The 72,089-nt window shown below is 44.0% G+C and overlaps 2 protein-coding genes and 1 long non-coding RNA gene across 7 annotated transcripts in view; 1 reads left to right on the plus strand and 2 right to left on the minus strand.

The window, feature by feature from the left end:
* LOC131327035 (uncharacterized) overlaps positions 1-2,847 on the minus strand; it is a 5,838-nt gene extending 2,991 nt beyond the window's left edge. For 2 of the 4 annotated variants that reach the window (XR_009200156.1, XR_009200155.1), the window contains exons 1-2: positions 2,456-2,847; positions 498-870 (exon numbers count right to left, since the gene is read on the minus strand). This is a non-coding gene — a long non-coding RNA (uncharacterized LOC131327035). Of the gene's footprint in view, positions 871-2,455 lie in introns of all 4 variants that reach the window. The other 2 variants (XR_009200157.1, XR_009200158.1) reach the window with 2 other exon arrangements.
* A 38,174-nt stretch (positions 2,848-41,021) lies between these two features.
* Positions 41,022-43,663, minus strand: LOC131326562 (uncharacterized). 2 transcript variants are annotated; one of them, XM_058359390.1, is made up of 5 exons: positions 43,019-43,663; positions 42,725-42,892; positions 42,072-42,626; positions 41,848-41,985; positions 41,022-41,673 (listed from the first exon to the last, which is right to left on the minus strand). In XM_058359390.1, exons 1-3 carry the CDS (start codon positions 43,439-43,441, stop codon positions 42,501-42,503), a joined length of 717 nt encoding a protein of 238 aa, XP_058215373.1. In that variant the 5' UTR covers positions 43,442-43,663; the 3' UTR covers positions 41,022-41,673; positions 41,848-41,985; positions 42,072-42,500. The 2 variants fall into 2 exon arrangements, with proteins under 2 accessions (XP_058215373.1, XP_058215372.1); XM_058359389.1 differs by having other exon boundaries at positions 41,848-42,626.
* Positions 43,664-59,391: 15,728 nt separating this feature from the next.
* Positions 59,392-59,844, plus strand: LOC131327675 (uncharacterized). The gene has a single exon (XM_058360820.1). The coding sequence runs from the start codon at positions 59,392-59,394 to the stop codon at positions 59,842-59,844; it is 453 nt and encodes a 150-aa protein (XP_058216803.1).
* Positions 59,845-72,089: the final 12,245 nt, after the last annotated feature.

Genomic DNA, 72,089 nt, shown 5'->3' on the forward strand with positions numbered 1-72,089 from the left:
AGTCCCCTCGGCCAGGCACCTTGGAGTGAGTACTCGATGAGGAATACCGAGTTTTAGAACACTGGCATTATCTTAAGTGATACTTCATTAAATGCAATACTTTCATTGAAATTTATCTCAAGTGTGTTATCATAGAGTTCAAAGAGAACCATATCATGGAACACATTAACCGAAAAATGGCATAACCATGACCTCTGCACCGCTGAAATTGGGCGCGTCGCGCTGCTCGAAGCATTTTTTCCCTGATTACACATATAGACCTCACTAAAATTTTTTTGATCATACCGAACTCACTCAAATTTTTTTTGATCCGGATAATCGCCTCAAGGGCTACAGAACTCACTCAATTGGAAAGAACTAAAAGCACCCAAATACCCTGAAGCAAGAGACCAAATGAAGATACTAAATTAAATGGCTTAATCTATTGTGGATCCAACAAACAAACCACACTTTACGCAAACTTCATTGAATGCAATACTTTCGTTGAAATTTTTTACCTTTTGAAACTAACCAGTGGCAGTGTTGGGTTTAACTCAACCAAAGCCTTTTCCAGTTTTATCACCGATTCCTCTTCATTGGGCTCGAATTCTATTTGTTCCTCTTCCATCATGGTTTTTAGCCTTAATCAAACAAAAGAATCAGGGAAAAACTTTTTCTATGCTCGAAAAGACATAGCAATATGAGCTATTACTGATGGAGAGGTAGTTTGGTGTGTATTCTTCAAAAAACACAAAACTATGGTACTTGGTTTCTAGAAATAAATCACCTGATTTCTTTCGAGTTTCAGTTGGGCTATCTACTCGATGTGCAAGAAAACCCATGTTCCATCTCTTGAAAAAAGAACTTGAGTTGCCACTTTCTTACCATCTTCTGAAAAGAAGCCGACAGTGATAACTTAAGCTAAAAAACCAATATTTGATGTTTATTATAGAGAACAACAAGGGCATGTCCCCTCTAAAGGCTAAAGCCTCATGTGTTATTGAGTAGAAAATAGTACAATCGCCGTAAGAGAATAAAGAAAAATTGCATTTAGAAATCATGTTTTTAAATAGGTCTAAGATGGACAGTATAATGCACAACAATCAAAGGATTGGAGATTCAGTGGTGCAATTGTGTCGTGCACCACTGAGACATTGATAGAAATATGGGGAAACTTACCATCAGGCAACAATGGTTTCCATATAACCAAAAGGAAAACTAACATTTAGTGGATTATCAATAGAGAGGCCATGGTTGTGTGGCTTGCTCACTGTTGAAAAACAATAACTCAAGCATATGTAGTAAGTTAGTAAACTTACTTCTTGTTGCACTATTTATTAATACCCTAGTTTTTCCGAACTAGAGAAAGGAATACTCCATAATTTTCTCAGTAACCAAACAATCCCAAAACAAAAAAGAAAGAGAAGAAACTATTCAAGGAAATGACTAAGACCATGGACATTGCTATCGTAGGCGTACTCACATCTTTACTCGAAATCCAGAATATTTCTTCCTATTAGATAAAGATACAACTTAGTTCCAATACCAACCTATGAAAGTATGAGAAGAGATACTCCTTAGGGAAAAACATAAATACTTTAGTCTTAATAACTCACACTTGAATTACGGCATCTATAATATAGGCAAAGGGAAAAAGCATGAATTGCATAGGGAGAGAAGACTCTTTAATTAAATGCCCACTTGTTTAATTGTGGTTTCCTCTAAAAACTTTTCTTCAGTCAAACACTTAGAAGGCAATTGAAGTACATGTTCTGAAATGCCGAAAATCATATCATAAGGACACACATCTAAATTTAAATTGAAGAAAGTGTAGAGAAACCCAACAAAGGCCTTGTAGTCGTGGCCCATTAAGTCCATTAATTCCAATCAAGAAAAAGTAAACCAAATTCATACCCCAAAATGGTGAAAATGGATATGTTTAGTCGGTATTCAACGATCAACAACTAAATCAGTCCTATTTGCTTGGTATTCAACTACACAAACAAAAACTTGACTTTAATCAATCACTCTCAGTCTCCAATGGCAAGAGTTGATTGAAGATAGGAAGAAAACTTTATTGTATAACCTTCTCTTTTACAAATAATATCAGAAGGAAAAATGCAACCCAATGCAATAGCCTTCTTTTGCATGTATGCACACTGAAGTAAGTACCATTGCACCCATCCTGTTCTGCATCCAAGTTTAGGTCCAAATTGGACATAAACTCATTATTACCACATGAGCTAATAGCATACCTTTTAAAATAAGAGCTAAACGATCAAGAACTAGGTACCAATCAAACACACTTTTATACAATCAGGGGAAAATATATTTAGGAAAGGGTAGCCAAAAGATCAAGAAATTAGAAATGGCATTCACCCACTTGAAAACAAACCAACATGCATAACTCTAATTTACAGTTCTCCAGAAATCTGAAAGCATCAATTCTAATTTGAAAACTAAATATAGAACCAACCAGATTTGAAATTAAACCAAAAGGGGTTTTCTGGCCACGGCCTTGCACACGTTTGCCGCCCCTAGCCGGAGCTTGCCGACCACGTCGTCTTCTCCCGGTCTGACACCCTCACCATCGCCTCCTCCATCGTCCGCAAGAACGCCTCCTAGTTTCGCCCTTGCCTTTTTGCTCCTCTCTCACACGTTCTCTCTCCTCACCCTCGTCTCCCTCCTTGTCGCCTCTACGTCTACGGCCACACCTTCTCCGATGCCAAAACCCTGGGGATACTGATCATCGTCTTCCTCACCAGTGTCGGGTCGTTGCTCCTGTGGGGTTCACTGGTTGTTTAGGGTTCAAGAGCAGATCTGTTTCCATTCAATTGAGAGAGAGAGAGAGAGAGAGAGAGAGAGAGAGAGAGAGAGAGAGAGAGAGAGAGAGAGAGAGGCACATGTTATAAAGTAGGTGGGTTGTCTAATTTTGTGGTCTTTAAGTTTCCTATATTTACCAAAATGCCATGTGGTAGAATGAGGGGTGGAGATAAATCTGGACCGTTGGATTTGTTTATATGGGTAGATAAAATTTGTGTCAAGAAGAAATCTGAACCGTTGAAAAAGAATATTCCTAAAGATACTCATCCTATTTTATAAGATAGATAGATACCCATCACTAGCATGCCAGGTTAAACCAAATGATCCATATCCTTTACAATAGTGTATCCAACAGATTACAAACCAAAATACCAAGGGTAATCAACTAGCAAAGAGGAATAATAGTTTTACAGTCATTAGACATCAAACGACATGTAAATAAAATCAAAATTTCCTTTTAAAAATATAATTTACAAGGATAATCAAGTAAATCTTCAAGAGGCTTTCAAAATGACACCCAGGAAGAAAATGCTCCAAGCACTCCCAGCTATACGCTAAGGCGGGTACCTAAAAATGAAGGGTTGAGCATACACTTGTCCAGTAGAAAAATCTCCAACTAATTTTACATGCATATGAGTTGACAGGTACCTAAGAAACATTTTATGATTACTCCTATTATTTAGCAACAACCTTCTAAATGCAAGTATAAAATGCAGCACTATTCTCACTTGAGACTACTCAAAGTTCTCTTTCATATACCCACCAACACACACATCGACTATTTCTCATCTCAGGTTATCTTTTATAGGATCGTACTAGTCAAGTTTTCAATGTAAGTCTAATGTGTCAATGCCAAAGTAAACCCTCCTCAATTCATTACACCTCACCATACCGTATGTCCATTATGACCCCAAATACATATAGTCTCAACATTTATCGTCGAAGCAACGAGTAGAACACAACAAGGACAGCCACAAGTAATCGAATGGAAATACACTCCATAACTCTTGCCTACCAAAGGATGCTTTAACCACGCACAAATAGGAACACTATGAACAAAGCTTAGAACTATGAAATCAAAGCAATTTAATTAAGCTATCAAACATGCCTTCGTACTCCATCCCGTGTACGCTATTTCTTTCTAATTTCAAAGTATCCACTTCCGCATTACATTTGTCATGTTTACCTTTCAATCTTAATATTATCTTGTGAATTACCAAGTGACACACCAAATGGTGGTCCTAGAGACATTCTGAACGATTAGGATGCCAAAAAAGGGAGTCAACAACAAAGAACTTCATGATGAGCAAGATCTTACCACATGGAACAAACACATCTCACATTACATGGCTCATGCATTAACTAGATTTTCCATTTTCATTGTCACATATTACGATCTCAATTCCGAGTGTTAGGGACCTCGTTTGCCCCATTTCTGGCATCTCACCTTAAGGTGGATCTGTGGCTTTCATTTCGGCATCTTACCTTAAGGTGGATCCGTAGCTTTCTTATTACCATTCCATTACTCACAGTTCAATCTCCTATAATTTACAAGAAATTATCCAATGTAAAGAAAAACTCTATTTTACCCACTTGTTCCCATTCCAACACTAGAGTTATCGTAATATGAAAATATCAGATCATCATGCCTCAATACCAAAGATGCCCAAATATTCAATCTCAAGTAAAGATGTCAACAATCCAATAAAATGCATTAGTAGTTTCGTCATCAAGAAGCTTACACACCCATGTCAATACTTCAGGTCTTAAACCATTTTCAACTATATTACCTACCTAATCTCTTTTGTTCATTTTCCATTCCAATCTTGTAGAGACCCGTAAATTATTCTATTTTCTTTAATCGTAATATGTAGAAGATCGTGTTTTGATTAAATTATGTGTCTATTAATGTGGTTATACGGATATGCCTATAGTTGTGTACCAGACATTCGAAGAATAGTGAACTACTAGTTTTGATGTTGTAATGATGTTTGGAGGTGTTCGTAGCATGGGGGATGGACATCGTGGGTCCACTCCACAAGGCAACTAGGAACAGAAAATTTCTGTTGTTAGCAATAGATTATTTCACTAAGTGGATTGAGGCAGAGCCATTGGCCAAGATCACTGAACCTATGATAGAAAGGTTCATATGGAAGTGTACTATTACTCGATTTGGGGTCCCTTATTCATTGATTACGGATAATGGGTCCTAATTTCAGAAGAAGTTCAAGGCCTTCTGTGCCCAGTATGGGATAATAAATTATTACTCAACCCCAGCCTACCCTTAGAGTAATGGGCAGGTAGAAGCATCTAACAAAACCATCCTTGACGGGATTAAGAAGAGGTTGGACAAAGCAAAGGGGACGTGGCTCGACGAATTGCCACTGGTCCTGTGGGGGCACCGAACAACTCTTAGGAGGTCTACGAGAGAGACCCCCTATTCATTAGCATATGGAACAGAGGCTATTATTCCATTAGAAGTGGGCTTGCCGACCAATAGGACCACTTTGGTTGAAAGTGGAGGCAATGACAGAGCCCTGGAGATCGAGTTAGATCTGGCCGAGGAATGGAGAAAGAGGGCTCTGGTGCATTTGGCCTCATATCAGGAGCAGCTGATGAAGAGCTACAACAAGAATGTCCACTCTCGAGAATTTGGTATTGGAGACCTTGTGCTTCGAAAGGTGCTCGGGAATACCAAGGTCGCCAATGAGGGCAAGCTAAGGGCCAATTGGGAAGGTCCATATCGAGTAACTGCAATTGTTGGCATAGGGGCTTATTGATTGGCTGACCTGGACGGGAACCCAGTGCCAAGGCCTTGGAATATCCATAATTTGAGGAAGTGCTTTGTTTGAAAGACTTCATAATATTTTCATTCTGTTTAGGATGCACATTGAGATTGTGTGGGAGCTACGAATAAAATTCCCTTGTTCTTTATTTTTGTTAGTTGCAAGGGGTACTCGTAATGCCCTCTCGAGTTTTTGAATGATGAATACAATTCTATTTTTGAGAAAAGTTTTATTTTGGCAATTTGACATTCTACTTCTTTCTGAGTGCTTAAATATAAAGAAAGGCACTAATTGTTTGCCCTCCCTTCGTATTGGGGAGTAGAGAGTGGGTAAGTGAGTCCATACGAATTTAGGAGTTACGAAAACTTTTCCCAGTATGCGAACACTTGGGTTGCATACGAGAATATGCACATATCAGCCAAGTATGAAAAACTTGGGGAGAATACGTGAACATGCAAAATTATCTAAGTGCGAGAAACTTAGAAATTAGTCCAAGTATGTGAAAACTTGGGGAGCATATGTGAATATGCAGAATCATCTAGGTATGAATATACTTAGGAGTTTGTCCAGGTATGAATAAACCTGGAATGCATAAGTGACAATGCAAACTTAGGCAAGTATGAGAACACTCAGGCTTTTGTCTAAGTATGAGAAACTTAGCAACATACGAGCAACTTTATCCTAAGTACGAAACACTTCGATACGTATGAAGTAATCTAAGTATGATTAAACTTAGGCATCTGTTTAAAGTATAGATTAAACCTGAGATATTGAAGCAATGAAAGGTGCTTGGAACATATAAAGCACGATATGCTTAATAAAGCTAAAGGGCCACGAAGGGCCACCAATGATGTTAAAAGCCATGAAGGGCCATGCAATCCAAACCAAGTGTTGTGCCACGAGGGGCTAAATACCTGTGTTAATCAACTTTGGAAATATACTTGTGCCACGCAGGGCCTGCAAACTGTTTTGAGGAATTATATTGTCTTAAAGCGATGGTACCATACTTACTGGTCAATTACCAGATTGAGGACATGAGGAGGAATAACCTGTTCAGAAGTGTCCTCCACAGTAGTGTTTCCATCAGTTGGACCGCCACTGGCTTCCTTCTGGCCAGGGTTGGCTGCTTCTTCACTTTGTTCGGCTTCATGCTGCTCGGCGACGTGGGTATTCAATTCCAGGTCCAGGTTATCCTCCTCCCCCTCGGCATATTCTTCGTTCAGTGCCACCATGGTGCTTGGAAGGTCATTTTCGGTCCAAAGAGGGGATGGCTCTGTAGCTCCATCTTTCTTAAGGCATGCTGCCTAAGCAACAGCCCAGATTTCGTCTTGGATCGTAGGCATCTGAGTCTTGTAGCTTTCCGTAGCTACATTAATCCCCTTGTTGTAGCCCAATTGGTACGCAGACTTGGCTTCATTTTTTCTTGACTCGAGCTCTGTGAGAGTCTGGTTTAGACTATCCTCAACTCCATCTAACTTGACCTTTAGTTCGTCCACTAAGCCACGTGCCTGATCTCTCTCTCTTTCTCTCTCTCAAGTCTAGTAATTGACCGTTGAAGCTTGGTGTTCTCACTAGCGAGTCTGGCATGCTGCAGTTCCACCTGGCCAAGTTTCTGGGCCATTGCCACCATTTTCTGCATGAACTGTACAAACAAGCAGGAATTAATAACAAAAAAATAGGTCTTGAGACATGAAACGTAAATTAAGGGAGCAAACCTTAACACTATTAACCATGAACGAGCTGAGGAGTATGTCAAGAGAGATCTCCACCTTCCTTTGCATGTCCCCAGGAAGAAGAAGAGCTTTATATAGTGCCAATGCAGTGTTTTCAAACTCTGCACTATCCCGAACACTCACTGGACGGTTCCCATGGGACAAGCGAGGGGTCCAAGCTGGAATCGAGGTAGTGGATCTGCGAGAGGTAAGAGTTCCTTTGGGTGGAGTGGTCTCTGTTGAAGATGAGTCAATACGAGGACATTTGTCACGATGGGCCTCAGCAACCTCACTTGGAGAAAACCCTGGTGGGGCATCGGTCTGGACAAAGGCCCGACGATCGTGGCCTTGAGAATCTCCGTGGCCCCAAGCAGTGCCACGACCCCGGCCATGTCCAGGGAGAGTAAGTAGGTTACTGAGGTTGATCGGTTAATTCATTTCCTATCACGGAGGAGAAGGAGTGTAGCCACTGGAAGTTGAAGTAGAGGTTTCCCGGCAAGTTGAATGGGCTTGTCAGGAATTGGAGGAGTGCTGGATCTATCGTCTCTTCCTTAAACGGGATTTGAGGAAGAAGGAGCTGTGAGATCTGGATTATCTGCTGCTCGGGTATGCCGATCAATGAATCCACCATATGAGGCCCTGTAACTGAGAAGCACTTGAGCTACTCTTGCTCGGCCATCAAGATGTGTCCCTTGACTGTTAAAGGCAAGTGCTCGGTTGATGTCAGCTACGTGGACTTGTGGGGTAGTGATATTATACCCCTGATTGATGTTTGTGGCTGTAAGGGACAAAATTAGTAGTCAATAAATTAATTGGAAAAAGCAATTCGAAAATATTGCTCGGTAGAACAGTTCTATGAGGAGAAAGGAACTAACGTGGAGTGCCAAATCTATGCGTCGCGTGAAAGCCTATCACCTTGCCATCCTCGTCTTGGGGCTCGAAGTTCCCCATGATGATAAGGAAGTCGTCGTCATCTCCCCGAGCAGAGTCAGGAAGCTCAAGGACGAGTTTTATCCTAGAGTCTTGACTCTTTAGGTAATATGTGAGGGCGTCCTTGGTTCTTGAAATGCTGTATGAATGATGAATGTCATGCAAACCTAGAGATGTGCCTAGCATATGATTTATAGTGTTTATGCCCATAACAGCGCGAAAGAAATTAGCAGAAACCTACATAGGGGAAAGACTATAATGGGTTAATATTTGGTAGAGCAGTGGTGCTAAGGGGAATCTGACGTCGCCTTCCACGACGGCGACTACCGGAATGTGAAGGGTGTCGTTATCAGGACTATCGCAAATGGTGTCCTCAGGGGCCAGTGTAGTGGCAACGTTGTCAGGTATCTCATAATGAGATCTGAAAGTAGCCATGGTTTAAGGGGTGTCGCAATGGCACCTAAATTTCCCCATTTGTGAATAGTAGAATAACAGATGAAAGCGAAGGGGACGATGAAACCCTAAAGCTCGCAAAAACCCTAAATCAATGAAAGAAATATGGCAAATTGGGAAGTGGTCATTTACGATTATAACGATCGGAGTTCCTAAACTGCAGAAAGGAAGGGGCCTCGAGACGGTGAGCAATACTCCAATGGCTGGTGTATACAAACCTTCTTTCTGCAGAGGGAGTCTAGAGAGAGATTGGGTTATAAAATGGGACGAAAACCCAAATATATGCTAATGAGTGGGGTAGCATATGTGAAACGTCACCCCAGACGCCGTTTGGGCGTTTCGTTCCCCAAAGGCATCCGTCCGCATTTAATGTGAGTAGTACGATGTACGCCATGTGTAAAGGTAAGGGCAGGAAAGCCTGTCCAGTCTAAACGATGAGACGTTTTGCTTGGACTAATGACGAGCAAAGCTGGGGAGCAATTGTAGGGAGGTATTACCGAACATGTACAAATAGGACCTGAACACGTGGTACGTGGGACCGTGGTTTGAATAAGACAGGATAAGTCGCCGTACAATAAGGTGGTCGACGATAAGTACTGGCGACATGAGAAGTCATTGTTCCAAGAAATCTGTACGAGGTCGAGGTCTAGTAAACATGAGAAGTTATTGGACCAAGAGACTGATAAAGGTACAGTGCATGTGAAGTCACTAGTCCAAGTAGTCTGTTCGGCAACGAGAGGACCGAATAGGAGGAGATTTCTGGTGAAAGCAGCCTCAGATAAAAGAAACGTTCTGGAAGGTTCCAGAATAGTGGAATTCCGTGAAGGAATAAGATCTCGAGAAAATAGGATCAAGGAAAGATACCAAATGGGAATGAGATGTTCGGTTAGCTATGGAAAAGAGTCCTAAAAGGACTACGGTAATGAACTGATGAGGGAACGAGAATCCAAGATATTCTGGGTTTCCTATACGAGGTAGGAAATCTAGGGCAACATGGATATTTAGGCAGCAAGCATCTATGAATCCATAAGTATGAGGTAAACCTAAAGGTAAAAGGTACGCAATACGTTGCATTATTCAGTACTTCCTACTGTTAATTAGGGTTTTCAGCTAGTACGTGATACTAACTTAGGCATTGAAGGGCCTTTGCCATGAGAGGAAAAGGTGCGCTCACCCTTTGTCTGTTTTGCAGGTTAGGGTTCCGACAACATGCTAAGGTACGGGTGAAGGGGCACGAGTAGCCGTTACGTTCTAGTGCCGTTCTAAGCACTATTCGTTTTTGTCCACTTACACAACATGAGCGAAAAGACAAGTAAGAAACCAGAAAAGACTAGAGCGAGAAAACAAATAAGGAATGAGGAGCAGCCTAAGCCGAGTGTGAAGGTAAAACGAGAAAGTGTGAAAGTTGAAAAAAGGTGAGCTAAGTGAGTTTACCTGAAGAAGAAGTGGACTACCGCTGAAGACGTTAGTCTGGGCGGTGCTTATCAGATCCAAACCCAAAAGCATCTCCGCAAGGACTAGGGGCACCACATTCTTTCGAGTCCCCATGTGAGCAGCAACGCTCACCAAAAGAGGACTAACCCGCCCATCAGTAGGAACCAACAGATAAGCAGCCAACAGACAGATCACCAGGGCAAAGCGTCGCTGGGCCTGCACAGCATCCTTACTCAAATCGCCGTTTGGACTGTATGTTTCAATCAAGCGAAAGATGTTGATTTGGCCGCCTTCAAGCAAGGTATTGGCCAAGCCTCGAGAAATGTTGATCGAATTCGCCAATAGAGCTGGCATGTTCACTTGATAAGGCATAACAACGAGTCTGGGATGCAAAGCTCTGAAGGTAGGCTTGGAACTCTTCAACGGTCGGGCACATCTCGTCATCGCCAAAGCGGAAGACGTGAACATCAGGGTCCCAAAACCTAAGAGCAGCTCTTAGGAGTCCAGGACAGAGTGGCACATGTTGGAGATATTGGAATGTGACAAGGCCATGTGATTGGAAGTTCAACCAATCAATGGACAAGAATTCTACTAGCCAAGGCTTAATCAAAGTTGGGAGTGGGTTTTCCATCGAGAATACCAAGGATTGATGAATATGGGAAGTGGGAATGTGATTTCAACATTGCTTACACCTTCCATTTATAGGCAAAAAAGTCAAAATATCGACCTCGATTCTCGTGATGGAGTTAAACCTATGCCTTGGTGTCCTGCCACCTTTGCATGCAAGGACATTTCATTTTGATGATCAAAATCGTGTGCAAACCGTGTGAAGGAGTGGCAAGGCATTATTCCCCCAAAAGGAGACTTGTCAAACAAAGGCACTTGTAGCAGAGATTACCAGTGTATGCCAGTAGGGGACACGTGTACGCGTATTCACTTATCTCAGCACGCAAGTTATAAACCTGCGTACGCAGGTCCAATTCAGCAGAAAACAACAACAATCAGCTACTATCTCTGAAACTTTGTTTTTAATTCCAGGGCCAGTTTTGCACTTGTGATGGTTCCAACAAGTCATAAAAGGTATTTGAGACTATGTCAAAGCATCGCATTCAAAATGTCACACTTAGCGAGGATTTTGGATATCCGACGGCCCGTTTCAAGTTCAAATCAAGGTTTTGGAGACTCGAAATCCATTCTAAGGACTTTTGCTAAGTTTTGTCATACCGTACATGTCATATGGACCTAATGTGACCGTGTAGGGGTGTCAGTTTCAGTCCGGGACTAAAAATTGGTCATCTTTGGTGTCTTTTGTCCATTTTTGCGACATTTTTCTAGTTTTTCAGTCTATTCCACGTATCAGGATACTTTCCTTGATTTTGTCGATTCGTACAGGTCATTATACACCTATTTGACCTTACACAAGTGTCAGTTTCATCCGTCGAGGGAAATTTCGAGTTTTGGTCTATTAATGCCCAAAATTTCATTATTTTACATGTGTCTAAGGGTTCGCATCGTATCCTGGGACTTTTTCTTTGCTTTTCTTTCTAGCTAGGCAAGTTTGTACACATAAGCGTTTGTTGGTTCAGATCATTCGTCAATGCAAGTTGGATATTAGTGGTTGGTTTATATGTTCTTTTATCAATTTTCCTCAGAAAGAGAATTAATGAACTGGAAGATGCAACTTTTATATACTGCTAATCAATATGCATAAAGCAAAAGGTGGAATATCATGCACATCAAGGCTCAACGGCCTGAGCAAAAGCAATATCTACGATGCACATCTGCTCAAAAGTCAAAAAGGGCACGCAGGCCCTAAGCTACTCCTAACCAATGCCAACCTAGGGCACGCTGGCCTGCTCCAAAAGTCTATCTACATGGGCACGAAGGCCCGAATCAAAAGCAAATGACAGTAAGTTAAAGAGGCTCAGTGGTATCCCTCAATCGTCAAAGAAGTCGTCGTCATCATCCTCCTCATCGTCGTCGTCCTCTCTTAGGCCCCTCTTGTACCCAGGATCGCTGGTGGAGTCGTCGGAGCCGTTGCTGATAAGCGAGCGCCCCTCATCCTCGTCCTCGTCCTCCTTGCTCTCACTCTCCACAGTCTGAGATGTCGTGGCTCCCATCCTCTTTTTATGAGTAGGCCCCGATTATGACGGCCTCTCCATCAACTTTATCTAAAACCTTGTCTTCTCGCAGTCTGCACTCTCTGTGCCTCTCTACACGCTTGCCGCTGGTCATGAAGCGCTCGCTTGTCTCTGGGTTGCAGTAGGAGTGGTAAAGGTGCCTGGCATTGTCTTCTTCTGAGGAGGAGGCTGCACAGTTTTCCGCCTACGAGCCGCCCTAGAACAGCACTGTACTGTTTCAACTTACCCGTGCTATTCGATCGGAACCCTAATGCCTTCGCTGGAACCCTAATCTGTAAAACAGACAGGGGGTGAGCACACCTTTGCCTCTCGTGGCAAAGGCCCTCCGATGCCTAAGTTAGTATCACGTACCAGATAAAACCCTAATTATCAGTAGAAGAACAATATGTATGAAATGTGTCACGCTCTCGATTTCCAACATAAATAGATATTCCATTTCAATAAAAGATCCTCACATATCATAGATAATACTCAAAAGAGTTCCCACCTATTTATCTTTACAAAAGAGTTTTCAAGTTTAAGGAATTTACAACATTGGCACTCTGGCCCAAATTAAGCTCAACGCAGGTATAAACAAGTTATATGGTTACAAACTGATTGGTCAAAAGAAATTCCTGAATAACTAGTTACAATCTCATCTTTACCAAAAGTAAATCAATTACAAAAGATGATTAAGTAACTAAAACAAGGTTAGCTCCCCAAAAAAAGTCTTCATGTCCAAGCACACGAATGCATGCAATCTATTGTCCGGCATTTTGTCCTGAAAAGAAAGATTAGGTTGAGCTACACTAGCTCAGTAGGAAAATCTTTACCAATTCTATGTACAAATACGATGACAAGTGCAAATGAGGAAGATATATGGATATAGTTCAACTCAGAGATATGCTAACGTCGTTACGATCTTTCCAAGACATGCCATCACTACAATATGCCCTATAGATCACAAAACATTAACGACTCCAACAAACTCGACACGACTCACTATCACCGATCTCCATTGCTTGTATTTCCACCCATTGCGTTACAGTATAACACCATGAGGGTCACCGTATTAACACCCCTTGCGTTACAGAGAACCCTATCAACTTGGATAACCGTATTACCATCCATTGCGTTACGAGATCCACTCGAGTCTCCGTATTACCACCCTTTGCGTTACGAGACTCCCTATCCTAACTTCCAACCCAAACGATTGCTTTCTTACTCAATATGCAAACTAGGACTTTTTCATGATCAAATTCATACATGAAACATCCTACATGATGCCAACAATGTCACCATTATGCCACAAATACTCTCAAGTAATCAATCAATCAACATGTTACATTTTAACGCGGTTTTAATCAAGTAAAAATCCTATTTGTTCTTTACTAATGGAAGGCCAACGGATCATGGATAACATCGATCAATCAAGGGAAGTCAATTGAACAAGCTTGAGAAAGGTTAGGAGGTGTCAAAAAGGTACTAGAAGTGTCCGGGGTTCAAAATAGTCGAATCGGAGCAACATGGGCAAAACTGCCCAGAAAGCCAAGGAGTATCAATACAAAAATAATCGTATCGATACGGCAAAGTTTGGAGTATCGATACAAAAATTATTGTATCGATACGGGAATGTTATGGCAGATTCTGAAGCTACTGGAATGCAGTTTTCTTTAGCGTATCGATAAGCAAATACTTGTATCGATACGGGGACATTACGAGTAGCGATTTTGTGCAGAAAACTCAAAGGCCAACACAACGAAACATCCAACGATTCAAGGCACGATTTGTACACTTAATCAATGTATAAATACATAAAAATGGCAAAGAAATCCCTACCTCGAGTCAAGGAGCGAAACCTAAGAGATTTGAATGAGCCTTAGCTCCAAACTCCTTGAAATCAGCCGAAATCCTCTCCTCCGAGCTTAACCCACGAAATTTTGAGCTCAAAGACGCGATTGGAAGACTTGAATGAGGTTGATTCTTGAAGTTTTGGAGGAGTTTTTTAGAGAAGGCAAGAGAGAGAGAGAGATATCGGCGGAGAGAGGGGGGAGACCAGATGAGAGAGAGAAGGGGAGATGAAATTATCTGCTACAACAAATATTCCCCTATATATACTCACACACAAGTAAATCACACTCTCACCCCCTCTAATCTCTCTATCATTTCACTTATATCCCCAATCCAATTAACCACAAATAAATCATACTTTCTCAATTAAGCATTTAATAAACATTTCAATAATTAAAAAAAAATATCCGGGTCTCTACACAACGTATTGTGTACCTTTTACCTCTAGGTTTACCTCGTATTTATAGAATCATAGATGCTTGCTGCCCAAGCATCCCTGTTGCCCTAGGGTTCCTATCTCGTATCAGAAACCCAGGATATCTTGGATTCTCGTTCCCGTATCAGTTCATTACCTTAGTCCTTTTAGGATTCTTTTCCATAACTAGCCGAACATCCCATACCCGTTGGGTATCTTTCCCAGATCCTACATTCTTGGGATCCCATTCCTTTATGGAACACCACTGTCCTGGAACCTCCTAGAGTATTCCCTCTGCTCCAACACTTGATTGCAGTTCTTTCCTTGTTCAGCTATCTCATGGCCGAGCAGTCTGCCTAGACCAGTCACTTCACATGTAACTGGTCCTTTATCAACTACTTGGACCAATGTCTTCTTAAGAGCTTTCCTCTTGTTCGGCCTTTTCACTGCCGAGCAAGATACTTGGACCAGTGACCTCACATATCACTATTCCTTTATTAGTCTCTTGGTCCAATAATGTCTCATGTTACCGGTCCACACCCCCGAACACCGTCTTGCACGGCAAGTGTCCCTATTGTATTTATACCATGGTCCTACGTACCATGTGTTTGGGCCTTATTTGTGCCTGTTTGGGAATACCCCCCTACAATTACTCCCCAGCTTTGCCCTTTGCCACTATTTGGGGGCAACTGGTAAAGCTTAGAAACAAAATTTTTCGGCCAAACTTCTCAAGTTCTATGTAGATATAATATCTATACCTGTTAACATTTTTTGGTGGCTTGGTCATTACTTTTCTTGAGGTAATGACTCCACATGGCGTGTTTCGTACACTTGTATTTAATTTCGATTGACGTTCTATCAGAACGGCGTTAGAACAGCATCTGTTCAACCCCTGTTTCACGTTACTTTTCATGTAACGGCGTGAGTGGAGACGTTTCGTCTCTGTCCCTTTCACTTAAACTCCCAAAAGGGATTGTTTTGGATTTTCCACCTGAAACTTGAATCCTCTCTTTCTCTTTCTAAGAGACCATGTGAAAGCTTCAACAACCATTACCGTCTTCTGCAATTTTCTTTTGCACCCTTAGGAATTGCCATAATCAATCATCATAAGCCTTTTCATTCCTTCTTTGTTTCGTGTTTCAATCTGAGATCTCGTTCTCAGATTTTGTTGTTCCTAGGGTTTTGTTCGTCTCATTCCTAGATTTCAATTTATGCTAGTATTCTTTTCATAATACTTATGGCAAACGAAAATGAAAACCTTCCAAATCCTAGTAAGTTTAGGAAACTTTGTGAAACCCCCATTGCCATGGCGGCATTTAGGGCTGAATATAGCATTCCTGACAATGTCGGGCTTGAACTTGCCTCCTTAGATGCAGATAGGGACGTTGGAACTTAGGATAGAATGTGTATCCCTATCGTGGCTATTGTTGAGGGTGGAGTTCGCTTCCCCCTCCACCCACTGCTTCGATGAAAACCTTCCAAATCCTAGTAAGTTTAGGAAACTTTGTGAAACCCTCATTGCCATGGTGGCATTTAGGGCTGAATACAGCATTCCTGACAATGTCGGGCTTAAACTTGCCCCCTTAGATGTAGATAGGGACGTTGAAACTTGGGATAGAATGTGTATCCCTATCGTGGCTATTGCTGAGGGTGGAGTTCGCTTCCCCTTCCACCCACTGCTTCGCCAGATTTTGAATTGGTATCGTCTTACCCCCATGCATGTTTCAACAAATGTGTTTAGGCTGATAATGGGGGTTATAGCCCTAAACAGAATTTTGGGAACTCAACTAGGACTTTGGGATATTCAATGGTGGTATAGTATTGTATTGAATCCTGAATACAACACCTATTATTTCAAAGTCAGAAAGGTAGAAAAGCATCTTGTGAAACCTGCCAGATTCTGCTCATGATCACAAAATTGATTTCCTCTACGTCATTAGAGGCTTCGAGCCACTGGGGCAGGATGGTCAAGTGGTGGGCCTCCATTGCCCCCACATATGGGGCTGTCCACGTATGCTCCTGATTTGCTTCTTGCTTCTTGAAATTTCTGTTTGCTGCTTTCTTGCACTTTCCAACTCCTATTTTTGCTTAAATCCGCAGCGGATAATGCTAACAAGCATCCCAGATGAGAGCCTAGTTACGTCCGAAGAGCGGAGATCAACAAGATCCTAAAGTACACAGGTAAGCTTTGTACTTCGACAGCTGGTCGGGGTCGCGATGCAAACGTCTTATTGGGCTACGACCCTACTTACAAAGGTTTTATAGACAGGAGAATCAGCAATCCTAGAACCAGTATTGCTTTAACTTCATCTGCCCCCTAGTCGAGAAACCTAAGGTCAAGCATTGGAGTAACTGTCGCCGGGCAGCCAGGTGAGATACCAATTTTCGAAGGCGTACTATTATCCCATTTGATAGTTAGAAGATCCACACAAAGACAAGCCGAACAGCCTGCTCCAGATCGTGATACCAGCCAATCCTCATCATCCGGGTACTCACCTTCGCCTCCTCTGTCAGGTACGATGACTCACCAACCCATGAATTTAAGTTCCTTCCTTACTGTCTCTGTTCGGGGGCGTGGTGCTGGCTGTGCAGTGTCTATCGGGCATGCTCCCCTGCCACCTCGTCGTAATTGGGGGGGCTCTACTCGGTCCACTTGTTCTCCTAGGGGGTCCAATACCATTTTCGAGGCCGGAGATGCCCATCGAGACAAACGCTCCAGGACCGAGGACTCGGTCAATTCTGCCACACAGGCTGATGCAGATACCCATCACCCCCAATTACCAACTACTCAAGTACTTCCCTAGACATGGGCTCCCCTATTGATTAGGAGAGACCGTCCCGTTCATGTCGGGGACAACGCTAGTTCCTTGGAAACAGTGTTCGCACTTGCTCAAGGGCTGCTGCTTCCAGTTGACATGCAAAAGGAATCCGGATCCCCGCCTGATCGGCTTGTAGCGACTGGTCTTGTTAGTGGTATTAAGGTAAAAAATCTTTTCCTTAATCAAGTTGCCACTTTTCTCGTATTATGTTTGATCATTAACTCGTTTTATCATACTTGGTACCTCTCAGTTCATTCAAAAGATGGTGGTGCTAGGTCAGAAACTTCAGGAGATTGAGCCCGAACGCAACAGGCTTCTGAGAGACAACACTAGACAGTTGCAGACAATCTCCAGACTCGAAAGAGAAAGAGATAAAGCAAAAACAGAGCTTAATGGGACAAAGAGCAAACTTGAGACTGTTGAGGACAGCCTTAGCCAAGCATTATCAGAGATCAATAGTACAAAAAAGACAGCTTTCGAAGAAGGGTATCAAAAGGGTTTCAATACAGCGACGGCCAACTATGTGGATCAGATGCTTGCCATCCAATATCAGATTTGGGCTTCGTACTGGGAGGCGTGCCTGACAAAGGTGGGGGTTGTTGAGGATTCTCCCCTATGGGAGGACAATGATCTGCTGAGCACCCGTGCTCACAGCATTCATGAACCGGTAGAGCATCTAGAGGATGATGTTGAGCAACAGCTTGAAGATTTTGCTGATGCTGAAGAGGATACATCTAATGAATCCCAAGAGGCCATTCCTGATCGTTCTCCTACACGGGATGGAGTCAATGAGCCTATTAACCTGGAGGAGAATGCTGCTGGTGGTGATTCGACCACTGAGGTAAATGCAGAAATTTCTAATCAGACACCTCCAGAGGTTCAGAATCTGGATTGATGCGATAGTTAAGCTCTCCTTATCCCTCAAATGCGTAGAACATTTTGTAGGTCCTTCGTGACCGTAGTTTTTAGCCCTGCTTGGCATCAATACAGTTTGATAATATTTTTGATGACACAGGTATTCGGCCTCGTGCGACATAATAGTATGTTTTGTGGCCGTACATGGCCCTATATTTTGCTCGGCCCTTCGTGGCGTTAGAATCATGTTCTATTTTGAAGCTCTAAGTATTTTGTACCAGTATTGCATACCAGTATCTACGAAGATCATTCAACCATTTTAACCTGATGTAGGTCTTAAAAACATACCTACCAGGTTTATTTGACAGAAATGTGTATGCTCACCTACATTTGTATGTTCCAGATGCATATATTGACATGCACCTAAGTATCTAAGTGTTGCAGATTTAAACAAATGTTGGCGCTTGCTCGTACACTGTTTTTATGCTTTTAAACATATTTCGATATGTAAATCACCCAAGTGTTCCGTACTTGACAACAAAACAAGTATCTCATACTTGGTATAAACATCTCATACTTATCAATGCAGATATGTTAAGTTTTCTCATACTTAGCAAACCATGCATGTTTCTCGTATTTAGACAATTGGTATGTGTATTCGTACATACCAAGGCATGCATGCCTATTTCCTAAAGGAAAACAAGGCCATTGTTTGTACTTGGGTAATCATAGCATTTAGTCGTACGCATTTTAAGTATTTGCACTTATTTATTGCATGTTCTCGTATGCAACCCAAGTATTCTCGAACTGGAAAAAGTTTTAAGTTTCTCATACTTGGCTAAATTTGCTCATAATTCATACTACATCTATGCTCCTTGATACGAAGCGAGGAAAGGTGGTGTATATTTTTCTAGCTCCGTATTCAAACAAAAGAAAGAAGTAAAAAATTCATAACTCCAAAAATTTGATATACTTCAAAAAGTGATTTTATCTTGAAACTCAAGGGGGCGTTATTCGTACCCCTTGCAACTAACAAGTAATAAAAAACAAAGGAGCTTTATTCATAACTCCCACACAATCATGTAGTGCGTCTTAAAAATAGAATGAAATAAAACTAAACTCTTTTAAACAAAGAATTTTCTCAGATTGTGGACATTCCAAAGCCTTGGCACTGGGTTTTCGTCCAGATCTGCCAATCTATAAGCCCTTATGTTTATAATCTCAGTTACTCGATATGGGCCTTCCCAATTGGCCCCCAACTTGCCTTCATTTTCCACCTTGGTATTGCCGAGCACCTTTCGTAGTGCAAGGTCCCCATCACCAAATTCTCGTGGGTTGACATGCTTGTTGTAGCTTTTCATCAACTATTCCTGATAGGAAGCCAAATGCACCAAAGCCCTCTCTCTCCTCTCTTCGGCAAGGTCGAGCTCAATCTCTAGGGCCCTATCATTTCCTCCACTCTCAACCAATGCTGTCTTGTTGGTTGGTAGACCAATCTCCAAAGGTATTATTGCCTCTGTTCCATATGCCAAATAGTAGGGGGTCTCTCTCGTAGACCTCCTAGGAGTTGTTCGGTGCGCCCATAGGACCAGGGGCAGCTCATCGGGCCATTTTCCCTTTACCTTATCCAACCTTTTCATGATCCCATCAAGAATGGTTTTATTGGATGCCTTTGCCGGCCCATTACTCCGAGGGTAGGCTGGGGTCGAGTAATAATTTCTTATGCCATATTGGGCACAGAAAGCCTTAAACTTCTTTTGAAATTGGGACTCGTTATTTGTAATCAACGAATAAGGGACCCCAAACTGAGTAATAATGCTCTTCCACACGAACCTTTCTATCATAGGTTCAGTGATTTTGGCCAATGGTTCTGCCTCAATCCATTTGGTGAAATAATCCGTTGCTACAAACAGAAATTTCCTGTTGCCAGTTGCCTTGGGGAGTGGACCCACGATGTCCATTCGCCATTGAACAAATAGCCAAGGACTCGTCAATGGCACTAAATCTTCTGCTGGTGTTTGAATCATTGGTGAGAATTTCTGACACTTCTCACAAATTTTCACATACACCTTTGCATCTTCCTACATGTGTGGCCACCAATAACCTTGGGTAATTGCTCGGTGGGCAATGGATCTGCCCCCAGTATGGCTTCCGCACGTCCTTTCGTGGAGGAATTTTTGCACCATCTCGGGGTGCACACAAAGTAAATATGGACCGGTGAAGGATTTTCTGTACAGCTTACCTTCTGGTGACAGCCAAAACTGTGCAGACTTGGTTTTTATTTTGTGAGCCTCCTTTTTATCATAGGGAAGTGTTTCATCTCGTAAAAACTCTACAATTGGATCCATCCAACTTGGTCCTTAGGTCACATCTAGGACCAACTCCACACTTCTTCTAATGCTAGGCTCACTAAGATAGTCCACGGCCACCCTCCTCTTAAGTTCAGTTGGTACAACTACGGCTAACCAAGCTAAGGAGTCGGGATGAACATTCTGTCCAGAGCTTATCTGTTCGATGTAAACCTTTTCAAAAGTATCAAGTAAATCCTTGGCTGCTTCCACATAGGCTGCCATCTTCTCACTCCGGGCTTTGTACTCCTTGGATAGTTGATTCACCACAAGTTGTGAATCACAATATACCCTAATTCTTGTCATTTTCAGGGTCTTTGCACTCCTTAACCCAACTAAGAGTGCCTCGTACTCTGCTATGTTATTTGATGCACTGAATCCAAGTTGAGCAGATAACTCCAACATTATTCCTTCAATAGGGAAAAACACAACCCCGATTCCTGAACCAGTATTACATGCTGATTCGTCAACAAACAATTTCCATTCCAGGGGATCTTGTTCGGCTGGGGCTTTCTCCTTCTTAGATGGTGGTCCAGTCACCTGCTCCTTTCTCTTAGGAGGCAAGGGTGCTATTGCCTGTGAGAACTTCGCCACAAAATCAGTCAAAACTTGGCCTTAGATTGCCGTGCGCGGCTGATAGTCAATGTCATATTGGCTTAAATCAATGGACCAAGTTGAGATTCTTCCCGAAAAATCTGCTTTTCGTAGCAGTGATTTCAATGGGAACTCAGTGTAAACCACAACCTTATGGCCCTGGAAATAATGGGGCAATTTTCTTGTTGCTGTCCTTAACGCCAGGACCAATTTCTCGAGGGGCAGATATCTTGTTTCTACATCTAGTAATGTTTTACTTACATAATAGATAGGGATTTGCTCGGATCCCTTATCCCTTAACAACACTGCACTTACAGCATGTTCAGAAACAACCAAATACAAAACTAAAGACTCACCGGGCTCTGGAGTTGACAAGAGTGGAGCCTTGGCCAAATACTTCTTCAAATCCTGGAAGGCTTGCTTGCATTCTGCTCCCCATTCAAATCCTTCCCTTTTCTTTAACAATTGAAAGAAGGGTCTACACTTATCACTTGATCGGCTGATGAATCTATAGAGGGCTGCTGCCATTCCAATTAACTTCTGGACTTCCTTCGTTGTCCTAGGGCTCTGTAGCCTTATTTGATCATGATTTGCTTCAATCCCCCTTACAGTCACTAGGTGGCTTAGGAATTTGCCAGAACCAACTCCAAACGCACATTTCGAGGCGTTGAGCTTCAGTTTGTATTTCCTCAAGATTCTGAAGGCCTCCTTCAAGTCCGCTATGTGTCCCTATTTGGTCTTACTTTTTGCCACCATATCATCAATATAAACCTCCATGGTTTTACCTAAGAGCTTTTTGAACATGATGGTTGCGAGTCTCTGGTGTGTTGCCCCTGCGTTTCTTAACTCGAAGGGCATGACACTATAACACTATAATCCTCGTGGTGTAATGAAGGAAGTCTTTTCCTGATCAGGCCCAAACATGGCAATCTGGTGATATCCCCGATATGCGTCGAGGAAACTCATTCGCTCATATCCAACAGTGGCATCTACTAACTGGTCAATTCTGGGAAGAGGGAAGCTGTCTTTCGGACATGCTTTATTCAAGTCTGTGAAATCCACACAGACACGCCACTTTCCATTCTTCTTTTTCACCACCACGGTGTTGGATAACCACTCTGGATAGTAAACCTCCCGTATTGCTTTGGCTTCTAACAAACGATCTACCTCTTCAATAATAGCGTCAACATGTTGTACAACTGCCCTTCTTTTCTTCTGAATGACTGGCTTATGCTATGGATCTACGTTCAAGTAGTGGCAGATCACATCTGCGTCTACACTAGGCATCTCCTCTGGTATCCATGCAAACACATCAACATGTCCTTTTAAGAAACTCACCAACTCGGCTTCTTCCTCAGCTGGCAGTGATTCCCCAATTAGAAAATACCTATCAGGATCAGTTTCGTCGATCTGTATTTTCTTTAAGCCTTCAAATATTTTTTCTGCTGGGTTTCTTTCGACGTCCTCGATAGTTGGTTGATCCGGTACTTCTACCGTATGAACATGATGGGCCTTTGGGACTCTTTTGATGGTGGAAATCAAGCACTATTGTGATATCTTCTGATTGCCTTAGATTTTTTCAACCCCGTTGGACCTAGAAAACTTTACCATCTAATGGTAGGTGGAAGAAACTGCCCTCATTTTGTGTAACCAAGTTCTTCCTATAATCACGTTATAGGAAGATGGCACATCTACTACTAGGAAGTCAGTTCGCAGTACTATTGTCCCTGCTTGAATAGGCAGAGTTACCTTGCCCAATGGCCAAACTGCTCCTGCACCAAATCCGACCAAGGGGTTTACTGACTGTACCAGATTTGCCTGTGTCAGTCCCAACTTTTTAAATGCATCGTAGTACAGCACTTCGGTGTAGCTTCCTGAGTCCACCAGGATTCTTTCCATGTCATATTCCCCAATTCATAGGGTTATGACTAAAGCATCGTTGTGTGGTACCTGGACTCCTCCCAGATCCTCATCTGTGAAAATTATGCCTTCGTTGCATGCTTCTTCGTCACGTCCTCTTTTCTTCCTCAACCGCATTACATGTTGGTCATGCTTAATCTGCCTCTGGAGCAGTCTCACCTCATTTCTCGTATAAGGCTCAGCCAATCCATGTATCATATGGATTATGCCCCTTGGATTTTATTCGTAATCCAACTCCATTGCTTTCTCTTTATCCTTGGGATCTTCTTGGATAAATTTTTTAAGGTAACCCCGAGAGACCAAATCATTAAGGTGCTTTTTAAACATCTCGCAATCTTCAGTCATATGGCCCCAGTCCTTGTGGTAGCTGCAGTGCTGATTGGTAGCCCGCTTTGCATCTTTATATCCTCCCAGGGTTGGGGGCACTTAAAGTAGGGTTGATTGTTTATTCGATAAAGAATCTTATAAATTGGTTCTTTCCAAACTGTATTTATTGAAAAGGACTTAGGATTAGGTGCTGGTTTTTTTTTTATGGGTCTTTCTTAGCTTGCCCGTACTCTTTCCTTTCCCTATAGGTCTTGGGTTTGTAGACACCCCGATCTGGATCTCCCAATTGTTTTTACTTCATTTTTCGATTTCTTGTTTCCCCGATGATGAGTCAGATCAAAAACAGTCTTGAGAATGGAATGGCTTGAACTTGGAGTGATTGGAACCCCGTTTGAACCCTTCTAAACCTTGAAACTTTAAAGTTAAAACCTTAATCTTGGTTTTAACCAACGTACGCTGAAGTGACACCCACGCGTGTTGGTCAGCTTGCCAGGTGTTGGTCAAAAGTCAAAATTTGACTATTGACCAGCGTGGGGTTTTTTTGGCTCTGACGCGCACGTGACTTGCTTCCACGCGAGCCGATTAATACCTGTCCCCAGCTGGATTTTGTGATGATCAAGGGTCTGCTGACCTGTGGAACCCCATTTTCGTTGTCTAAACAGCGTTTTGCAGGTGCATGGGTTGCACCACCCTGACAACTGCTCCCATCACCTAGTTGGCCTATTTCTCCACCAAGGGAGGGTGGCCAGCCTTGTTGGCAGGTTGCTAAGCCTAGTTTTCCACCAACTTTGCACCTCTCTTGCCCTATAAATACCCCATTACTCTTCCATTACACGGGTTACCAAAAATTAAGCAAGAAAAGGCTACACAATGCTTAATACTTTTTCTATTTCATCACTCAAACCACTTTCATACACTTATTTCGCGAAGGTATAATTCCTTTACTTCTTACTGTGTTGATTCCTGAGAGGGGGCTGGCAGGGCCTAGGCTGGTAATCAATACCAGTCCTGGCCCTAAGGTTTGCAGGGTTACAAGAATCGTGCACTGGTCATCCCACGCGCGATGGACTCATTGCCGCGCGTGCTTGACATGAGCAGCGCGCGACAGTCCACATGGGGACGGGGATGCTAGTTATTTCCAATTTTACTATGTTATAGATCACTGTGATGTATGATAAAACCAAATTCACTATTTTGCATGCTAAAATTCACAGTTGGGCTTAGATTGTTTAATCAATTACTCTGGAATGCCCCTGGGTTGCTTCTAAATATGTCTTAAAGCCCAGTCATGTAAAGCAATTCCTGGAAGTCTAGTCATGATCCGCGCGCGCTTGTTTCATTATCACGCGCGCTGGTCTGTCTGTTTCCATTAGCTGCCCATGCATGGGCAACTTGGACCATGGCCTTTGTTTTAATACCCCCATTGTTTAGGGGTTGCATTTCAGTTAAATTCATTTCTGTTTGTAATTTATACTTATTTTCAGTACATATAAAATTGCTTGGTTTGCCCCCTGGGTGAGCACTGGACCTTCCAGAGCCCAAAAGGGGATAAAATTCAATCTGTGGTTTGGATGTTGACTCACGCGCCCTTGTATGGCTTTAGAGCGCGTTGGTTGGTTTGTATGCACGAAGATTCATGCATGCAAGTTGCCTGCTGTTTACATCAAAACCTTACAAGGCACTGTTTTGATGTCTGATCATGGTATTTGGGTTTTATTCCATTTGTTTCTCAATATTCCATCCATCCATGCTATTCTTTATCACATCCTGCAAAGTGTTACAGTCTTAAATCCCCGATTAACTGTTCCTTTGCCCTAATTGGCTAAAAACTGATTAATAAAAGAAGAATCACAAATATTTTCACAAGATGCGTAAGTAGAGACCGATCTCTGGATTGGACGAGAGGGGTGCCTTAAAAACCTTCCCCTCTCGTAACCTGGCTCCCGAACCCAGATATGGTTATGACGGACTGGTTCCTTCACTTTTTCAAATCAAATAGCGCGGCAGGTGCTTTGAAATACGGTTCCTTAGGTGTCGGACCTTCAAACTCGAGTGGCGACTCAGTATTCCAAGCGCTTGCCATCTGCGCACACGCTCCCTCGATCTGGGCCTTGCTTTGGAATCCAGAAATTCCAAGGGCATGCTGCCCACTGTGGTGACTCTGCTGGGGATATCAAATCAATATTGGTCTTTACTTAGAACTTACTACACTTGAGAACAATCCCACAAAAGTCTGTCAAAATAGTGAGCTTCGCGCTGCTAAAGAAAGGATTAGTGATTTAATAGGACCTCGTGTAAGGCCATCCTGACTGGGGCTTTTTCGATTGTTCTCTCACGTAGTTTCTTCTAAGTATTGGTTAATAAAGTGAGCCAAATTTGAAAAGGCATTTTTGTGATTTTTGTGATTCTTCTCTTCTTAAATCAATTTTTGGCATTTCTCATTTGCATCGATGTTGGATAGCCGCGTTAGAGTGTTTTGGCAAGTCGACACGGTTTATCGGAGCCCGGGAACCCCGAATGCCCAACAACCTTCGACGATGATAAGTCATTCTACCGTTCGACTGTTGCTTTGCGGTTAAGTGGGCAACGGGAGGTATATCTTGGCTTTAGTCCGAGGAACCCGTTACGAACCAAAATCGGCCTTTGCATATACAAAGCACTAGAACTCTCCAAACTAAGACAGGTACCTACAGGGTAAGATTTACTTGCATCTAGCCCCGATACACTGTCTATGTGTTACTGCTTTCCCTATCGCATGCAATGTACATACATACCGCTTTGCGTAGGAGCATGTTTAGGGCGGCTTCTAGGTTCTCGATCTTTCGAGTCTCTTTTAAGCTTATTAGGACACTGCTATTGCCCGATGAAGAGTCATGCGTCTTGATGATGCATATTATCAATTTTCAAAGTCCTTAGATCAACAAAACTGTGGGAAATCAAGACTTTCTAAGTCCTTGCCTAAAGACCCGATCGAGGTTTCAAACGGAAAACGAGGAACAAAGGAAAGAATGCCGTGAGGCTTATACCACCTTGGTTATCATGCGCAGCACGTACACCGTTTAGGCTATGGCGCTGTGTCGCCTATGCTGCCCCGGTTCCAGTATCATGTCATCTATACCGAGTTGTTCCGACTCCAAAAGTTGAAATTTCGAGAACGGAATAGTCAAAGGCTTAGACTATTATGACGTCTCTTAGTATTAGTCGATCTATTCGAAGGATACACCTTCAAAAAGAATTTCGAGGATTCTAGCAGTGTCAGAACATCTTGAGATAGACTTGCCTCTAGTTCTAGAGTATAGGGTGACACTGACGACGCTAGGTGCATTTGTACTTTAGTCTTTCGTTTTAGATTAAAATTACTGCGGGACCTCTATTAAGCCTTATTTTACTTTTCTAAAAGCTCTGAGCCATTGCACCGCCAAGGAGAGTATCGAAACAGAAAGGCAAACCCACTTGGGAACGTCTGCATCAAAAACCAGTTCAAAGGCTTGTCAGGTTACAACCCCAATCAGTCACAACAGAGGCTTCTGCAGGTTCATTATTGGCCGCTTTGTAGTCAGGCTCGTCATCTATCTTGCAAGAAGTAACTCTGCCAACTTCCCCGTCATTAGCCTATTCTTCAAGCACTTTTGAAACTCCTATCATGGCAGATCAGCCACAACCGCATTCCTTGGAAACCATACTCATGAACCTCCAGAATAACATTACCACCATGCAATAGAGGGCTGCACAGACTGATGCCTTTGTCACTCGTCTCAATGATCTCATTAACACTCGTCTTCCGCTAGTAGCAGAAGCGAGAGGCGAGGTCGATGAGGATGTTCATGCAAAACCTGTCTTTGTCGAGGATTCGAATCATGCAGGGCGACTTATAGTTCAGCCCAATCCGAGAGAAGCTCGCCTGACAACGTCAAATCTGAACCCTGCTGTTATTAGACTTGTTCAGAACCCTGACTTGGCTGCTCTCATGGCCAAAATGGCCAAACTAGAGGAATCTATCTCCAAATCCGAAAAGATCAGCGCAGGAGGAATTGACTTGGATCGTCTCTGCCTATACCCTAATGCTAGGCTTCCCGACAAGTTCAAAATGCCAGACTTGGCCAAGTTCGATGGGAGTGGTGATCCTAGGACTCATCTCTATAGCTACCATGCTGCCATGAAGCTTTTGTCAGTCGAACCTGAGGCTATGTCACAGCTCTTCCCCCAAACTCTTTTAGGGCCTGCCTTTCATTGGTTCTTGTCACTCGACATTGCCAAGAGGAGGACTTAGGAGGATATAGGAGCTGCGTTTATTTCACAGTACAGTTACAATTCCCAGCTGAAAATGACAACTCGGGAGCTTGAGTCCACTAAGATGGAAGCAAAAGAAACCTTTGCTGATTTCGTCAGGAGATGGAGGGCCAAAGCCGCTCTAATGACTGAGTGCCCCAGTGAGAGAGACCAACTCCGCATCATCTCCCGTAATCTTCAGCTAGACTATGCCAAACATTTGGTACTCATTCAAGCCTCCGTTAACTTTGAAACCTTCGTCGAATCTGGCCTGGTCATCGAGGATGCACTGCAAAGTGGTATTCTACCAAGAGGGGAATCATCTAACCCTCCGAAAGCGAAGCCTCGAGCATACTCTGGAAACACCAATGCGCTGTTTGGGGGTGGGACTTACTCCAACACATCAACCAGTGGCACCAATACCTCTTCCTCCAATACTACCAATCACATTGTCGACTTCAATCAAGTGCAGACGCCGTAGAGCAACTGGCCTCGCAATCAACCCCATAGCTTCTCCACATTCGAGGCTCCATGGTCCTCTGTTATGGAGAAGTTGATCAAGTCAGAGCACCTAAAGCCCCTTGATCCTACTCCTCTACACAAAAATCCATCACCCAACTTCAAAGCCTATCTCTACTGTGCTTATCACTAAGGGGCTGGCCATCTCACAGATTCCTGCTTTCGCCTCTGACGTGCAATTCAGGATCTCATAGATCAGGGCACCCTTTAGGCTCCACCTCCACCTTCACCGTCTCAAAAGCCAAACATCCTTTCCAATTCCATGACAAAGCACAACGCTGTTCCCCATATCAACCATATATCCCTTAGCTCCGCTATATTCAACCCCACTGACCATATAACTTCAACAGATCAACCCAAACCAGTCGTGTCCATACCTATTGAGACCGAAACTGAAGTCTTACATACCCATCCGGAAGAAAGACATTCATCCAATTCCAACGCACCCTCCGCACGCTTGCAGAATGGGGTATTTGTGCTTGGCGCGTCTATCAGTGACCTTTTCTACCAGTCTATTCCTACTGTGAAGCTTAGTTCTGCCTCTTCTCTTGATATCCCATACTTCAACGTGACAGATCCAAATCCCTCTTCAAGTCTAGTAAGTCATTTCAGATCTGCAATGACTCATTTGCCAGAACCGCAGGTTGACATGCAAGCCGTTGGTTGGGCAATAGCTGACAATGATGACTATGCCACCCCCATAATTAGCGCATGGACTGAACTTGAGCTGGATGATTTCATGCAAAACCTTGAGTATGTCCTTTTTGACCACGCCTGGGATGATGCATGGATGGCCGGTTATGATGCGGCAATGCTCGATCTTTTGGATGGTTTCTCTCTGTATTCACTCTTCCAACAGCCTGAGCCTGTGGTTCCTGAGGAGGAATACTATTGGGATTCCGAGCCCGCTTGGCAATTTCCATTGGGTTTTAACCCTAATCCTCTCCAAGGTTACGCTTTGCCAGATTACATGACTCACTTTGTGGAAGATGATCTTGTTCAAGAAGAGCCTAGCATTTTAGGGGAATGCTTTGTTCCCTCTGCGATTGACAGGCTTGTAAACTCAGTATCTAATATCGAGCATGACCCCGCTTTCTACATTGTTGATGAGGGACTTCCGCGCCCTACAATTCCTTTTCTGAATAGGGAACACTTCAACATCATGGTCATGGACCTCATCCCGCCAGCCGATCTTTGAGATGTTGACGATATAGTTAATGTCCAAGTTGGAACAGAAGTCTGGACCGTCAATCGCTCTTTGGCCGAGGGGGGCTTTGGGATGTTCCTTTCATTACCAATCCAGAACCTGTAGTAGAGGTTGCGGCAGTCAAAGATTTGGACTTCTGGGACACACTACTAGTAAAAGACTTGGCCGATGACTTGGGTTTAGACATGGAAGTGCCTACTATGGCACCAATCATTGACAAAGGAAAGCGCAAGCTCGGACAGGTTCCTGCTAACCTGTGGGATGTTGACCAAGACTCTCAGGTCGTGCCCTCTTTGGGGAATGTTCACAACATTACGAGGAGTGGACGAATTTTTCAGCCTACTAATCTGCAAACTGGGAGTTCGTCCAACCCTTTTAACCAAAGGAACGAACCCTCTACTTTCCCAAGGTCTGCACCGCTTGAGATACTTGCTGGCCTCATGGATGCGGACATGATTTAAAGACAACTTGAGCGGATTCTCGCTGCCATATCAATCTGGGGACTAATCTGTTCCTCCTATGAGCATCATCAGAAGCTTTGCCACACTCTCTCTTGCCTTAAGGTCCAAGCTGATATCACCCCTGAAGCAATGATATCTCTTATCCTTCCACCTACTTCTAAGCACATTGTGGTCTTCACTGATAAAGACCTACCAGTCGAAGTGGTCGACCACAACCGCCCTTTACATATCACTATCTTCATTGATAATGGTTCTGCAATCAATGTGTGCCCTATGACAGTGGCTTACCATTTAGGACTAACTAAGAAGGACTTTGCACCTTCCAATTTGGCCGTTAAGGCGTACACATCACTCGTCGTATAGTTGAGGGTACACTGATACTCAAGCTTGATGTTGAGGGCTTTGAAAGGGATGTTGAATTCCATGTGGTCGACATCCTAGCCTCTTTCAATCTTTTGCTTGGCAGGCCATGGCTCCATAGATCTGACATCATGGCTGTGCCGTCCACCCTCCACCAAAAAGTCATGCTGGGACTTCCCACCGGCATAATAACTATCTGCGGGGATTCTGGGATTCGCCCACTCATGGAAGATGGCCCTCCTGTTCTGGGGATCATGCACGGCGAAGAAGACGTCGATCTGGGGCGTTTCTCTTTTGATACATCCGGTTCAGTTTTGGCCGTCAATGTGGATGGGGACTTCTTCATAAGCTCTGTGGCTTTGGACATTATGAGAAGGATGTCTTATCTACCCGGCTTGGGTTTAGGGATTCACCAACAAGGGATCTTGGAATTCCCTATCTTTCCTTCTTGTGAGGGCTGCTTTGGTTTGGGGTATATCTCCTCTGCCAAAGATGCCAAAAGAAGGAAATGTACGGGAAAACTTCAAACTCTCTATGGTGATCCCGATAGCTACTTCATGCACGAGGAGGGGAACGCTATGTACACCGGACAGGCAGAGCCTTTCATCAATCCAGAGATAGGGGAACTACTGCCGGGTTTTAAGATTTTTGCTAATGACACCTGGTCAGCCAGTGATGAAGAGCCAACAAGGGCAGAATTTAAGAGGAAGCTTAGCCAGTAGAGGGTGAAAACTGACTCGCTGGGATCTTTCAATGAGGGAAGTTTGGAGCTGCTTTTCCACGAGTTTTCCCAAGTGGGTTTGATTGAGGAAGCTGAAGAAGCCAAAGTGTTCATGCTCGGGCCTGACGCCCTCGAGGATCCCACCTCTCTCATTATGGAAGCCAAGGGTAGCCTTAAAAATTGCATTTTCAAACCGCACTTAAATTGCATTGATGACACTTCTGAGTCTGAGTCTGACATGGAGTCTCCTGAGTCGTCTAAATCTAGCTCTAAGTCGGAGTTTGTGCCTCTGGGCCCTCCACGTCATAGCTTTTATTTTGTGTTTGATTCCGTTGTACTTGGCAACCTTGATGGGTCTTATGGAATAGATGAATCATCTTCTGACTACTTCAATGATCTTTATATAAACTTTGTCGACCCTGACAATGAAGGGATAGATTTTGATGGTGACATTCCCAAGGAAATCCGTGCCTTCATCAAAAGGGAAGATGAAAGGCATGCTCAGCCATTAAAAGAAGAAGTAGCTTCCATAAATTTGAAAGATGAGAATGATCCTCGGATAGTTCAAGTGGGCTCCACGCTCTCACCAGAAGAACATCATGATTTCAAAGAATTGCTCATAGAGTTCGGTGACATCTTTGCATGGTCTCACCAAGACATGCCTGGTATCGACCCTTAGATTGTGGAGCATCGAATTCCCCTACTGCCGGATGCTAAACTTGTGAAACAGAAACTAAGGCGGATGAGGCCGGATTGGGTGCAGAAGATCAAGGATGAGGTCAGTAAGCAGATCGACGCAGGTTTTCTCAGGGTTTCTCAATACCCTACTTGGGTTGCCAACATTGTGCCTGTTCCTAATAAGAATGGACAAATCCAGTATGTGTCGATTTTAGGGACTTGAACAAAGCAAGCCCCAAAGATGATTTTCCCTTGCCTCACATTGATATGCTTGTGGATAATACAGTAGGACATGCTATACTCTTGTTCATGGATGGGTTCTCGGGTTATAATCAGATTCTCATGGCACTTGAGGACCGCGAGAAGACCACGTTCATCACTGAGTGGGGAACTTACTGTCACTTAGTCATGCCGTTTGGTTTGAAGAATGCTGCTCCTACCTACCAACGGGCTGCTACAACCATTTTGCATGACATGATGCACAAAGAGGTTGAGGTCTATGTGGACGACATGATTGCCAAGTCAAAAACTCGTGACGGGCACATCCCTGTGCTTCAGAAGTTCTTCGAGGGACTTTGAAAGTATCACATGCATCTCAACCTGCAGAAATGCATGTTTGGCATCACAGCAGGTAAAATGCTTGGCTTTTTGATCACCTCTCGTGGAATTGAAGTTGATCGATCAAAGATAAAGGCTGTACTTGAGATGAAGCCACCAAAGTTTGAAAAGGGAGTGCAGAGCTTTTTGGGGAAGGTTCAGTTCATCAGCAGATTCATTACCAAGTTAACTTTGACTTGCGAGCCGATGTTTCGTCTCCTTAAGAAGAACACCCCATTTGTATGGATAGACAAGTGTCAAGCGGCTTTTACATCTATTCAGAACTACTTACAGAATCCTCCGGTTCTAATGCCGCTGGGTCTAGGGAAGCCCTTGATACTTTACTTGTTTGTGAACCCTTTGTCCATAGGGTGTTTACTAGCTCAGGAAGGAGATAAGGGTGTCGAAAAGGCCATTTACTACTTAAGCAAGAAGATGGTCGGGTGTGAAGAATGCTACACCGCTTTGGAAAAGATGTGTTGGGCCCTTGTTTGGGCTTCTAAGAAGTTAAGACACTACATGCTGGCTTACCCAGTGAAGTTGATTGCTCGAATGGATCCTCTCAAGTATCTATTTGAGAAGCCAGCGTTTACTGGTAAGTTAGCACATTGGTTGCTCTTACTGGCAGAATTTGACCTGGAGTACGTTACAAGGAAGTCCGTCAAGGGACGTGCAGTCGTGGAGTTTTTGATTGACCACCCTGTGGATGGACCGAAGGACTCAGATTTTGTATTCCCAGATGAGGAAGTGTTGACAGTTGTCGAAGATGGGTGGACTCTCTACTTTGATGGGGCAGCCAACCAGAAAGGATTTAGAATTGGGGTCTTACTGATTATGCCTAATGGCTCTCATATTCTACTTGCGTTCAAGCTAAACTTTGACGTTACAAATAACCAAGCTGAGTACGAGGCCTATATTGTAGGCATGGAAGCTGCCTTCACTCTAGGCATGGAAAAGCTCGAGGTTATTGGTGATTCTAATCTTGTCATGTCTCAAGCCAACGGGGACAGAAAAGTTCGCGAAGAGAGGTTGAAACCTTATCACAGGGCTTGGAAGATCTTATTCCTCATTTTAGCAAGGTAACCTTTACTCACATTCCTCGTTTGAAAAATCAATTTGCCGATGCCTTGGCAACTTTGGCTTCTATGGTCGAACTCCCTTTGGGTGTCAAGCTCCGCCCTATTCTGATCGAACAACGGGACTGTCCTGCTTATCAGTATGTCAATGCCATTGATGATGTAGATGATGGCCTACCCTGGTACCACGATATATGGAATTTCGTAGAAATTGGGGAGTATTCAGCTGAAGCTAATGACGTAGCTTTCCCATTTCCCTACTCACGCTTCCAACAATCAATAGTTCCCAAAATATTACATCTTTGGCTCTAAGGCCCAAATTAACATAAGTATCAAATATCCAAGAGTTAAGGGTTACAATATTCCATAGTCAAAAGATTTACAATTAGAGTTACAAATACATCATCCAAAAGAAGTTTACAAAGATGACTAAGTAACTCCTCAATCGTTAGCTTTCAAAAGTAATTCCACATCCAAGCATTTCAACCATGCACGCTACTGCCCTATGCTAGTACCTGAAATTGATAATAGGCTTGAGCTACACTAGCCCAGTAGGAAATTCTACACAAACATTATATGCAAGAGGAGTGCAAGAATGATCACAAGGCAAGAACGAGATTTAGACCGCATAACAGACAATAACCAAGGCTTAACAATCCCACGTACTCGATATGAAGTTTGGTATACACCTCAACCTTTAACCGTTTCAACTTTCTGTGTGTCCAATGTCATTTCGCGTTATGTGCCATGAGCCGAAGCTCCTGCCGGGCTAATTATGGGACCCCGATACCCCTTGCCAATCGCCCACCGAGAAGGTCGGGCTTTGAGTATTCAACATGAGCATTAGCTCCTGCCGGGCTAATTATGGGACCCCGATATCCCCTGCCAGGCACCTACCCATCGATAGGTCCTGAATGTTCATCGTTGTGTCAACAAGGGTTCAAGCGTCTCATCTTCTCATAACGTGTCATTTCATTTCAATCGAAACTCATGTGATAATCGACGTCAAAGTTTACCGAACAATGGCAAGGGATGTAAAGATACACAACGAACTCAATGAATATGATTAACGATGTTATGGAGTGATTTGGTGATGTTTAGAACAAGTTAGAAATGATCGGGGGTCAAAACAATGGAGTTTGGAGCAAAACAGCAAAATCTGTCACTAAGCTCTCCATATCGATACGAGCTTAATAAGTATCGATACGGGTGAGCTTCAAAGCAGTCCAGAGAGTGTTGTATCGATACGGATTAAGGGCCGTATCGATACAGATGGCTTTCGAGCAGATTTATAGCAGATTTCGAGGATTTCAACCACAACAACAACTATACCAATCAAGCACACGATTCAAGGCAAAGAAAACACTACTATTACATATATTGAGAGGTAGAATCCCACCTCGAGGCCGAAGAACGAAACCCAAGAAATTATGAGCCCTAGCTTTCCGAAATCAAAATCGAGAGTGATTCGACTCCATCGAGCTCCAACCGGCGAAATACGGACCACAATACCCGTAGAGGGTGAAGGATTGAAGGTTGTTTTGGTAGGTTTTTGAGTGAAATTTGGAAAGAGAGCAAGAGAGAGGGAGAGAGCCGAGAGAGAGGGAGAGAGGCGTGAGAGGTGGAGAGGAGAAAATGATCTCCTACTCTCTCACCCTCCTATATATACTCACATATATGTAAACTACACATTGTACCCCTCCATAATAAATTCCCTCACTTTAGCCCCAAATCACATAAACGCTACTTTTCTCATTTTCCTCATTTATAAACATTAAAACTAATTAAATTAAATACGGGTCTCTACATGGCTGCTCAATACATCATCTGCGGAGGGAAGCTGTACAAAAGATCTTATTGTGGAATGCACAAGCTGTGCGTCAATGGAGCCGAGGCCACCAGAATAATGGAGGAGATTCATGAGGGGATCTGTGGTCCCCACATGAGTGGAGTCATGCTCACTAGGAAAATCCTTCAACAAGGATACTTCTGGTCCACTATGGAGTCTCAGTGTGTGGATTATGTACAGCGCTGCCACAAATGCAAGATTCACGCCAATCTCATGCATGTTCCCCCCTCCAATTTATTTGGTATGATTTCGCCTTGGCCTTTTTTTATATGGGGCATCGATGTCATCGGCATGATAAGACCATCCACTTCAAAATGGCCATGGATTCATTCTGGTAGCAATAGATTACTTTGCCAAGTGGGTGGAGGCTGAGTCTTACAAAACCTTAACTGCAGTTCAGGTGGCTTAATTCATTAGGAAGAACATTATCTATTGATACGGTGTTCCACAGGCATTTGTATCAGATAATGGGGTTCATTTCAAAGGCAGAGTTTTTGAGCTTTTCGAGGAGTTTAATATTCAGAAACACCATTCAACAGTCTACTGCCCTCAGACCAATGGTGCAGTTGAAGCAGCAAATAAGAATGTCGAGACAATCATCAAGAAACCTGCAGAGTCCGCCAGGGACTAGCATGAGTAGCTACCCCTAGCTCTTTGGGGGTATTGCACGTAAATTCAAACATCAACAGGTGCAACTCCTTATTCCCTAGTTTACGGGATGGAGGCAGTACTCCCCATTGAGCTCGACGTACCATCTTTGAGGGTCATGGCAGAATGCGCACTCCCGGAGTTCGAGTGGCTCAGTGGAAGGTTTGTTGAAGTCATGCTCTTTGATGAGTGGAGGCTCCGTGCTTTGTATCATGTTCAGGGGTATCAACGAAGAATTGCCTGTGCTTTCAACAAGAAGGTGAAATCTCGAAACTTAGTCGAAGGGGTTATGGTTACAAAGGAAATCCAGGCTTCTATCTTTGATCCTCGTGGTAAGTTTCGTCCAAAGCATTTGGGACCTTACATTATCAAGACCATCCTCTCGGGTGGAGCAGCTCAACTTATTGATCTAGATGGTAATGAGTTCAGAACCTTGGTCAACCTGGATCAACAACGTTACTACCCATGAGAGAAGCTCGTTGGGCCGAAAACCACAAGGGTGGGCGGTTCCAAGCAAAAATTAGAGTAAGCCTACTGGACCAAAAACCTGAGAAGGCGGTTCAGGCAAAAATAAATAGGCAGTAGTCAAAAGCTCGCTAGGCCAAAAACTCGAAGTGGCTACGCTAGATAAAAATTAGAGCATAAAAGGAGAGCTAAAATACTCGAGTAAACCTTAGCCTAAACTACGTGCAACCTGATTCCTTGAAAGGGATACGTAGGCAATCTCTCTGTGAGATTCGGTCACAATCAACCAACTTGATCCATGGTTTCTTGTCCCAGGGTGCTTCAACATTCAAAGCGGCGCGGTGTTCAACATTTGGATCAAAAGGAGAAAGTTCTTAATCTTTCGACTTTATTCAAACTACTATTTCTATTATACAGGCTGAGCAAAGTCTTTTAAAATAGTTGAGCATAAAAACAGAATAAAATGCTAAAAGTCTTCATAGGCTCACAATTTATTCTAAATCATTGGAGTCTCTTCGAGAGTTAGTCTACGTTTTGTCTCTTTGAAATTTCTTTTCTTAGCCATACTTTGTAGCGATGTTTGAGTTTTGTGTTGAAATCCGGATCCGCTCCACCAAGTTGTCTCAAACCCCAGTTGTGTTCATATCTGATCAGATTCTGGGCAGTAAATGCAGGAATGTGGAAAATTTTGACCCCAACTCTATGTAGTCCTTGACTCATGCCTAGTTGGTGGAGGATACGACCCAGGATGTAGAATGTGAAAGCAGTCAGCCCGACAATCACCATTCTCTCCAAACCTGCAGAATTTGTGGCCATATCTGGGCTGTTCAACACTTCATGCCTCCAGACGATTTCATGCGGCGACATCTCGTTCATAAACACATACCATTCGTCAATGGACATCTCAGGATATAACATCCCTCTTTGATGCATTCGCCCAGGCAGATGGGGCCAGTTCGCCTCTGGAGCTGCAATCAACCTGAGTTTGTCTAGTAGCCATAGCTACATGAGTGAAAAAGACAAGTAAGGAGCCATATAAAGCTTGAGTGGAAAAACAAGTGAGAAGCTCCGATATTGCCTTAACTGAGAGTTAAGGTAAAAGCAGGATGTGCGAAAATCGAAAAAAGGTGAGTTGAGTGAGAGTTTACTTGCAATAAGAGTGGACTGCTGCTGAATATGTTTATTTGGCCGGTGGAAACCAAATCCAAGCTTATGAGCGTTTCCGCTAGAACCATTGGTACCATGTTCCTTCGAGCACCCAGCTGAGCGGCGACATTCACTAATGAAGGGATGACCTGTCCGTTTGGGGACACCAGCAGATACGCAACAAGTACACTGATTACTAGAGCAAAACGACGCCAGGCTTGCAAGGTAGTATCCATCGTGTCACCTTCGGGCCCGTATCACTCCATCAGGCGCATGATGTTTATTTGCCCGCCACTTAGTAGACTTTTTGCTGCACCATTTGAAATGTTCAGACTGGATTTCAAAAGCTTTGACATACTCTTTCTGTAAGGCGGCAAGACAATCACGCTCGAGGTGAAACCTTGGAGGTATGCTTGGAAATCCTCCACCGTCGGGCATAGCTCATCGTCTCCGAATCTGAACACGTGAACATTTGGATCCCAGAACCGTAGAGCCGCCCATAGGATTTCAGGGCGCAACCTTATGCTTTAAAGGAAGTGAAAGGCGGCTAGCCCATGAGTCCGGAAGGATAGCCAATCGCTCGCCACAAATGCTTCTAGCCATGGGCCGATTAGTGTTGGTAGGTGGTTTGCCATTTTGGGTAATATATGGAATTTTGCTTATGAAAGGATACCTTACATTTACTAGAGTTTTGCCCCTTTTATAGCAAAAGGATGGGAAATATCCCCCTTTTTCCAAGGGAAATATCTAAGCAATATGGCACTAGCCCTTCAAGTATAGGGGTACACCTGTGAGATGTCCCAGAAGTCATCTGGACGGCAAAGGATGATGACAAAGCCTGCAGTCCTTCAATTTCCAAATGGGTCAAAAGTGGCAACTGAAACTGGACAGAACCAGCGCGCGCATATGTGCCTTCTGCGAGCGCGTGAAGGGACAAGCGCGTCAGTATCAGTTCATTGCACGATGGTTCACTCTTTTCTTGCCAATCGAAGCAACCTACTGACTTTTAGGGGCGATTTTTCACTTTTTGTCTCAGGCCAAGTTTTGAATTTCTAACACTTCCAGCAGGTCATTACAAGTGTAAATGAATGTGTCGAAGTTTTGATTCTACGATTTGACGTCTAAATGAAGGATTTGGGTCCCCTGGAGGATTTGTTCATAGTTTCTTTGTCTCAAGGTGGTCTTGCAGAGTTGGCATCCTATACAAGTCATTCTTTTATTAGACAAGCCAGGCTTAAAGACCACACAACGATTCAAAGGAAACAACAAAAACAAAGCAAAATGCTTGGATAAGCCCAGCAGCTCTCAAGCTTATTCTCCGTGCAAGCGGGACTTTCTTAAGGATTTCAGTAGTACCCTCCTGATCTTGCTTTTATTTCTTCATTAAGCAATTTCACATAGCGGCTCTCCAGCCATGTTCTGAAATCCAGGATAGGTCCCTCCAATTCCCTGTTATTCTAGCTGCACTGATAGTTACGCAAGTTTCGAGCATTAAAGTTAGGAAGCCTGAAGTCTTCTATCCCAGAACGCTAGTTCCCCTGGCTCATGCCAAATTGGCATAATATTTGCCCAGGAATGTAAAAGGTAAGGCCCGCCAGTTCGGCGATTACCACTCTTTCAAACCCCGTGGAATTGACGAACATCTCCGGAAGGTTTAGCCACGAACATCTCTAGACGATATCTTCGGATTGCATGTCATTTAGGAAAGCGAACCATTCCTCTGTCAACAACTCTGGATACAACATCGTCTCTCTACCAGACGTCTGGGAAAGTGTTTAGAGCCAGCCTGTGGTGCCTCAAGCACCCCTATCTTATTTGAAAGCCATAGCTGCATGAGTGTAAAAACAAGTTAGGAACTAGATAAAGCCTGAGAGAAAAGACAAGTAAGATTTTTGAGCGATCCTTACCTAAGTATCGAGATAAAATGAAGAGTGCACAAAAGGTAAGTTTAATGAGAACCTACCTGGAGCAGGAGCAGGCATCCGCTGAATGAATCTGTTTGGCCGCTTTTGACCAAATCAAGGCCCATGAGGGTTTCAGCCAGGACTATAGGCGTAATGTTCTTTCGGGCTCCCATTTGTGAAGCGATGCTCACCAGGCTGGGGCTGACTCTTCCATTAGTAGGGATCAACAAGTAGGCAGCCAATGCACAGATTGAAAGGGCGAAGCGCCCGTGAGCCGGCTCAACAGAATCTGCCAGAATTCCCTCCGGGCCGTACAATTCAATGAGGCGAACGATGTTGAGTTCGCCATCTTGAATTATACTCGCTGACAGCTCTTCGGATATGTTCAATGTCATCCGTAGGTGGTGTTTCATGTTCTCTTGGAGCAGAGGAATAGCAAGAACATGAGAGTTGATGAAGCCTTAGAGATAGGCTTGGAACTCCTCTACCGTCGGGCACATTTCGTCATCATCAAACCGGAAAACATGCATGGTCGGGTCCCAGTAGACCATCGCAGCTTTGAGAAGCTCAAAGCGTGGCCCCAAGTATCGGAGGTCACGGATTGAGGCCAGGCTTTGAGATCAGGGGCTCGCCCAATCAACGGTTTCGAACCTCATTAGCCAAGGATCAAGTATGGCAGCTAGGGGACTTTCCATTTTCAAGTAATGAGTGAGTTTTTATGCTTACAAGGGGAAGAGTACGCCTGACAATGCTATAGTACTTCCCATTTATAGGCAAGTTGTCAGAAATATTATCCTCGGTTTGCGTGACAAGGGTTAACTCCATGCAAGGTGTCCTAACACCTTGCAATGCAAGGACACCCCCTCCTGTAAACTGCAAAAGTGTTTGCAGGCCGTCTGGAAGGCTATTAAGGCTTGTGGGTTTTCAAAAGGGGAGTTTGGTCAACCAAAGGCACCTTATCAGAGACTGACCATCGCGCCTTTAACCCATTTCAGCGCTCGTGTGAGGCTCTTTTGTGCGCTGGGCTCAGTACCTCGTGTGCTACTGCAGTCTGTATTCAACAGTTTGTGACAGCCTACTATCCAATTTTGGTCGTTTTTGGTTCCAAAGGTCTTTTTGCACTTTTGATGGTTCCAACAAGTCATAATAAGCATTTGTGACTGTATCCAAGCATCGGATTCGAAATGTCACGCTTAACGAAGGTTTTGGACCATCGGTGGCTCGTTTCAAGTTCAAATCGAGATTTCAAGAAGTCAAATTTTGTTTTAAGGGTTTTTACCAAGTTCTTTCATGCCATACAGGTCATGTAGACCTAATATGACTTTAAGGAGGTGTTGATTTCGGTCCGGGACATATTCGTGTCAGGTTTTACGTATTTTGTCTATTTTTACGACATTTTTGGCACTTTTGGGTCTAAATCTTGTTTCAGGGCGTTTTTCTCGGTTCTGTCAGTTTCTACAGGTCGTGATACACGTGTTTGACCTTACAAAAGTGTCGGTTTTGTCGAAATCAAAGTATTTTGAGTTTTGGCACGTTGATGCCCAAAATTCATTATCTTTCCCGTATCCTCGTATCCTGGTCGTATCCTAGGGTATATTCTCAATTTTCTTTCAAGCTAGTCACATCTGTACATGTATATGTGTCTGTGAACAGTCTTAGTACATCATTAATGCAAGTTTGGTATTAGTGGTGAGTTTTTATTCATTACAAGAGTAAATAAACCATGAAAATGCAACTCTTATAGCTAAAACCATGATCTATCCATGTCAAAATGAAGAAAGCTACTGCGTGTGCGGCACTTTGGCCAGTCAAGAAACCATCATGTCAATTAGGGCACATCTGCCTACCAAATCAAAAGGCACGCAGGCCTCCAAAAATTAGTATCAAGTTAACTAAGGCATGCCTTCCAGCCATCTATCTACTTGGGCATGCAAGCCCGAAAGCAAAAATCAAATGCAGAAATGTAAATAAGGCTCAATGGTCATCCTCAGTTTTCCCCGAGCCAATCGATGTCCTCCCCATCGTCATCATCATCTATCTCTCTCGGATCCCTCTTGTATGTAGGATCATCAATAGAGTCATCAGAGCCGCTGCTGGTCGATGAACGCTTCTCCTCTTCTTCCTCGCTTTCCTCCTCTTCATCTTCTTCTTCTTCGGAGACCTTCGATAGGATTGGTCGCTTCTTGCGGACTGGCTCATCTTGAGTTGGCTTTTCGTGCATCTTGATTTGGTACTGCCTCTCTGCACGTGCCATAGCCTCCCTTGCTACCTTTGGGCTTGCCGCTACTGGCTGCGAGCCTTTTGTTTGTGGCCTCGTGGTGACTAGAGGTGCAGTAGTTCTTGTCACCATTTGCTGCTGTGGCGGAGGCCGTGTACTTTTTCTCCTAGGAGCCGCCTATCTTTTTTCCTGCACTTTGAATTCAATTGAGCATTAGTATATGTTGTGCATATTTTATATCAAATGTTCAGGAGAAGGTACAATCTATCAAATGTCAAAAGCAATCAAAGGTTGTCATGCATGCATATCGAAGAAAGGAGCAAATATCACGTATTACAAGCAGGAGTGTATCGTTTTGTATACCTGAGGCCTGTACACGGCCAGTGGTGGAGTCGGTGCTGGATAGTCCAACTCTAGTGGTATCCCACTTGCCGCCTTTCTGATTATGTTCTCCATTGCCAGCATGCGTCGGATGGCTTCGTTCACCCACTCAGTTGGCACCTGCGAAAGTGATTATGAGTTATCAAAACAATTCAATGATAATTCAATTCTATTAAAATGCAATAATGGAAGCTACAATGTCTTACCGGAATAGTAACTGGTGCAAGCTCAACTCTGGTAGGAACAAGGTGCACCTCAGTCGGGTTCCCTTGCGTATCAATCACTCGCACTTTCCACAGCAATTTAGGTGGCCCACCTTTCACTGGACCACTCAAGCTCTTTCTCACGCGGCCCTCGCCACCAACCTGTCTCTTAGCAGCAGCCTTCCTCTCTTCAGCGGCTCCACGAGCCTGACTCTGCATCCCTCTAAAAGCCCGGACTCCAAGTGGCCCCGCCAAATGCTCTCTCTGGTACGTCGCATAGTCCATTTCTCGATGCAAGTGGCGTATCAGATCGGTGTCAGGCTACGTGAACCTCTCCAGCTCGACTAGTGTGTACTCTCCCGTGTGTGAGGCTCGTGGTGGACGTGGCCCTGGTACCTGGAACGCAGTGTAACCAAGTGACTGCCTTGTCACTCAATCACCTAAGTACCATTGCCAGCCAAAGGCCGACTCCAATAACACTCTGCTCGCTGTTACAACCCTGCTCCTGGTCAAGTACTCAGGCCCTTGCCCCGATATTCTCCAAGGATTCCAGTTGATCTGCAGATAAGACAAACGGTCAATACAATTGATCAGCGACAACATTAAAGTAAGGAAAGGAGATGCATGTTTGACTATGAAGGTTTTTCATATTATACCTGCGAGACTCTCAGCTCATCTAGGTACAGTCGAAAGGCATTTAGATCACCTCTGCCCTCTTTTGTCCCCATATTCTTCTTGCTCCAAATTAGTGCGCGGGAAAGAGTGCTCAAGTCGGGATGCTTGCACATCGGTGGATACATCCACAGCACTTCATAGGCCCAAAGCTATACAGTGTTCAAACATTTCAAAAGTATCAGTTACGGGGTAGACAATTATGAAATAGTCTATCGGGCTATGCAATCAAATGAACAGGTATAATGGAAATTGTGCTTTGCGATTGAAGATTATACCTCCCAGATCCTCCAATAACCAGCAGCTCCCTGCTCAGTCCTTGACGAGTCCCCTAAGAAGCCGTAGGCTGCACCAAGCGCTGCTCCACCCAAGTCAAAGCGTGAGGTTGTCTGCAGATCCCGCAACACTGGAATGTATGACAGGTGCACCTTACTTCGTCTGCTCGGGTACAAGGAAGCGCCAAAGAGGTACAGCAAGTACACCCTGGCCATCTGCTTTGCTTCCTGCTCGGTCATCACCTTCTTCTTGAGATACCCACTGAATTGCTCATACATCACCATCCCCTCCTCAATCTTGGGTACTCCACCCAAAAACCATTCCAGCGCTATTGGGTCATTGTGAATGCCTGAGTCAAATGGGATGGGCTCTCCTCCAACCCTCAAGTCGGTAATCGTCGCAAAGTCAGTAGGCGTCACTATCATCTCCCCAAGTGGTAAGTGGAAAGTATTGGTGGTATCCCTCCACCTCTCTGCAAGTGCTACCAAGACAGCATGGTCATTTCTAACCGGTGAAAGAGTCCGTATGAACTCACCAAAGCCAGCCTTGTTTATCAGCTGTCTCACCCTCGGTGACAGGGCTTCGTATAGCTCTAGGGACCGACACACACCTCCAAAGCCGCGTATATCCCTTTGCCTTGCTCTCTCCTATTTCAAGTACAAAGACAAGCAATAAGGGGACAATGTCAGCATGAATGGCTTTAATTTTCAATTTCATGGTAATCAATGCAGCCTACAACAGATGGTTGGTTCAAGTTATTACAAGCGTAGCATGTGATACGAGGATTACGTCATCATGGTATGGTTCAATTTGGGATTATTTCATGCTTTTCTCAAAGTTCAAGTCATATGAGCAAAATACAAATTTAGATTGCAAAGCGGGATTCCAAGAATATATCTCTGTCCAGGTATTCGAGATGTGAATCTCAGGGTCTCTCAACACGAGCTCAGCTTTGTACTCAGTCCACCATGGTGTATAAGCCGCAAAGCTTGATGACACGAATAGGTGTGGTGTAGGAGGCACATACTCCTTTGCTGAAAAAGCAGGGCGTGTCACACCCCCAGCCTACGCTACTGCTGTCACTCTAGGCCTCTGTGTCTCTACTCCCACTCTCTCCTAAGCCTCCATATCCCTCAAAGCCTCCTCCTCCTTGGCTTTCTCTCTTTCGGCCCTCGCCACCGCCTCTGAAGCTGCCATCTCTCTCCCTCGCTCCTCTTGAGCTTCCAAGACTTTGATTCCGATTTTGGGGTTATCATCAAGCAACCGGGCTAGTTGATCGTCGCTCAAAAGCTTAGCGACATCTTGTTTTGTGATCGGTCTGTGCCCCGATGATGTCGCCGCTGGCCGGAAAAGCACGTCCTCCTCCCGATACACAAATGGAGCCTCCGTGGTCTCTTCTCTCTCGGTCACAACACCTTGCCTCTAGCTGGGTCACTCAGTAGAGACTCGTTCAGCCCAACATCACCACCGCCAGCATCACTGCCACCGGCGACAACAGAACCACTACCAGTCGCCACCGAGCCTCCTACAGCGATGCTAGGGTCTAATGGCTCGACGCCAGGTCCCATGACCCCAGTCTCTTCCGTCGCGTGAGGCTTTGCCTCCGACGCGCGTTGAACTTCGCTGCCACTAACCTCCCGTTGCAGATCTCGGTTGCCATTGCTGCCCTCTTCCATTGCTGCACCGGCGATTACAACAGCCCCTGCTGGTTGTTGATCCTTTGTTTCTATATCCATGGGGCCTCTCGCGTCCTCCGACCGATTAACTACATCTCTTCCACCACCGTTGCCACCATGGTCCGCCATGGATGTTTGTGTATGTGGGTTTTGGTTCGATTTCAGAAGCAAAACTAGGGTTTGGATTGGAGTGTGAGAGAGTGAGAGAGTTTGAGAAGGGAGTTTTGGTTCGAAACTGCCTTTGAGCGGTTTCTAAATGTCCCCGTCGATATATGGAACGAAATCAGGTTTGGGCCGGGTCTGGATCTATTCCAGATCTAAGCCCTAAGAAACGTCCAGCACGTGAGGGTGTGGCTCCGTCGCGCGATGGTCAATTTGGGCCTCAAGCCCATCTAGCTTCTAACCTGGCCCAATCATGTTTATCTCTTATCTTAAGCCATGGATCATGTTCTGGCATTTCGACAGGTGTTTGGATCGACCCGAAACATTTTCTATCCCCAGTGACGATCCATCCGTCCAATTTCAAATCAGCGACGATCCATCCGTCCAAATTTCAAGCCAGCAACGATCTATGCGTCCAATTTCAAATCAGCGACGATCCGTCAGTCCGATCTAATCAATGACGATCCATTCGTCGGAATCTATTTATTTTCCTCAGGAGAGTTCACATCAACAAATCGATTCGCTCTCTGATCCATTGGTGCACGGTATCTTTACATATTCATCTGCAGTTTCCATTTAATTGGCTTTTGGGCAGATTTCATGGGTGTCTAGAAATCTTTGACGTTACCAGTACCAGTCAATGGTGCTCCGCGTGCCGTCAAAGAGGGACTACTGTAGACACCCCGATCTGGATCTCCCAAGTGTTTTTACTTCATTTTTCGATTTCTTGTTTCCCCGATGATGAGTCAGATCAAAAACAGTCTTGAGAATGGAAGGGCTTGAACTTGGAGTGATTGGAACCCCATTTGAACCCTTCTAAACCCTAAAACTCTAAAGTCAAAACCTTAATCCTGGTTATAACTAGCGTACGCTGAAGCGACACCCACTCGCGTTGGTCAGCTTGCTAGGTGTTAGTCAAAAGTCAAAATTTATCTATTGACCAGAGTGGGGTTTGTTGGCTCTAGCGCGCATGTGACTGGCTTCCATGTGCGCGGGTCAATACCTGTCCCCATCTCCTTTTTCTAGTTGGATTTTGTGATGATTAAGGGTCCATTGACCTGTGGAACCCCGTTTTCGTCGTCTGAACAGCGTTTTGCAGGTGCATGGGTTGCACCACCCTCACAACCGCTCCCATCACCTTGTTGGCCTATTTCTCCACCAAGGGAGGCTGGCCAGCCTTGTTGGCTAGTTGCTAAGCATAGTTTTCCACCAACTTTGCACCTCTCTTGCCCTATAAATACCCCATTACTCTTCCATTACAAGGGTTACCAAAAATCAAGCAAGAAAAGGCTACACAATCCTTAATACTTTTGCTATTTCATCATTCAAACCACTTTGGTACACTTATTTCGCAAGCCCTTCCAACTTGTCCAAGCCCTTTTCAAACACTCAAGCAAAGGTATAATTCCTTTAATGCTTACTGTGTTGATTCCTGAGGGGGGGCTGGCAGGGCCTAGGCTGGTAATCAATACCAGTCCTGGCCCTAAGGTCAACAGGGTTACAAGAATCGTGCATTGGTCATCCCACGCGTGCTGGACTCACTGCCGCGCGCGCTTGTCATGAGCAGCGCGCAACAGTCCACGTGGTTATTTCCAGTTTTATTATGTTATAGATCACTGTGATATATAATAAAACCAAATTCACTATTTTGCATGCTAAAATTCACAGTTGGGCTTAGATTGTTTAATCAATTATTCTGGAATTCCCCTGGGTTGCTTCTGAATATGTATGAGAGCCAAGTCATGTAAAGCAATTCCTGGAAGTCCACTCATGATCCGCGCGCGCTTGTTCCATTGTCACGCGTGCTGGGCCGTTTGTTTCCATTAGCTGCCCTTGCATGGGCAACTTGGACCATGGCCTTTGTTTTAATACCCCCATTGTTTAGGGGTTGCATTTCAGTTAAATTCATTTCTATTTATAATTTATACTTACTTTCAGTACACATAAAACTGCTTGGTTTCCCCCTGGGTGAGCACTGGACCTTTCAGAGCCCAAAAGGGGATAAAATTCAATTTGTGGTTTGGATATTGACTTATGCGCCCTTGTGTGGCTTTAGTGCGCGCTGGTTGGTTTGCATGCACGAAGATTCATGCATGCAAGTTGGCTGCTGTTTGCGTCAAAACCTTACATGGCACTGTTTTGATGTATGATCGTGGTATTTGGGTTTTATTCCATTTGTTTCTCAATATTCCATCCATCCATGCTATTCTTTATCATATCCTGCAAAGTGTTACAGTCTTAAATCCCCGATTAATTGTTCCCCTGCCCAAATTGGCTAGAAACTAATTAATAAAAGAAGAATCACAAATATTTTCACAAGATGCTTAAGTAGAGACCGATCTCTGGATTGGACGAGAGGGGTGCCTTAAAAACCTTCCCCTTTCGTAACCTGGCTCCCGAACCCAGCTATGGTTATGACGGACTGCTTCCTTCACTTTTCAAATCAAATAGCGCTGCAGGTGCTTCGAAATACGGTTCCTTGGGTGTCGGACCTTCAAACTCGAGTGGCTACTCTGTATTCCGAGTGCTTACCATCCGCGCACACGCTCCCTTGATTTGGGCCCTTGCTTTGGAATCCAGAAATTCCAAGGGCATGCTGCCCATCGGGTTCTGGTTTATTTGCCTTCTTTGCAGGCCCCTTGGTTTGTTCGGTAGCCAACTTGCCATCTTCTCAGAGTATGTCATCCTCCATTCTGGCATGTTGCTCAATTTGCTCCATTAGCCTAGCCAACGTTGCTACCGGATGCATATTTAATGATCAGCGTAGCTCTCCCCGAATAGGCAGGCCAGTTTTGAAAGTAGCAATCGCATATTCTTCGCTACAGCTTTCAATCTCATTGAAAGTTTCCCAATATTTCTTATCGTACTCTCTGATTGCCTCGCTTTCCCCCTATTTCATTGTGCAGAGGCTTTCAAATGTTTTGGGGGCTTTCCTACTTGTCAGGAACTGAGCAGTAAACTCTTCGGCGAGCTGCATCCACCCTCGTATGGAGCGTGGTCCTAACTTATGGAACCAGGATAGGGCTACCTTCCCCAAGCTCGAAGGGAACATCTTACACATGATGGCATCATCCCCAACATGCATGAACATAGCCTGTTGGTAATGTTGTATGTGAGCAACGGGGTCTGCATTCGTCTCGTAAAGGATGAACACACCGTGCTTCACTCTGCTTGGTAGCCGTGCATCCTGTAACTTCCTTGCAAAAGGGGAAGTTGCTATGTTACTTAGGGCTTGCCTTGCTGCTTCTCGTGCAAACATGGTCCCATCTTCTCGTTCCTTGGTCTTATGGGCCCCAGACTTGTTCCAATCAGATTTAGGTCTCTCGTACCTTTTCCTGTGGTGCTTCCTAGTCTCCCCCTCCTCGAAAGTGGGACTCGTGCTCGTGCTCCTTCTTTTTCAAGAAGAAGCCCTCCACCGCACTAGTGTTCGGCTCCTCTCTTTTTGTGGAGAAGCTCTATATCGCATTGGGCTGGGACTTCGGCTCCTGCTCTTTCTTCCTCGTGAAGGAGCCTTTTTGTGTTTCACCATAGCATACCTATTTTCCCTGGAGTTTCTTTGTGAAAGTCTAAAGTCCTCTGGGTGTTCCCGGATCCGTTCCAATTCCCAGATCTCATGCTCTCATTTCTTGATCAGACATGCATATTCTTCGATTTCTTGCCTCTTTTTGTCGAGGGGATCTTCGCTGTAGTGCACACTTTTAGCATGTGCAACCGACTCTTCCCTTCGTGGGGTTTACTCCTTCTTGTGGACCTTGAGGCCATCCTTCCTTCCCTACTCTTGGAGTTGTTATGATCAGCAAGGTGGTGGCCCTTACTCGTGGTCCTCCTATGTCCGCCTTTGGGCTTTCTCAGAGCCCCTGGTGGAGATTTATCTCCTCCTCCATCTAGCAGATTCTTTGGATTGAGCGGTGTTGTTGGATTTTCTTCCACCATGGTCGTATTTTAAAGAGAACTCTATCTTTTCCCACAGACGGCGCCAATCGTAGGTGGAGAAAAACGAATAGTACCTAGAACAGCACTGTACTGTTTCAACTTACCCGCGCTATTCGATCGGAACCCTAATGCCTTCACGGGAACCCTAATCTGCAAAACAGACAGGGGGTGAGCACACCTTTGCCTCTCGTGGCAAAGGCCCTCCGATGCCTAAGTTAGTATCACGTACCAGATAATTATTAGTAGAACAATATGTATGCAACGTATTGTGTACCTTTTACCTCTAGGTTTACCTCGTATTTATAGAATCATAGATGCTTGCTGCCCAAGCATCCCTGTTGCCCTAGGATTCCTATCTCGTATAGGAAACCCAGGATATCTTGGATTCTCGTTCCCTTATCAATTCATTACATTAGTCCTTTTAGGACTCTTTTCCATAACTGGCCGAACATCCCATTCCCGTTGGGTATCTTTCTCAGATCCTACATTCTCGGGATCCCATTCCTTTACGGAACACCACTGTCCTGGAACCTCATAGAGTATTCCTTCTGCTCTAACACTTGATTGGAGTTCTTTCCTTGTTCAGCTATCTCATGGCCGAACAGTCTGCCTGGACCAGTCACTTCACATGTAATTGGTCCTTTATCAACTACTTGGACCAATGTCTTCTTAAGAGCTTTCCTCCTGTTCAGCCTTTTCACTGCCGAGCAAGATATTTGGACCAGTGACCTCACATATCACTATTCCTTTATTAGTTTCTTGGTCCAATAACGTCTCATGTTACCGGTCCACATCCCCGAACACCGTCTTGCATGGTGAGTGTCCCTATTGTATTTATACCATGGTCCCACGTACCACGTGTTCGGGCCTTATTTATGCCCGTTCGGGAATACCTCCCTACACTTGTCCTTGCATTGTCAATTCATTCAATCATTTTAGTATACATTGTGCATGTTGTATATATTCAAATATTGAAAGCAGGAACTCTCTATCAAGCATCAAGAATAGGTTTATCAAGCGTATCATGTGTCGAAAGCAGGCTTATCTAGTGTTGAAAGCAGGAATGAAACAAGTTTTTGGGGTTATACCTAAGGCCTCTGTACAACGGTTGGCAGAATTGGAGTTGGAACTAGCGCAGGTGTAGACACCCCAATCTAGGTCTCCTAATTGATTTACTTCGTTTCTTAGTTTCTTATTTCCCCGATGATGAATTGGATCGAAAAGCAGTCTTGAGGATGAAAAGATTTGAATTTGGAGTAATTGGAGCCCCTCTTGAAGCTTTTGAGCCCCAAAACCCTGAGTCAAAACCCTAACCACATGGTTTGACCAGCGTGCGTCTATATGGACTCCACGCGTGTCAGTCAGCTTGCCAGGTGTTGGTCAAAGGTCAAACTTTGACTGTTAACTAGCGCGGTGGTAGGTAGAACACGCGCACACCTCTCTAGCTCACGTGCATGTAGGTCAGTACCTGTCCCTTTCACCTTTTTGCCAGCCAGATTTTGTGATGATCAAGGGTCTATTACACCCATAGTGCTCGAATTTCGTCGCCTGAATAGTGTATTGGTAGGTTTGGGGTGCACCCCTCACAACCCCTCCCATCACATTTTTGGGTGGCTTTCTCCACCAAGCAACCACAACCAGCCTTGTTGGCTGGTTGTATGACCATGTTTGCCACCCACTCAATCCTCCTATATATACCCTCATTACTCTTCTATTCAAAGGGGTTACAAAATTTCATAGAGCAAAAATAAGCACACAAAGCGTCCTAGTTCTTTCCATCCAATTTCACATTTCTTACTACTACTCAAACATCCTTTCTTTCCATTTTCAACCATCAAACATCAAAGTTCAAATCAATTTTCAAACGCTCAAGCAAAGGTATAAAACCTTAATGTTTTCTGTTTTGATCCCTCAGGGGGGCTGGCAGGGCCAAGGCTAGTAATCAATACCAGTCCTGGTCCAAAAGCTAGCAGGATTACAAGAACTGTGTGACCATCTCACATGCGCGCGTTGATCGGCCTCTAGAGCACGCCTATCATGGATAGTGCACGCTGATCCTCGTGGGGATAGGGGTTTTTGGCCATTTTATGTTTTTATTATGTTATAAATCACCTTGATGCATGATAAAATCTATTTACTGTTTTATGTGTAAAATTTATTAAAACTAGCTCAATATTCTTTTCTGTTGCTTTGGAATACCCCTGGGTGGCTTCTGATCATGTCTCAGAGCCCAGCCAGATATGTAAGGCCAATTACTGGAAGTCCAATCAGACCAGGCGCGCGCTTGTCCCTTATATGTGCGCGTCGGTCAACTCATTTCCAGTAACTGGTTTTACATGGATAGCTAGGCTTTTTGGCCTTTGTTTAAAATACCCCCAATGTTTAGGGGTTGCATTTCAATTAAATTCATCCTGTCTGTAAATTATATTTGTTGTCTATGTGTATAAACTGTTTGGCTTCCTCTTGGGTGAGCACTGGTCATTCCTGAGCCTAGAAGGGGATAAAGTCAAACTTGTTGGTGAGAGATCAACACACGCACATATATATTGGTATGGCGCGCGCTGGACAGTTTGCATGTACGTAGATCCATGCATGCAAGCTGGCTCTTGTTCACGTCAAACTTCAAATAAATGCACTATTTTGATCTTTCTTCACTGTGTTTGGTTTTATTCCATTTATTGTTTATCATTTCATCCATCCATGCTATTTCGATCACATCTTGCAAACTATTACAGCTTCAATTCCCATTAAACTGTTCCCCTACCCTAATTAGCTAATAAATTGGTAAGAAAAGAAGAATCGCAATAAATTTCACAAAATGCCTAAGTAGAGACCGATCTCCGGATTGGATGAGTGGGGTGCCTTAAAACCCTTCCCCTCTCGTAACCTGGCTTCCAAACCAAGATATGGTTATGATGGACTGGTGCTTTCACTTTTTCAAATAAAAAACAGCATATAAGGTGTTTCAAATTCGGTTCCTTAGGTGTTGGACCTTCAAATCCAAGTGGTGACTCTCTGAATTATAAGCGCTTGTCCCGCTTAGCACTCCCTCAATCCGGCTTTAAAAAGAACAGAATCTTTTTAAGGGCACGTTGCCCATAGTGGCGACTCTGCTAGGGATGATCGAACCAATATTAATCTATACTTAGAGTTTAATACACTTATGAACAATCTTTTAAAAAGTCTGTCAAAACGGTGAGCTTCACGTTGCCGAAGGTTGGAATGGTGATTTAATAGGACCTTGTGTCCGGCCAATCCGATCTGGGACATTTTCGATTGATCACTTGTGTAGTTTCCTTTAAAGATGGACTAAATAAAGTGAGCCAAATTTGAAAAGGCATTTTTGCGACATTGTGATTTTTCTTCTTCTTAATCAATTTTTAGCATTTCTCATTTGCATCGATGTGGGATAGCCCCGTTGGAGTGTTTTGGCAATCCAGCACGATTTACCGAAGCCTGGGGACCCTGAACGCCCAACAACCTTCGACGATGATAAGTCATTCTACCATTTGACTGTTGCTATGCGGTTACACAGGCAGCAAGAGGCATATCTTGGCTTTAGTCCGAGGAACCTGTTACAAGCCAAAACCAGCCTTTGCATATACAAAGCACTAGTACTCTTCAAACTAGGATAGGTACCTACAGGGTAAGATCTACTTGCATCTAACCCCAATAGACTATCTATGTGTTACTGTTTTCCCTATCGCATGCACTGTACATTCATACTGTTTCGCATAGGGGCATGTTTTAGGGCAGCTTCAAGGTTCTCGTTCTTTCGAGTCTGTCTTAAACTTATTAGGACACTGTCATGGCCCGATGACGAGTCGTGCATCTCGTTGGTGCATGTTATCAATTTTCCAGAGTTCTTAGATTAGTTAGACTTTGGGAAATCAAAACTTTCTAGGCCTTTATCTACCCGATTAAGGTTTCAAATGGAAAACGAGGAACAACGGAGAGAATGCCGTGATATTCATACCAATTTGGTTATTGTGCGAAGCACGTACACCACTTAGGCTATTAGCGCTGTGCCGCTCACGCCGTCTTGGTTCCAATATCACATCATCTACACCGAGTTGTTCCAACTTCAAAATTAAAACTTCAAGAATGTGGTAATCAAAGGCTTAGTCTATTTTTGACATCCTTTTGGTTTGTTCGATCCAACAAAGGATAGATTATCAAAAAGAATTCCGAGGATCTTGGTAGTGTCTCAACATTTTGAGACAGACTCGTCTTTTAGTTTTAGAGTCTAGCGCAACACCGACGACGTTGATTGCATTCACACTTTATTCTTTTATTTAGAATAAATTGCTGCAGGACATCTTTTGAGCCTTTTTCTTACTTTACTGCAAGCAAAGTTCTAAACCATTGCACCGCCAAAGAAAGCACCGAAGCAAAAGGGCAAACCCGCTTGGGCACGTTAGCATCAAAATTAGATTCAGAGGCTTATCAGGCTCAAATCCCAGTTAGTAACAATGGAAGCCTCTTCGGGTTCATTGTTAGCCGCTCTATAGTCAGCTTCTTCATTAGTTTTACAAGAAGCAACTTCGCCAGCTTCCCCATCTTTAACTTCTTCATCAGGCTCATTTGTGAAACCTGCGTTGGCAGATTAACCGCTCAACCTGGAAACCATGCTCACAAACCTCCAGAACAGTATCACTACTATGCAATAGAGGGCCACTCAGACAGATGCTAATATCACTCGCCTAAATGATCTTATCAACACTCATCTTCCACCAGCACTCGAAGAGGAGGACGAGGACGATGAGGATGTTCATGCCACCCCCATCTTTGTCGAGGATCCAAATCATCCAGGCCTGCTCATCGTTCAGCCCATCCCTAGAGAGGCTCGTGTGCCTGCTCCAAGTCCAAACCCCACTGTTGCAAGGCCTGTTCAAAACCCTGACATAACTACTCTTATGGCCAAGATGGCTAAGCTGGAAGAGGCTGTCACAAAATCTGAGAAGATCAGTGCAGGAGGAATTGACCTAGATCGTCTCTACTTATACCCTAATGCTAGGCTTCCTGATAGATTCAAGATGCCTGATTTGGTTAAGTTCGACGGAAGTGGAGACCCCAGAACTCATCTCTTTGGCTATCATGCCGCCATGAAATTGTCGGGAGTGGAAAGTGAGGCTATGTCTCAGCTGTTCCCTTAGACTCTCTCTGGACCCGCTTTTCATTGGTTTCTATCACTTGACATCTGCGACTTGGGAAGCTATTGGGGCTGCGTTTATTTCGCAGTACAATTACAATTCCCAGCTCAAGATGACTACTTGGGAGTTGGAATCCACAAAGATGGAGGCTAAGGAGTCCTTCGCGGACTTTGTCAAAAGGTGGAGAGCTAAAGTTGCTTTAATGACTGAGCACCCGAGCGAGAGAGATCAACTTCGCATCATCTCCCGTAATCTCCAACCCGAATTTTCCAAGTACCTAGTGACTGCTCAAGCCTTTGCCAACTTTGAGACCTTCTTCGAATCTGGCTTGGCCATCAAAGATGTGCTGCAAAGTGGGATTTTGCCTAGGGGAGAATCTTCCAACCCTCCAAAATCAAAGCCTCGGGCTTACTCTGGGAACACTAATGCACTTTTTGGTGGTAATAACTACGCCAATGCAGCATCAACTGGCGCCAACGCCTTTTCCTCCAACACTGTTAACCACATTGAAGACGTTAATCAGGTGCAAACGCCACAGAATAACGGGCCTTATACCAACCCCGTAGCTTCTCTGCTTTCGAGGCACCATTGTCCTCTGTTATGGACAAGTTAATCAAATTAGGGCATCTCAAGCCCCTCAATCCAACTCCACTACCCAAAAACCCACTAGCCAATTTCAAACCCAACCTTTACTGTGCTTACCATTAGGGGGCTGGCCATCTCATTGATTCTTGTTATCCCTTCCGTCATGCGATTCAAGACCTCATTGATGAGGGCACACTTGAAGCTCCCCCTCCACCACCTCAAAAACCTAATATTATTTCTTACTCCATGTCTAACCACAAAATTGTCCAACATATCAGCCAGATATCCCTCAGCTCCACTTTATCAACCCGAACTCCATTATATTCAACCCCACCGACCATATAATCTCAATTGACCAACTCAAGCCGGACGTTTCTCTCCCTCTCGAGCACGAGGCTGAACTTATGTTCATTCATTTGGATGAACAGACATCCCATCCCAATGCAACCCCAAAGCATCTGCAGAAGGGCTTGACTACATTCAATGTGGTTATGGGTGATCTCCACAATGATCCGACTCCCTTTGTGCAGCTCAACTCTGCCTCCACTGTCCGTAATCCATACTTTAATGTAACCGACCCTAACCCCTATCCAAGTTTGTCGAATCGATTTGGATTTGCTATGACAACCTTGCTTGAGCCCGAGATCGACATGCAAGCCGTAGGTTGGGCGATAGCTGATAATATCGACTATGCCGCTCCCATAATCAATGAATAGAGTGAACTTGAGCTGGATGGTTTCCTGCAAGACCCAAAGTATGTCCCTTTTGATCACACCTGGAACGAAGAATGGTTGGCTGGGTATAACCAAACAATGCTTGACCCCTTGGATGGCATCTCCTTATACATGCTCTTTCTACAACCCGAGCCCATAGCCCCCGAAGTGGAGTACTTTTGGGACCCCGAGCCAACCTGGCAGGTTGCAATGGATTTGAATCCCGATCTCCTTCAAGGCTATTATACGGAGGATTACCTAGCCCATTACACAGAGGAGGATCTTGTTCAAGAGGACCCCCGTGTTCTAGGAGATCCATTTCCACCTTCAGTTTAATTCTCAACTCAGTGTGCGATGATCAGCACAACCCCTGTTCCTACATTATCGATGGGGAGTTCCCGCGCCCTCTTCCTTCTTGTCGCGAGGATAGGAATTGCAGCATCATGGTCATGGATCTAGTTCAACCTACTGATCTTTGGGGAGTCGACACGATAGTCGACGTTACGGTTGGCACGAAAGTTTGGGCCATTAATCGTTCTCTGTTGGATAGAGGACTTTGGGATATTCCCGCTGTTGTGAATCTCGCCCCTGTTATAGAAGAAGCGGCAGTCAAGGATCTTAACTTTTGGGACTTGCTGCTAATGCAAGATTTGGCCAATGACTTAGGTTTGGATATGGAAGTGCCTGTAGTAGTTCCGGTCAGTGATAAAGGGAAGCGCAAACTAGGGCAGGTTCCTGCCGATCTCTAGGATGTAGATGAAGATGCTCAAGTGGTCCTTGTCTCTAGGAACGTTCATAACGTTACGAGGAGCGGACAGATTTTTGAGCCTGCTAATCTGCAAGCCGGAAACTCGTCCAACCCTTCTAGCCAAAGGAACGAACCACTTGCAAGAATGCAGCATTCGAGGCATCAGCTGGTCTTCCAGACACAGATATGATTCAAAAGCAGCTCGAGCGGATTCCCGCTCTTTTATTGATTTGGGGTCTGATATGCTCCTCTCGTGAACATCACCAGAGACTATGCCATGCTCTCTCTCGCTTGGAAGTACCTGCTGATATCACTCTCGAGGCCATGATTTCCCTCATTTTACCCCTACCTCTAAGCATACTGTTGTCTTCACCGACAAGAATCTACCTGTTGAAGGTTTTGATCACAACCCCCCCTTCATATCACCATCAAGTGCCGAGGACTTTGGGTTTCGACTGTCCTCATCGACAATGGTTCAACGATCAACGTCTGCCTTCTGAGGGTTGCTTATCGTCTGGGACTCACTGAAAAGGATCTCGTACCTTCAAACTTGGCCGTTAAGGCATACAATAGCACTCGTCGTATTGTCAAAGGGACTCTACTTCTCAAACTCGATGCCGAGGGTTTTGAGATGGATGTTGAGTTCCATGTTGTGGATATCCCTGCTACATTCAATTTGCTGCAGGGCAGGCCTTGGCTCTATAGGTCAGACATCATGGCTCTGCCTTCTATTCTCCATCAAAAAGTCATGCTTAGCTTACCCTCTGGTACGCTAACTATCTACGGGGACTCTGGTATTTGTTCGCAGAAGGAGGATGGCTCTCCTATTTTAGGAATCAACCACGGCAAAGAAGACTTCAATCTCGGAGGTTTCTCTTTTGATACATCTGGCTCAGTACTTACCATCAATGTGGACGGTGACTTTATCATAAGCTCTTTTGCTTTGGACATAATGAGGAGGATGTCATATATGTCTGGTTTGGGACTTAGAATTAACCAGCAAGGGATCCCTGAGTTCCCTATCTTTCCTTATACTGAGGGCCGCTTTGGTTTGGGGTATGTTGCTCCTGCCAAAGATGCCAAAAAAGGGAAAGGTACAGAAAAACTTCGAACCCTTTATGGTGATTCAGATAGCTACTTCATGCGCAAAGGGGGAAATGCTGCTTATATAGGACAGGTTGAACCTTTTGTGGATTCCAAGACTGGGGAGCTGCAACCTGGTTTTGAGATTTTTGCTATAGACACCTGGTCAGACAGTGATGAGGAGCCAGCAAAGGCATGATTCAAAAGGAAGCTAGCACAGGTTAAGGTGAAGACTGACTGGCTGGGATCATTTGATCAAGGGAACTTGAAACTGCTATTCCAGGAGTTCTCCCAAGTGGGTTTTGCCAAGGTGACTCAAGAGGCCGAAGTGCTCATGCTCTGGCCCGACGCCCTCGAGGATCCTACTCCTCTCATTGTGGAAGCCAAGGGTAGTATTACAAATTGCATTTTCAAACCGTGCCTTACTTGCATTGACGACACATCTAAGTCTGAGTCTGACACAGAGTCTGCTGAGTCGTCTGAGTCTAAGTCTAGCTCTGAGTCAGAGTTTGTGCTTCTTGGCCCTCCATGTCAGAGATTTTATTTCAAATTTGATTCTGCTGTACTTGGCAACCCTGAAGGGTTTTATGAAATGAAAGAATCTATTTCTAACTACTTTGATGACTTATACATAAATTGTATTGACTCCAACGACGAAGGGATAGATTTCGATGGGGATATTCCCAAGGAAATCCGTGCCCTCATCGAGAGGGAAGATGAAAGGCATGCTCAGCCATTAAAAGAAGAAGTAGTTTCAATAAACTCGAATGATGAGGGCAATCCCCTAATGGTTCAAGTGGGCTCCACGTTATCCCCAGAAAAGCATCGTGATTTCAAAGAGCTGCGTGCGGAATTTAGCGATATCTTCGCATGGTCTCCTTGCTGCCAGATGCTAAACTTGTGAAACAAAAACTGAGGTGGATGAGACCGGATTGGGTACAGAAAATCAAGGATGAGGTCACCAAGCAGATTGACGCTGGTTTTCTCATGGTTTCTCAATACCCTACTTGAGTTGCCAACATTGTTCCTGTTCCTAAAAAGAACGGACAAATCCGAGTATGTGTCGATTTCAGGGACTTGAACAAAGCAAGCCCCAAAGATGATTCTCCCTTACCTCACATTGATGTGCTTATGGATAACATGGCGGGACATGCTATGCTCTCATTCATGGATGGATTCTCGGGTTACAATCAAATTCTCATGGCATCGGAGGACTGTGAGAAAACAACTTTCATCACTGAGGGGGGAACTTACTGTTATTTGGTCATGCCATTCGGGTTGAAGAATGCCGGTCCTACTTATCAGCGGGCAGCCACAACCATCTTATATGATATGATCCACAAAGAAGTTGAAGTCTACGTGGATGACAGTATTGCCAAGTCAAAAACTTGTGAAGGCCACATTCCTGTGCTTAGGAAGTTTTCGAGCGACTCTGTAATTATCGGATGCGCCTCAATCCACAGAAGTGCACTTTCGGAGTCATAGCAGGTAAGATGCTCGGCTTTTTGATCACCTCTAGAGGAATAGAGGTTGGCAATTCTCGAGATGAAGCCACCAGAATCTGAAAATGGAGTAAGGAGCTTTTTAGGGAAGGTACAGTTCATCAACAAATTCATCACTAAGTTGACTTTAACTTGCGAGTTGATGTTTCGTCGACTTAAGAAAGATGTTCCATTCACATGGACAGAGAAATGTCAGGCTGCTTTCCTTTCCATTCAGGAGTATTTGCAGAACCCACCGATATTGATGCCACCTGTGCCTGGGAAGCCCTTGATTCTCTATCTGTTTGTAACCCCGTCTTCTATGGGATGCTTGTTGGCTCAAGAAGGGGACAAAGGAGTTGAGAAGGCCATTTATTATCTGAGCAAGAAAATGGTCGGATGTGAAGAACGCTACACCGCTTTGGAAAAGACGTGTTGGGCTCTTGTATGGGCTCCCAAAAAGCTAAGGCACTACATGTTGGCTTACCCTGCGAAGCTGATTTCTCGAATGGATCCTCTCAAGTATCTGTTTGAGAAACCTACGCTCACTGGTAAATTAGTGCGCTGGTTGCTTTTGTTGGCGGAATTCAATCTTGAGTACGTCATAAGGAAGTCAGTCAGAGGACGTGCAGTTGCATAATTTCTTGCTGATCACCCTGTTGATGGACCGGAGGACTTTGACTTTGTGTTTCCAAATGGGGAGCTGCTGATAGTAGTTGAAGATGTTTGGACGCTCTACTTTGATGGGGTAGCCAACTAGAAAGGATTTGGGATCAGGGTGTTGCTAATTACGCCCGATGGTTTTCATATTCCGCTTGCGTTCAAGCTAAACGTTGACGTCATGAACAATCAAGCTGAGTATGAGGCTTGTATTGTTGGTATGGAGGCTGCATTTACACTTGGTGTTGAAAAGCTCGAGGTTATTGGGGATTCCAATCTTATGGTCTCTCAAGCAAATGGGCATTGGAAAGTCCGTGAGGAGAAGCTGAAGCCTTATCATCAGGATTTGGAAGAATTGATTCCTCATTTCAACAAGGTGACCTTCACTCATATCCCTCGATTGAAGAACCAGTTTGCCGATGCTTTGGCAACATTGGCCTCCATGGTTAAACTCCTGCTAGGTGTCAAGCTACGCCCTATCCTGATTGAACAGAGGGACTTTCCCTCTCATCAGTACGTCAACGCCATCAATGATGTTAATGATGGCCTACCCTGGTACCACGACATATGGAACTTTGTTGAGAGTGGCATGTATCCGGTTGAGGCCTCGAAAAAGGATCAAACTGCATTATGAAGATTGGCGGCCCAATACATCATCTGTGGAGGAAAGTTGTACAGGAGGTCTCACTGTGGAATGCACAAGTTGTGTGTTAGCGACGCAGAGGCGACAAGGATAATGGAAGAAATCCATGAAGGAGTCTGAGGTCCTCACATGAGCGGTGTCATGCTCGCTAGGAAGATCTTACGGCAAGGTTACTTATGGTCTACCATGGAAGCACATTGTGTGGATTATGTACGGCGCTGTCACAAGTGCCAGATCCACGCCAATCTCATGCATGTTCCTCCGTCCAATCTGTTTGGCATGACTTCGCCCTGGCCTTTCTCCGTATGGGGCATCGATGTCATCAGCATGATTAGGCCATCTGCTTCAAATGGTCACAGGTTCATTTTAGTGGCGATAGATTACTTCACCAAGTGGGTGGAAACTGAATCTTACAAAACCCTAATTGCAATTCAAGTCGCTCACTTCATTAGAGAGAACATTAGTTATCGATATGGTGTCCCACAGGCATTTGTGTCAGATAATGGGACTCATTTCAAAGGTAGGGTTTTGGAACTCTTTGAGGATTTCAAGATTCAGATCCATCATTCAACAGTCTATTGTCCACAAACAAATGGAGCCGTCAAAGCGGCAAACAAGAACATCGAGACAATCATCAAGAAGTCTGCTGAATCCGCCCGAGATTGGCATGAGCAACTACCTCTAGCACTTTGGGGGTATCGAACGTCGATTCGAACATTAACAGGGGCAATACCCTACTCCCTAGTTTACGGGAGGAAGCGGTACTCCCTATTGAGCTTGAGGTACCATCATTGAGGGTCATGGCTAAATGTGGACTCATGGAATCTGAGTGGCTCAGCGGGAGGTTCGTTGAACTCATGCTCTTTGATGAGAGGAGGCTCTGTGCCTTGTATCATGTTTAGGGGTATTAGCGAAGAAACGCTCGCACATTCAACAAGAAGGTGAGGTCTCGAGACTTGGTTGAAGGGGACATGGTTATGAAGGAGATCTGGGCACCTGTGTTCGATCCTCATGGTATTTTTCGTCCGAAGCGTTCAAGGCCTTACATTATCAAGACCATCCTTTTTGGGGGAGCGGCTTAGCTTATAGACCTCAACGACATTGAATTCGCCACTTTGGTTAACCTGGATCAACTTAAACGTTACTATTCTTGAGAGAAGTTCGTTGGACTGAAAACCACAAGGGTGGGCGGTTCCAAGCAAAAGTTAGAGCAAGCCTGCTAGATCGAAAACCTAAGGAGGCAGTCTAGGCAAAAATAAATAGGCATCAATCAAAGCTCGCTAGACCGAAAACCTGAAGAGGTGGTTCTAAGCAAAATTTAGAGCGTAAAAAGAGAGGTAAAATACTCGAGTGAACCTTTGCCTGAACCACGTGCGATCTGATTCCTTGAAAAGGGATACGTAGGCAATCTCTTTATGAGATTCGGTCACAATCAATCAACTTAATCCATGGTTTGCCATTTTGGGGTGTATCTCGGCAATCAAAGCAATGTGGTATTCAACGTTTGAACCAATGTGGTATTCAACGTTTGAACCAAAAGGGAGAAACCCTTCATCTTTCACTTTTATTACAAACTACTATTTCTATTACACAGCTGAGCAAAGTCTTAAAAAATAGTAAAGCATAAAAACAAAATAAAATGCTAGAGGTCTCAGGCTCACGGTTTATTCTAAGTCATCAGAGTCTGTCAGGAGTCAGTCGATGTTTTGTTGTCTTGAAACTTCTCTTTGCAGCCATATTTTGTGGCGACATGGGAGCTTTGTGCTGAATTTTGGATCTGCTCCCTTGAGTTGCCTCAGACCCCAATTGTGTTGATATCCAAGGAGATTTTGAGCATTGAGTGCGGGAATGTGGAAAGTTTCAACTCTGGCTCTGTGCAGCCCTTGACTCATGCCTAGTTAGCGGAGGATACGCCCTAGAAAGTAGAATGTGAAAGCGGTCAACCCAGCGATCACCATTCTTTCGAAGCCTACAGAATTGGTGGCCATGTCCGAGATATTCAATGGTTCGTGCCTCCAGATGATTTCATTCGATGACATCTCTTTCATAAACGTGTACCACTCGTTTATGGACATCTCTGGGTATACCATCCCTCGCTGATGCATTTGTCCAGGCAGGTGGGGCCAGCGTGCCTCTGGCACCATAAGCAGTCCTAATTTGTTTGATAGCCATAGCTGCATGAGCGAAAAGATAAGGAGCTATATAAAACTTGAGTGAAAAAACAAGTGAGAAGCTCCATAAATAGCCTTAGCCGAGTGTTGAGGTAAAAAGAGAATGTGAGGAAGCCAGAAAAAGGTGAGCTGAGTGAGGGTTTACCTGAAGTAGGAGAGGGCTAACGCTAAATGTGTTGGTTTGGCCGGTATAAACCAAGTCCAAACCCATAAGCGTCTCTACAAGAACCATCAGCACCACATTCCTTCGGGTTCCCATCTGAGCCGTAACACTCACCAACGAGGGATTTACTCGTCCAACCGGCAACACCAGTAAATAAGCAGCTAGCACATAGATTGCTAAGGCAAACCGGCATTGGGCCTGCACAGCAGTATCTCCTGTATCACCCTCTAGGCCATACCATTCCATTAAGCGCATGACATTGACTTGGCCACCGCTTAGCAAATTCTCTGCTGCCCCTTTGGAAATGTCGAGGCAGGAATTCAGAAGCTTGGACATACTCTGATGATACGGTGGTACGACAATCATGCTGGAGGCAAAATGTAACGACCCTGAATTTTGGTCAATAAAAATTTCGTTAAATATTTAAATTTTATTTAAATTACTTATTTTCTCTTGAATGGCTATATGATTCTTGTTATTTTCCGTCGTAGTTAGATTTCGGTTGTTGGTTAATCTCTCGACTAGAAAACCTACGTGACCAATTTAGTTAGTCTCCAACCGACTACTTGGAGGAACCGAGCAACCAACATACCTAGTTACTCGATGAACTTTTTGAACCTTTTGGATCTTTTAAACTTTTATCTTTATCCATTGGTCCATAATGGTTAGGGTAATTTTTATCCATTGGACAATAGGCTTTCTTTTAAAATATTTTGATAAGTACAAGGATATGGTATTTTAATGGTGTGCAAAGTACATTTATTCTTTGTTTATTGGAAATTCTCCCACCCCTCCATTATCCATTGGATAATAACCACAAGGGTAATTTTTGTCCATTGGATAATAAATTTTTTATTATAAAAGTACATGTAGTCTTTTCAAAATTTTATTTTAATAAAAGGTACTTGTACTCTTTTGTCCAAAGGTTATTAACCGCAAGGGAAACTATTATCCATTGGGTAATAACCGCTAGGGAAGTTAGTAAAGATTCTTTTGACCAAATAAAGTACCGATGTGACTAGAGAATATTCCAATAAAGTTGATTTGACTAGTCAACCTTTTTCAACCCTAGAAATTACTTATTTATTTCTTTGGTTTTATTCTTTATCCATTGGACAATAAAAGTTAGGGGAACTATTATCCATTGGATAATAGAAACCCAATTCTTTATATTAAAAGGATTTTTGAAAGATTTGAACAAAGTACTATAATATTTTGGAAGTAGACTTTTATAATTACTTTAAAAGTACTTTTTGAATATTTTACTATAAAAAGTACCCTAGTAACTATTGTCCATTGGACAATGATTGTTAGGGTAATCTTTACCCATTGGACAAAAGCTTTTCCTTTATTATATTTGGCTAAGTACATATATATATAAACACATGGGTAAATTTCAAAAAGGACATGTAGTCTTTTAAAAAACTTAAATTATGATTTAAAGTACTCGTACCTTATTATCCATTGGACGATAACCGTTAGGGTATTTATTATCCATTGGGTAATAGAGTTATTCTTTCACCAAGTACATGGGTTTATTAAATTAGTCTTTTTTCTTAAAACCCCATGTGATGAAGTACCCATATTTTATTATGTAGCCTTTAAAGCCTAATATTCTCCTAAGTACTTTGTTATTATTTTGTATTGGGGTTTTGTACCCAATTGGATTTAATTATTGGGGAGTTGATCTTCCTAGAGTACATTAGTACACTAGCTTATTTTATTTAAAGAGACATGTGCCTTATTGGATTTCTTTAATAGGATTTTGATTTGGAAAATCTTGTACTTTGTACTTTGTATTTATTCTTTCTTGTTTATATGCATATAGATATATATGTAGTACTAGGAGAGAGAGAGAGAGAGAGAGAGAGAGAGAGGAGAGAGAGGCCGAGAGAGAGAGAGAGAGATAGGAGAGAGAGAGAGAGATTTTGATGTGTACCTTGATTCCCTTGATCTTTCATTGATCTTTCAAATCCTTGGTGAATCTTTTCCCTAACCAAACTTAACTCCCATTTGTACTTCTAGGATTTGTTCAAGACTAAATCTTGTACCATTGTCTCCAAATCTTCCAACAAATCTCCCATAATCCCATCCAAGGACAAATCTTAGCCATGCAAACCTACCTTTTAGCCTAACCTAGCCATGCAAGCCTAGGGTTTAGATTATGACCTTCCATAAGTGCTTGACAAGTGTCAAAGTGTGAGGTATGGTGAGAGAGAGGGGGGCCGGCCTTGAGAGAGGAGAGGGAGCCAAGATTTTTCCTATAAATAGGACCCCATTCCAAGCATTGAACTCACACCTCCCATTCTACAACTTCTCTCTCTAGAATTCCTTTGTTCTTTCTTTTGTTCTTCATGTTCTTGAGTTGTTCTTGAGTTCTTCAAGAAACTCAATCTAGGCCGCCACTAGACCGCCACTCGACCACCTCTCGATCCGAAAGTAGTAGTAGTAATAGTCAAGTATAAGTTTCGAGAGAAACCTTTCTCTTTCGAAGCTATCGGAGACCACCGTAGGAAGTTACTCCGCCGGACCACCGACGTGCTTTCCGTAGCCGACTACCGCCAAGAAGTAAGGTAGAACCCCTTGACCCTAACTCTATGTATAGAACCGTATGATATAAAGTAGATTATCCCTATCTAATTATATGTAGTTCGTCCTTACGTACTTATCGTTTGATTAGAAGTATTTGTATTTTGATCTTTAAGATAGTTATGAGTATGCGTATATGAGTTGCTTGTATTACTTGTGGTATGTGATAAAGCATAAGTGATTTCACTCCAAAGACGTCCGTACATGTGGCGTTGTGCTTTGAATAAAGCATAAGTGATACACTCCAAAGGCGTCCGTACATGTGGCGTTATGCTATAAGTAGTGATTGAGCGTGATAAAGTAATATAGAATTGGATGATCTCGTTAGGATGATTCATGCTTATGTTTGTCCTACCGCGGAGTCTTTGCATGTAACGAGACACGAGAGTCAAGAAAATAGAAACATGACACCTAGGGTGTGGTTAATGAAGGAAATATTTTTCGAGGAAGAAAATATTTTGAAACTACATAATGACCGATTTTTGGGTGGCATTATGTGAGTTGTGTGCGTGTGTAAAAGAAACATTTGAAAAGGGTGATGTGTTTTGAAACCGCAATGTGGCCGGACTTGGTAGCCCATCGTGTGGATTGTGAAAACCTCAACGTGGCCGGACTTGGTAGCCCGTTGTGTGTATGAAAACTCGTAATGTGACCGGACTTGGTAGCCCATTGCGTGGATTGTGAAAACCGCAACGTGGCCGGACTTGGTAGCCCGTTGTGTGTATGAAAACTCGTAATGTGGCCGGACTTGGTAGCCCATTGTGAAGATTGCCAATGCGGCCGGACGTGGTAGCCTCATTGGTAATATGGCTTGGTTATCCGCGGAGAGGAGCCAATGCAAGTTTTGTGTGCCAATGGGAACCCGGGACGGCGGAACCATTGTGAGGATACTCGGGAGTCCGGAACGGCGGAACCAAGGTTGGGTGTGTAGCTTGGTTATCCGCGGTACGGAGCCAATGCAAATATTTTTGTGTGCCAATGGGAACCCGGGACTGCGGAACCATTGTGAGGATACTCGGGAGTCCGGAACGGCGGAACCGAGGTTGGGTGTGTAGCTTGGTTATCCGCGGTACGGAGCCAATGCAAATATTTTTGTGTGCCAATGGGAACCCGGGACGGCGGAACCATTGTGAGGATACTCGGGAGTCCGGAACGGTGGAACCGAGGTTGGGTGTGTAGCTTGGTTATCCGCGGTACGGAGCCAATGCAAATGTTTTGTGTTAAGCAAATGATTTTGAAAGAATGTTTTGTAAATGAAAATGTTGACACGGTCTACGATGAGTTGCGTAGGAGAAACTCTGAAATCTTGGACACCAACGATAGTTGATTAACGAATGTGGATGTGTCATTGTTAAGCTGCGTATATATGTATCATGTGGAAATCGATGTGTTATTTCCTGTTGTTCGTAAGTATGGGTTAGCGGGTATGGGATTACTCTGCTGAGCTTTGTAGCTCACGGTGTTGCCTTTTTTGGTGACCCTGACATATTATATGGGTGGTGACGCCGGTATAATGTGTCAGATTTTGTAGATAATCAGGGTTAGCAGATCACCGTGGAGGCTTTGGAGCTGAGGAGCTGGCAAGAATAGAGGAGCTGAGGAGCTGTAGTTAGGAACCCTAGAATCCCCCTCCGTTTGTGTAAAATATTGAACTCTTGTGAGAGTTTTGTTGTAATAACGAGCCAGACTCCATTTGATTTTATGAATAAAATGTCCTTTTAACGTACCCAAAATTCAGGGCGTTACAGTTTTTATCAATAAATTGTCTTCTTAACGTACCCAAAATTCGGGGCGTTACACAAAACCTTTGAGGTACGCTTGAAATTCCTCCACTGTCGAACACAGCTCATTGTCTCCAAACCTTAAGACATGGATGTCAAGGTCCTAGAAACGCAGAGCTGCCCTCAAGATTTTCGGGCGAAGCCTTATTTTTCAGAGAAAACGAAAAGCGGCCAATCTATGTGATCAAAAAGTTAGCCAATCCTCGGCAATAAATGCTTCAAGCCATGGGCTGATTAAGGTTGGTAGGTGGTTTGCCATTGGGAGTGCTATGGGAATTTTGGCTTTTGGAGGTATGTTTGCATTTGCAGGGATCATCCCTTTTATAGACCAAGTACATGGAAATATCCTTCCCAAAGGTGAAATATCAAGGCCATGGTGGCACATTCCCTTCAATGCAAAGGCACACCTGTGAACTGTCCCAAGGATATTTTGGACGGCCAAAGGCAGTGACAAGGCATACATCAATTCAGTTTCAAGATGGGTCAAATTTGGCAACTGAAATAAGGTTTGATCCGCATGCGCCAATATGAAATCAGCTCGCGCTTGTTGGCCATGCGCTTGTTTGTATCACTTAAGAGCGTGTTAGTTCTGTTTTTCACAGTCAGGAAAGGCAAGCTACTGTCTTTTTGGGGTCATTTTTTTTCATTTTTCATCCTGGGCCTACTTTTGAGCTTTTAACACTTCTAGCAGGTCATTACGAGTATATATGTCTGTGTCAAAGTGTTGGTTCCGTCATTGTGCGCTTAATGAAGAATTCGGGCCTTTGGGGGAATTGTCAAGCTGCAAATAAGATTCAGAGTCTTTTGTGCTATACAGATCATTCTTTTATTGAACAAGCCAGGCTTAAAGGCCATACAGCGATTCAAAGCAAGCAACAAAAAAAGCAAAGTGAAAATGCTCGAGTAGCCCAGCGGCTCTTAGCTTATTCTAAGTACAACAGGATGGTTGTGTTCAGTAGTAACCCCCATGTCTTGCTTGCACGTATTCGTGGAGCCACCTTACATATCCGCTCTCCAGCCATGTGATGAAGTTCGGAAGGGGCCCTTCAAGCACCCTGTCATTCCAACTACACTGATAGTTATGCAAGTTCCTAGCATCAAAAGTTGGAGGCTGAAAATCCTCGATCTTAGCATTATGGAAACCCTGGCTCATTCCAAGTTGATGGAGTATGCGACCGGGAACATAAAAGGTCAAACTCGCCAAGCCGGTGATTACCATCCTTTCAAAACTAGCGGAAGTGACCGCGTCTAACCAGGGGCACCTCCAAACAATGTCCTCTGAATCCATGTCATGAAGAAAGGCATACCATTCTTCTACTATCAGTTCGGGATACACCATCGATTTCTCAAGTAAACGCCTAGGAAAGTGTTTCCAACCCGCCTAAGGCACCTTGAGCAGTCCAACTTTGTCTGAAAGCCATATCTACATGAGTGATAAAACAAGTAAGTAGCCAGATAAAGCCTGAGCAAAAAGACAAGCAAGGATTTAGTGCGAACCTTACCTGAGTGTCGAGGTAAAATGAGAAAGTATGAAAACCAAAAAAAGGTGAGTTGAGTGAGAACCTACTTGAAGCAAGCGTGGGCTTCCGCTGAATGTATTTGTTTGACCGCTTTTGACTAGGTCTTAGACCATCATGGTTTCTGCCAAGACTATGGGAAATATATTTTTGCCAGCCCCCATCTATAAAACGATGCTCACTAGACTAGGGCTGACTTTTCCGTCAGCAGGAACCAACATATAAGCCGCCAGTGCACAGAGCGAAAGAGCTAACCGTGTGTGAACTTGCTCGACATGATTCTCCAAGATTCCCTCTGAGCCATACAACTTAATAAGTCGTGCAATGTCAAGTTCACCATCATGGATTATGGTTGCTGTTAGCTCTTCAAAAATGTTGAGTGTCATCTGTAGCAGATGATTCATGTCCTCTTGAAGTGGGGGAACAACAAGTACATGGGAGTTTGCAAAGCCCTGGAGGTGCGCTTGGAATTCTTCGATAGTTGGACATAGTTCATTGTCGTAAAATCGAAAAATGTGCATGGTGGGATCCCAGAATGTAAGTGCAGCTCTGAGGAGTTCGAGGCATGGCCCCAGGTATTGAAGGTCTCAAATTGAGGCCAGGCCTTGTGATCGGGAGTTCGTTCGGTCAATGATTGCGAATCTTGATAACCAAGGTTCAAGCAAGGCTGGCAGTGGGCTTTCCATTTTAAAGGATGAGAGGAGTATTGTGCTTAAAGGGGGGGAGGGGGGGGGGGGGGGGGGGGGGGGTTTCTTACAATGTTGCTAGCACCTTTCTTTTATAGGCAAAATTACAAAAATATCGGCCTCAATTTGCGTGCCAAAGGATAAGCTCAATGCATAGGTGTCCTACCACCTTACATACAAGAACACTCCCTCCTACAGCTCCAAAACTATCTGCAGGACGTCTGGAGGGATGACAAGGCTTGGTTTGCCTTAAAAAAGGTTTGGTCAAACAAAGACACCTAAGCAGGGTTTGATCTGCGCACACCGATCGTTGTTCCATGCGTGTAAGCACTGTTCAGCGCGTGCCTATCCCACTCTAACGCGCGCGTCTGTAATGCACCAGCAGACAGATTTCAGCAGCTATTGCCTTAATTTGGTCATTTTTGGTTCCAAAGGTCTTTTTGCACTTTTGATGGTTCCAACAAGTCTCAATAGGCATATGTGACTGTATCTAAGTATCGAATCCGAAAAGTTGCGCTTAACAAAGATTTTGGACCCCCGGCAGCCCATTTCAACTTCAAAACAAGGTTTCGGGAGGTCAAAATTCGTTTTAAGGGTTTTTGCCAAGTTCTCTCACGCCGCACAGGTCATGTGGACCAAATGTGACTGTACGGGGGTGTCGGTTTCAGTGCGAGACATATTTAAGTCATCAGTTGTGTCTTGTGCCCATTTTTGCAACATTTTTAGCATTTTTGGATCTTTTTCTCATATCGGGACGTTTTTCTTAGTTCTGTCGATTTGTATAGGTCATTACGTGCATGTTTGACCTTACAGGCGTGTCATTTACACCTGAATTGGTATATTTTGAGTTTTGGCCCATTAATGCCCAAAATTTCATTATTTTTCAAAGTATTTGTGTCCCTGTCATTTCTGAGGACTCATTCTCTTTTCCTTTCGAGCTAGTCACACCTGTACTTACGCATGTGTCTGTAAATCATCTCAGTGTGTTGTCAATGCAAGTTTTGGTATTAATGGTTAGTCTATGAATTCTCTTATCAATTTTTCCATTGTGAGAATTAATAAACTAGAAAATACAAATTTTATAACTACTAATCTATATCCATCTTTGCAATTGTGGAATATAAAGTCAAAAGTGACACTTCGGCCAATCAAAAGCAATATGTCAACTAGCACACATTCGCCCGCAAGTCAAAAAGGGGCTCGCAGGCCCAATGCTACCAAAAGTCAATTGGGGCATACTGGCCCATTATCTAGCTATCTACATGGGCACGTAGGCCCAAAAGCAAAAAGTAAATGCAGTAAAGTAAGTGAGGCTTAATGATAGCTCTCACTTGAACCAGTCGATGTCATCGCCGCCGTTATCACCGTCGTCATCTTCCACCTCTCTTGGATCCCGCTTGTATCCAGGATCGTCGGCGGTTTCATCAGTGCCATTGCTGTTGGACGAGCGCTCCTCGTCCTCGTCCTCCTCAACCTCTCCTTCCTCCTCTTCCGTAGAGGGCTCAGGTTCTATCCTCTTCCTCTTCGTGGTCTGCTCCGATGGGATGGCTTCTCGCGCATCTTTAGTTGGTACCGCTCCTCCGTGCGTGCCACGGCCTCCTGGGTTGCCTGCAAGTCTCCGGCTGCCTGCCGTGCATTGCGTGTTTGTCACTGAGTAATGGTCGGTGGTGTAGGAGTCCTTGCTACCATCCTCTTCTATGGAGGATCTTTGGCGCTTTTTCTTCTAAGAGCCGCCCTGCCCTGTACCTGCATTGTGAATTTTAAGCATTAGTATACATCGTGCATATTGTATATCAAATGTTTGAAAGCAGGTATAATTTATCAAATCCAATTTCATCAAAGCAAATGTATATCAGAAGTAGGCGTATATCACAAGTATCAGAAGCAGGAGTGTATCGTTTTGTATACCTGAGACCTCTGAACAATTGTTGGCTGAGCTAATGGTGGGGTCGGTGTTGGATAGTGCAACTCCCTTGGCATGCCGCTCGCCGCTCTTCTAATCACATTCTCCATCGCGAGCATGCGACGAATAGCCTCATTCACCCACTCAGTTGGCAGCTTCATACAGTTTGAGATTATCAAGCAATTCAACAAATAGTTCAAGTTTATTGAAAGACGAGAATGGAAGCTAACTCTTACCGGGACAGTCACTGGTGCAGGCTCTACTCTGGCAAGTACCAGGCGTATTTCCACTGGATTGCCCTGCATATCCACCACCGCTATCTTCCATGGCATTTCGGGTGGCCCGCCTACCACCAGACCGGACCACTCAAGCTCTGTCTGACATAGCCCTCACCTCCTCTCTGCCTCTCTGTGGCAGCTCTCCTCTCCTCAGCAGCTCCCCGAGCCTGACTCCGAACATCTCTGTAATCCCGAACTCTGAGCGGTCCTGCCAAGTGTTCCACTGGTAAGTAGCGTAGTCACGCTCAGGTCACAAGTAGCGTGTCAAGTCAGTATCAGGTTGTGTGAACTCCTCCAACTCCGCAAGTGTGTGAAGCACGGGGTGGAAGTGGCCCTGGCACCTGAAACTGAGGCAAATCAAGTGACTGTCGAGTCACTCAATCACCTAAGTACCACTGCCAGCCGAAAGCCAACTCCAGTAACACCCGGCTTGCTATGACAACCCTACTCCTGGCCAAGTACTCAAGCTCTGGCTCTATTCCTTCCTAGGGATTCCATGTGACCTGTAATCAAGACAAGCAAATAGTGCAAATATTGATCAGCAATAGCATTAAAGCCATAAAGGGAGGCATGATTAACTACCAAAGTTTTGTATTATACCTGTGAGGCGCGAAGCTCGTCTAGATATATACAAAAGCTGCCTAGGTCTCTTCTCCTTTTCTTCTCCCCCTTGTTCTTCTTGCTCCAGACCTGTGCGTGTGGAAGGATTCTCAAGTCTTGACACTTGGTTGTAGGACGACACATATTCAAAACCTCGTATGCCCAGAGCTGTACAATTTCAAACAATCAAGGCATTAGTCAATTATATAGTCAAGCAGGCTATACAGTTAAAGGATATGCTACAATTACAAATTGAAAATTTGTAAAATTGAAATCATACCTCCCATATCCTCTAGTACCCAGCTACCACTTTCTCTGTTCTCGATGCATCTCCCATGAAGGCATAGACTGTGCCAAGTGCTGGTCCACCCCAGTCAAAGCGTGAAGCTGTCCTTAGGTCTTTTAAAGCTGGTAAGTATGATAGCTGGACTCTGCTACGCCTGCTCCGATATAGAGAGGCACCGAACAAGTACAACAGGTATGCTCTGGCCATTTGCCCTGCTTCCTGCTCACTGGTCACTTTCTTCTTCAAGTACCTCTTGAATTGT

Source organism: Rhododendron vialii, chromosome 5a (genome assembly GCF_030253575.1).
Source record: "Rhododendron vialii isolate Sample 1 chromosome 5a, ASM3025357v1".
NCBI lineage: Eukaryota > Viridiplantae > Streptophyta > Magnoliopsida > Ericales > Ericaceae > Rhododendron > Rhododendron vialii.

Excerpts from the sequence above, each read along its gene's own strand:
- LOC131326562 (XM_058359390.1), bottom strand. The coding sequence starts at position 43,441 with ATGATAGTGACGCCTACTGACTTTGCGACGATTACCGACTTGAGGGTT. Across the intron at positions 42,893-43,018 it reads GTTATTGGAGGATCTGGGAG|CTTTGGGCCTATGAAGTGCT; the intron begins GTATAATCTTCA and ends AACACTGTATAG. Across the intron at positions 42,627-42,724 it reads ATGAGCTGAGAGTCTCGCAG|ATCAACTGGAATCCTTGGAG; the intron begins GTATAATATGAA and ends TCTTATCTGCAG.
- LOC131327675 (XM_058360820.1), top strand. The coding sequence starts at position 59,392 with ATGAACAATCAAGCTGAGTATGAGGCTTGTATTGTTGGTATGGAGGCT.